The sequence below is a fragment of the Microtus oregoni genome, unplaced genomic scaffold, assembly GCF_018167655.1.
Source record: "Microtus oregoni isolate MIOR12 unplaced genomic scaffold, Mior012 000043F_ref0000047, whole genome shotgun sequence".
In the NCBI taxonomy this organism is placed as follows: domain Eukaryota; kingdom Metazoa; phylum Chordata; class Mammalia; order Rodentia; family Cricetidae; genus Microtus; species Microtus oregoni.
The window spans coordinates 7,939,917-8,012,005 of NW_024543210.1; the positions used below are offsets into that span (position 1 = coordinate 7,939,917).

General features: G+C 48.7%; 1 protein-coding gene across 1 annotated transcript; it reads right to left on the bottom strand.

Annotated features, from left to right (window-relative positions):
• Window positions 1-15,278: 15,278 nt before the first annotated feature.
• CUNH14orf132 (chromosome unknown C14orf132 homolog) lies at window positions 15,279-49,643 on the bottom strand. Its single transcript, XM_041633186.1, has 2 exons — window positions 49,207-49,643; window positions 15,279-20,848 (listed from the first exon to the last, which is right to left on the bottom strand). Exons 1-2 carry the CDS (start codon window positions 49,576-49,578, stop codon window positions 20,624-20,626), a joined length of 597 nt encoding a protein of 198 aa, XP_041489120.1. The 5' UTR covers window positions 49,579-49,643; the 3' UTR covers window positions 15,279-20,623.
• Window positions 49,644-72,089: the final 22,446 nt, after the last annotated feature.

A 72,089-nucleotide genomic window follows, 5' to 3' on the forward strand; every position in this document is an offset into this window, starting at 1 on the left:
GAGCCATCAGCTGCCGGCAATCCTCACCTAGGCCTGGGGAAACCTGTGTCCCTCCCACTGGCTGGGATGCTGACTGTCCTGATCTCTTGTAGGTCCTGTGCAGTCACCTGCAGCTGCCGTCACTCCTGAGTGCAACGGTCCTAAGTATCCAGAAGACACTGTTTCTCTCAGGATGTCTTCTTTGTCCTCCAGTTCATACAATCCTTCTGTCCCTTCTTCAGTGTCCCCCGAGCCTTGCAGGGAGGGGCTATGATGTGAAAGCCTGATATTTTATTGACAAACTAAATAGTATTATCAAATTTGGAGTTCAAAACTTGTGCCCTAGTCCACGTCTGCCCACCCATGTTCAATAAGGGTTGAAAGGCTCAAATAAATAGCGGAGAGTGGAAAACAGGTTTTTTAAAGATGGTCACCTTGGGAAGAGGGACAGAGGTCCAGTGAATCACCTAAGTCCATCTTCGGTTCCTAAAGTGAGGCTGAAGATTAAGGAAAGCCAGGGATATGCACAAGTTCCCCTATGGCTAGGTCCCTTTCCTTCTCCCAGCATGAGATTCTTGGGGACAGTCCCATTTTTGGGGGGCTCACCATTGTGAGACTGAGGACATAGGTGTGTGTCTTTAGTATAGCTTCATTTCTGCCCGATTGATCGCAATAGTAAAATTGAGTTTCTTTTGGTTGTGACTTTTTTTTTCACTCTTTTGGTCTCTGTAACATTTTTCCCCCTAGTCATATGGACATATGAGTAGAATGTGCACTTATAATTGTTTTGTGTGCATGTGTGTGCATCCACACACGCATATGTGATGTGTATGCAGGTGTACATGCATATGTGTGCATGCGGAAGCCAGAGATCAATCTTTGATGCCTTCCTCCATTGCTCTCCAACTTGTATTTGGAGACAGGGTCTCCCTGAGTCTGGAGCTCACCTATTCTGTTAGACTAGCTGTCCAGCAAGCCCCAGAGAGCCTTTTTGTCGCCCCTCCCCAGTGTCGGCATCACAGGCTTTGACAACCAAGACTGGCTTATACAGGTCCAGGTCTGAATGAAGGCCCACGGTCCTAAGCATCTCACACTTTAATGGTTGAGCCATTAGACCCAGCTCCCCGAGTCTCTTCTTCTTTTTCAGTCAAGGTTTTATTGCCCTGGTTGGTCTAGAGCTTGTTATGTAGGCCAGGCCGACCTTAAACTCACAGAGTCCTTGCTTCCCTGAGTGATGGTCAACTCTTGTCTATTGATGGCATCAAAGACACCATGACCCAGTTACAGAGACAGTGGGAGTGAGAGGGCCTCAGGCAGCTGCTGAATTTCTTTGATCCAGCTACCGCCAGACTTCCCTACCTTAAAGACAGCTAGGAGGTCACCAGTGTGGGATAGCAGGCTTTTAATTTCTCAGTCCCTTTTATGACCATATCTGTATCCTGACATGGGTCAAAGCCTAACCTCCCTTGACACACACACACACACACACACACACACACAAAAAAAAAAAAAAAAAAAAAAAAAAAAAAAAAAACTCCCTGTAGGCACATGAAATGACCTGGCCAACCCTATCGAGCTAGTGAGGTGTTTTTTGGTTTGGGTTAGGATGTGGTTGCTTTAAGTCCATTGAACCCATAATTGTTTATTGCAGTCTGCTCTGTTTGCTTGGCCAGATTTGGGGTTGGAATATTGCAACAGAGTATTCCTAAGGAATGCAGACACTCCTAGTAAGGCAAGGTAGCATTTGTGTGGTTAACCCTCCCCAGGCTGCACTCTGCAAGCCCCTGCAGCCCCAAGAAGGTTGTTGCTCCTCAGTACTGTGCATGCTCTCTGCTGTGGGGTTCCTGCTCTAACAGACAGATCCCCACAGCATTAGTATTTTCCACCCAGCAGCTCTGCTCAGATTTAAGGGGGATCTGCTTGCAGCTGTGGGGAAGGTCCGTGACTATCCTAGCGGGGGTACTCAGAATGGTGGTGGAGGTAGGAGCGGGTGTTTGGATTTGGGATTTTTATTTTTAGCATAGAGATGCGTTCTGGCTTGCTGGGGCTGCTGTACAGAAACACCATGGGCTGGGCAGTACAAACGGACATCCATTTGCACTCTCCATGCGTTATAAACTGTCACCTTCCCAAGATCTTTTATGCAGCATAGAATCCTGGGATCTCTGTGTGCCTTAATTCTCTACTGGTTTTTGTTTGTTTGATTGATTTTGTCTGTTTGCTTTTGAGACAGGAACATGGTGTGGCCCATGCTGGCCTTAGACTCACAGTCGTATGGTTCAGCTTTCTTTATTTTTGAAAGATTTTTTTTATATGTATGGATGTTTTGCTGGGATTGCAAGCACCTGCCACATGGCTGGCTTCTGGGTCTTGGGCTACTGACTGAGTCATTGTCCCAGCACAAGGCTGAGCAAGTTCAGAGGCTTTGAATCTATGTAAGCACACCTTAAGGGACCACTTTTCTCTTTACTGCTAATCTTGGCATTTTGTGTTTTGGGAAGTCATATATGTTGAAGGTACAGACTAGCTCTTAATGGATGAGTTGTCTCTCCAGTACCAACCTGAAGCTTTTGGAGCATTGACTTTTTACTATGAGCAGAAAACCTACACTTGACCTCCCAGGATGGGTCCCAGTCAAAACACAGGCACGCTGCCAATGCTGTCCAGAATTCCCCACTGCGCATGTACGGTAGATGAGCCACGGATTGCTTGTTTAGAATTCCTAAGGCATCTCCGAGGTAAAGGTGGATATTCCTGGAACATTTCCGGCCTCAAACCTTTTAGGTAAGAGATACTTAGCCCGTGTTTTGAACATTACAACAAACCACAAGAAAAAAAAAAGCAAAACAAAAACCAACAAACCCAGCATACACTCAAGCAGAGCAAAGGGTTCTTCAGAGAGGCGGAGTAACCCAGACAGTGGGCCCGGCCTGCATGCTCTGCTCATTTTGTGCGGCCACACTGTGTGCGGGCATCAGCTACACTGTGTGCGGGCATCAGCCACACTGTGTGCGGGTATCAGCCACACTGTGTGCGGGCATCTGCCACACTGTGTGTGGGCATCAACCATGACCTGCTTTATTCCACCTTCCCATCTCATAGACCCTGCTTTCGCATCTGGCACACAGTAGGACCAAATGAGGGTCTGAGTTAAAAAAAAAAACAAGCAATCTGCAATGAGTTTTTATTCAGCCATTAAGAAAAATGAAATTATAAAATTTACAGGAAGGAAATGGATGAATCAGGAAAATGCAGTTTTCAGAAAGCCACATATTGCATCATCTTTCTCCTATTCGGATCTGAGCTTCTCAATTTCATATGTGTATTTCTTCCTGGGAGTGAGGGAGAGAGAAGAGGCCAGGAAACAGAAACAGGGCCCCTGGGAGAGGACAGAATTACTTTCAGTAGATAATTATGTTATATTCAGCCTCAATAAATGTTATCTCCGCTGCATTTAAAACCTAAATTTGGGTTGTGTTACTATCTGACCATTTAGGAAAGAGCTTAAACTCCTGCTTGTTTTATGTTAAGAATTGCTGTTCAGAGCTGGGTGGTGGTGGCGCAGGCCTTTAATCCCAGCACTCAGGAGTCAGAAGCAGGCAGATCTCTGTGTTCGAGGTCAGCCTATTCCACAGAGTGAGTTCCAGGACAACTAGGACTACACAGAGTCTTATAAAAAAAAAAAAAGAAAAGAAAAAAGAAAAGAAGAGAAAAGAAAGAAAGAGAAAAGAAAAGAAAAACTTGCTGTTCAAACTCATTTCCAGATTCATTCCTCCACCCCCCCCCATTAGTAATGGTACTAAAAATACTGTGGCGTTCTGTTTTTTCATATTTTATACATTTAACTATTTCTACTGAGGCTCGTTTGTATTTGGATGCTGCCCATGGCTCATTCATTTTCTTGTGGATTTAAGTCTTCTACCACAAAACTTAAAGATATGTGTGTGTGTGTGTGTGTGTGTGTGTGTGTATATTTGTTAGAATATATATTTATTTTTGTTAGAATATATACATGTACACACACACACATATATGGAGGGAGAGAGAGAGAGAGAGAGGGAGAGACCACATTGTGCAGTACCCACACACACCAGGGGAGGGCATCAGATTCTCTGGAGCTGGAGTTAACAGCAGTTTTGAGCCACCCAATGTGGGTACTGGGAACTGAACTCAGGTCCCGTGGAAAAGCAGCCAGTACTCTTAACCACTGAGCCCTCTCTCCAGCTGCCCCATTCCCCATTTTTTTTAAAAAGATGTCAATCTTACCAACGAATGTTCTTTTTTAGTTTTCTCAAAACAAAAACTTCCTTGACTCCTAAGAGGCAAATGTCCCATATGCTCGGTTCTCCTAGCTGGTGGGTGGGCCGGTGGGAGGCAGGCACCACTGTCCCAGAACAGCCTTGCCACTCAGAGAGAGTCAATGGGCCCCAGGCCTGCTGCCAAATGCTTCTTTGTATTATTTAAAATTTTAATATTTTATCCATCATGGGATATTTTGGTACCAATTTTGACCTTAAAAACCATTACTAAGACTCACATTTATCTTTTTTAATTTTTAAAAAAGATATATTTTTTTAAAAAGATGTATTTATTATATATTCAGTATTCTGCCTGAATATATGCCTGCAGGCCAGAAGAGGGCACCAGATCTTATTATAGATGGTTGTGAGCCACTATGTGGTTGCTGAGAATTGAACTCAGGACCTCTGGAAGAGCAGAAAGTGCTCTTAACCTTTGAGCCACCTCTCCAGGCCTATTTTTACTTTTATTATGTGTATGTGTCTTTGTGTGGGTGTTTACAGAAGCCAGAAGAGGGCATCAGATCTCCTGGTGCTGGAGTTACAGATGGTTGTGAACTACTTGCTGTGGATGTGGGAACTGAATTCTGACTCTCTGTAAGAACAGTACGTGCTCCTACCCATTAACCCATCTATCTATCACTGTTATTATTACTATATATTATTAATATTTTAAGAGTGTCTCATGTATCTCAGGCTGGCCTTAAACTTGCTATGTAACTGAGGATGACCTTGAACTCCTGATCTTCCAGTCCCAGCTCTGAGTGCTGGGATGACAGGCATGCACAGGTGTGGTGACACCAGGTTTATCCAGGGCTGAGGATTGAACCCAGGACTTTATGCTTGATAGACAAGTAGTCTATCTACTGAGCTACATTTCCAGACCCCAAATCCCATTTATCTTGGTGTCCATGCTCTGACTACCAGCCAAGGGTACCCCTTAATTCTCCGAGGAGGTCTGTTTTTAACCTGCCTGGTCCCTAACCCTACATGTCAATCTCAATACTTGCTAATAAACCATGTGTGATGCTTGGTTTTGATTGTCAAATTGACACCATCTAGAACCATTTCAATGAGGGACTCTCTAGATTGGTTGGCTAGTGAACATGTCTGAGAGGTATTCTTAACTGTGTTGAGGTAGAAAACCCTACCCTGAATGTGGTGGTACCATCCCCTAAGCTTGTGACCCCCGGCTGCATGGGAATGGAAAACCTGAGCTGAGCAGAGAGCGTGCAGGCCGTTATTCCTCCCTACTCTAGGATGTCATGTGACTAGCCATCCCAGCTTCTGTCTTGATTTCACATGATAGACTGTAACCTTGGATTATGGTAAGCCAGGTAACCTCTCCAAGTTCCTTTATAATCAGTGTGTTTATCACCTCAGAAATGGAGCTGGGAAACCACGTGGATGCCTGTAAAGCCGGGATGCCACGTGGACGCCTGTGAAACTGGGATGCTACGTGGATGCCTGTGAAGCCGGGACACCACGTGGATACCTGTGAAGCTGGAACACTATGTGGATACCTTTGAAGCTGGGACATCATGTGGATGCCTGTGAAGTCAGGACACCATGTCGATGCCTATGAAGCTGTGGATGCCTATGAAGCCAGGACACCATGTGGATGCCTGTGAAGCTGTGGATGCCTGTGGAGCCAGGACACCACGTGGATGCCTGTGAAGCTGGGACACCACATGGATACCTGTGAAGCTGGGACGCCACTTGGATACCTTTGAAGCTGGGATATCATGTGGATGCCTGTGAAGTCAGGACACCACGTGGATGCCTGTGAAGCTGTGGATGCCCGTGGAGCCAGGACACCACGTGGATGCCTGTGAAGCCGGAACGCCACGTGGATGCATGTGAAGCTGGGACACCACGTGGATGCCTGTTGCTCCCTGAGTGGTCTTTACTATCCACAGGTATCTCTGTTCCTGTCCTCACTGCCTTACTTCATTTACATATCGGTGACCAGGTAGCCAGGAAGGCAGGTGGCTCACAAGTCCTTTCTAGAAGCCATCTTGAAGGTAACTTCAGTAACTGCCCAAATCATCCACCACTGTTTGTTCTTAGTGAACCCCACATTCTTCTGGGTTATGCCCTTGGGCCTTTCTCTATCCCCCATCTCTGGAACTCTTCTTTCTCCCTCTCCTGTATCAAGTCACCAGGATTTCAACTTCTAACTGGCAGTTTTTCTGGGAATGGCAGGTGATGATGGCATTCTGAACCCCCCATTTGTATGCTCAGCTTTGGGGCTTTATGGCAGGTTCTTATGGGAGCATCCATAGCCTGATCAGATAGACTCCTCTTGGTGTGTTGTGCCCCCCACTCCTGGCTGCTTTTTCTTGCTTGAAAGTCCCCAGCAAAGAGTCAATCAACACAATTCTCCACAGCTCTCATGACAACCGCTTCTTTCTCATCTCTACACTGAGTGTTTGTGACTGGGCTTGTGGTCCAGAGAAACCCCAGTTTGTGTGGTTCGAGCCAGAAGTCACCTAGATTGGTACAGAAATAGGGACCACACTGGTCTGAGGCTTATTATCCACAAGCAGGAAAGACTCACAGCACACCGGAGAGGGGAATACCGTCCCCAAGCCCGACCTTCCTGAGGGGAGTCATTTCCCCATCATGTTCTTGAATTAATAATGGCAGCGGCTCCCTGAGGGAAGCTTTCAGTAAAGCTTCAACGCTTTCTGATTGCACACACAAGGAGCTGATGCCTGTAAGACTGCAGGCTGGGCCTGGACATTCTCAGGGCTGTGTCTTGCTCCATTGGAAATGAAGAATGAAAAGAAAGGCATGTGCATTAAGTTGATTTTCTGCTTAGCACTCAATAGACACTTGAGACATTTTGTTGATTGGATGGGTGCACTGGATCTCAGGGATCGCAAATGGTTCGAGACTCGGAAATCTACTTCCTCCCACCTACATATTTTTCTCTTTCTTTCTTTTTTCTTTCTCTTTCTTTCTTTCGTTCGTTCGTTCTATCTTCCTTCCTTCCTCCTTCCCTCCCTCCCTCCCTCCTTTTGCTTTTGGTTTTTCGAGACAGGATTTCTCTGTGTAGCCCTGGCTGTCTAAAAGCTCACTCTGTAGATCAGGGTGACCTTGAATTCAGAGATCTACCCACCTCTGCCTCCCAAGTGCTGGGATTACAGGAGTGGGCCACCATTTCCTTCTACATGTCTTGCATTTCTTGGGGCATCTCTGTGGTGGCTTGCAGTTGTAAGCTTGGCCGCTTTACAAGTGTCATTGACACTCTGTAAAGGACCAGGTAGGGAATGAGCCACCTTCCCAAAGACTCCCGTTCTGGTTCGGCCAAAGGAAGAAAGCCAGCCTTTACCCCTGACTCCATCCACACGGCATCCGAGACCAGGCAGGCTGCATGTGTCAGCCCGTGTACAGTCCACTCTACAGCTGAGAAAGGAGGCCTCCTCCTGGAGGAAAGATGAGCTGTAGCGGGTCCCAGGGAAGTACGGCAGGGAGGCCGGGCCTGAGCCAGACAAAGGGTAGTGTGTGGAGGGTGACTGACTGTCCCTGTGTGCCTCTGTGACGTAGGTCTTATCCTGCTTTGTGGGCTGCTGACAGGTTGTCTGAGATTAACCTCTGTGTGCATCAGTTTCTGCTCTGGAGACTAGGGCTGGGAGCTAGAGCTGCAGTTAATGTATTCGCTGCCACACTGGCTCCTCCAAGGTGGGGCAAGCCCGGAAAGGGGCCAGGATGCAATTACTCTGATCTTTACCACATGGCTTCCATTGGCTGCTGTCCCTTCCCAAAAGTCATAGGTCACCCTCACTATCCCCACCCCTCCACTCCCCACCCCCGCCTTCCTGCAGCACAGTCATCCTGGGGCCAAAGGAAGAGGCAGGGAGGCAGAGGTGGGAGAATCCTCTTTAGGGACCTTGTGCAAAAGTGACTGAGCTCAGCCTGGCACTTGCAAGGAAACAGGCAGTGACCCCTCACGGCCAGTGTGGGTCCCTGCTGATGCCGTGACCTGTCCGCACCAGCTGAACATCTTAAGTCAGCATCCATTGTCTTGCAGTTCTGGGAACAGGAGCCTAAAGTCAGTGTCCCAGGGTCAAGGCAAGGCTGGCCTGGGATCTCCTGCAGCTCTGAGGGAGACTCTTTGCCTTCTATAGCCCCTAGCAACCCCCCCCTCCCCCCACACACACACACTCCTCTGCCTCTGCCTGCTTCTTGTGGCTTTGGAACTTATCTTTTGTTCATGTGACCTCATGAGGTCACTGGCCACCTGGAGAGTCCAGGGTCACCTCTCATCTCTAGGTGAATCAATCTGGGCATCCCTTTGAGAGGATGGTGATCTATTGTTGGGCCTGAAGGATTAGAACCTGTGCCTTCTGGAGAGCCGTCATCACTCTGCTATGGCACTATTCCCATCTTCACGTCATAGATAAAGACCAAGGCTGGGGGAGAGAGGGTATATGTCTGCTGCCCAAGGCCAGGGCTAGGAGAGAGCAAAGCCCGGGTGCTGGAGGACAAGGAAAGCATGCTGCCCCTGGCTGTGGGCAGAAGTAGCCCATGGCAGGCATTTGGTTAGACAGGCACAATTGGACATCAGCCCTGGCTGACCTGGGATGTCTGCTCTGGGCAGTGAACCCTGTACAACCTAAGTGGCCACAGAGGCCTCTTCTGTTTGTGGTCCTCCTAACCCAGGGATGGCAGTGGGCTGTGTGGGGGAAAGGATGGGATGATAGGCAGACGGATGTGTGGCTGCCTCCCCACACCTCCTCCTAAGCTCCCTAGATAGCCACTCACGATGCAGCTCTGAGCTCCACTTGGTGCCCGGCTTCTCTCATGATAACTGTCCATGGCACTGTTCTGGGGCCAAAGGGTATGGACCCCCATGGCAGTGACCTATTAAATGTACAAACCCACTTAGGCCAGAAGGAGGGTACACAGGATTCTGGAGTCCCACATACTGTAGGGTGATCTAGAAAGGCAATGGCAGAGCAAGAAAAGGCCTTGGGTTTGGAGGTCAAGGGGGATATTGAGATGGATCATCTTTGAGGGAAGAGATTCATTAGAGCGTTATTAGCATGGAGAAAACAGCATGGCAGGAGCTCTGAGGATGGTTCATGTCCACACGACGGAGTTGGAGGGAGCTGCCTTCTTTTCACAGGTTTCAGAGGAAAAGGAAGAGTTCATCCCATGTAATTGATGCACAGTCTGCAGCATAGCCCTGCAGACATGCTGTTTCTGATTCCCAGGGGTATGGCAAGCGGGGGGGAGACACCATTTTCCACTGGGGTGGGGGTAGGCTAGGTGAGAGTGAGATCTAGGGAAGAGTGTATGATTCTGAAAATGTCAGGGAGAAGGGGCACCTTTCAGTTAAGGTATACCATTATATAGGTGGGGAATATGTTGCTTTAGCAGCCCATTGATGCCTCTGTGTCTGGTAGCCGGGCTGCAAATTTACCTGGAGGAATGAGAACCGTGCATCTCAACCCAGCACCTGAGGAGCCTGTTAGGGGGTTGCAGATGCACAAAGAAGCTCCTGGAAGGGGTTTGACATTCCCTCTACAGCAGCCAAGAGAGGCTGTTACAGGTGGACATGGCCCAATTAACCCCTAGCCCTAAACCTAAAAAAGTTGGCGGACATATTGTCTTGACCCTTTAAGGCCCTTGCCTTATGGGAGAGGCTCGCACGAGGCAGGCAGGACAGGGAAGGGGCCCTACAGAGCCCTTTGGCTGTGCCAGGGGGCCTGGTGTGATCTGCAGAGCATGGGTGCCCTTCACAGCAGGCAGACAGCTATGCTGGCCCAGAGCTCCTCCCTTCCCCACTGTCATGGCCAGCAGCCACTGAGCAGATCTTTCCATTTGGTCAAGCCAAACCAGAAACGAAAATTCCATGTCAATGTCCCTGTGGGCAGCTGGCTAAAGTGAGTTTCATGACAATGCCGGCTTTAGGGGTTTGGGGTGTCCTGAGAGGACTTGGGCCTATCCTGGTTCCTAGTGTGTGGGTGTAACAACTTTGAGGACTCACTGGGATCTCCTATTTGGATCTCCTGGAAGTCTGCTTAGCCCCTATCTAGATGGGCTGGAGGATTGCTCATGGGACATCAGCTAGGTTGATCTGTGGGGACCCTCTGGTTTAGCAACTTCTCCTGTGAGCCCATGCAAACTGCATCAAGCATGAAGGCCACCTTAGGGTTGCTGCTGTCCACACCGGAGCAGGCTGGGTGAATGTCCTGGCCTCACAAGGTCCCTATGGTGGGAGGGTGGGGCGAGGAGGTTTCTGGGGCTCTTTCCATGGTTTCTAGGGCCACACTGCCCCCTGCTGGGATGGCTCATACTCTACCCTTTCGGGACATGTTCTCTCACCTTATAACTCTTTGGGGGTGTTCTCTTTGACCTTGGGCTCTGCGGGGCACTTAGGGGAATGAATTAGTTTCTGGATTATCCTGCTCTTGGCAGGGTCTCTTATGGACTCCCTAAGAGGAGAGGATGGAACACAAACACCGATCTACATACACACTCCTTCCTAGTAGAAGGGATGAGAGATGCAGGGGGCATCACAGTGGCATCTCGCACCTACCCCAGCACCATCTGAGGTTTGGCTCCTCTAGATATACATACAGAGGTGGGGTTCACAGCTCCAATAAGCCCCTCCAAGTTCCCTTTCCCAACTTGGCTCCCATAAACACCTGACACCCACCACTGGGATGGATGGTGACAGATCTGTAGTCAGTCTCATGGCGCTGACTCCATCCCGTTCACCTGGCAACATACTGGCCTGCCCTCTCAAAATGAAGCTCACTTTAAGCACATGGGATGTGGGGAGGGACTTGAGCTGGTATGGGATAACCTTGCTGGAGGGCTTTGTAAAAGAGCAGTTTTGCCTGGGAGCACTGACTACTGTCAGACCCTGAACGATGGAGAGAGGACCATCTCTACCCTAAATTCATACAGTTGGTTTGCAAAGAAGCAGGATCAACAAGACCATTCTTAAACCATCTCATTTGCTTCTCCTCTACCTTCTCCATCAGAAAGACAGGGCTTTGTTTTGTTCACCGCCCAGAACAGAGCCTGGCTCATCAAACTGCGGCCACTGGGGAGCAAGTCACAGTCTTCTTTTTATCTTCTCGAACTCCAGGGTTGTGAGTGTCTGTCCTGGGGTACCATCCTGGTGCAATGCCTTTTCTGGCTTCCTCTTACCCACCCCTGGGTAAAAGGGGGTAGCATGTATGCTACCATGTTCTGCTATGAAGATGATGAACTAAACCTCAGAACTGTCAGCTACTCCAATTAAATGGTTTCCTTTATAAGAGTTGCAGTGATCATGGTGTCTCTTCACAGCAATAGAAACCCTAACTATGACATGTGGGTTGCTGGGATTGAACTTAGCATCAAGGTTTTGCACCGAGTGATTTTACCTTCCGAGCCATTCCCACCCTATTCTCTTTATAAGTTAACAGCTTCAGGCATTTCACAAAAGTAATGGGAACTGACCGATGTATCCCAGGGGACCTGGGCAGAGCACTGTGCTGACCATGGCACGTTCATGTGTTTGTGCAACGTCTTAGCTCTGGCTCCTGCAACAAAGCACCAGGGGACAGATGGTTTATAAACAAAATTTTATTTCTTGCAGCTCTGGAGTCTGGAAGACTGGGTTCAAGATGTCGGCACATGGGAACAACTCAGGTCACTTTTCAAAATTGTGCCTGAGCCTCTGTGTCACCTCTCCCTGGTCACAAATGCCCTAAGCACAGACCCCAAAGTCACAGTGCATCCCCACAACTCATCACTCCATTCTTTACATGTGCACATGTGGGCAGGTGCATGCAAACATGTGTGTGCATGCGTGCAGAGTCTGGACAAAATCTTAGGGTTTTTTTTTTTTAAGTACTGTGCTGGATAGTCTTAAGTCAGCTTGACACAAGCTAAAGTCATCTGGAAGGAGGGAACCTTGGTTAAGAAAATGTCTCCATAAGACTGGGCTGTACGCAAGGCCGCTGGGCATTTTCTTAATTAGTGATTTATGGGTGGTGCCATCCCTGGACTGGTGGTTCTGGGTCCTGGGTTCTGTAAGAAAGCAGGCTGAGCAAGCCAATAAGCAGCACCCCTCCATCGCCTGTGCATTGGCTCCTCCCTCCTGGTTCCTGCCCTGTTTGAGTTCCTGTCCTGACTTCCTTTGATGCTGATCAGCAAGGTGGAAGTGTGAGCCGAATAAACCCTTTCCTCCCCAATTTGCTCTGGTCATGGTCTTTCAGTACAGCAGTAGAAACACTAAGATAAGCATCATCGACCTTTTTTTTGAGACAGGGCCACACTGGCCTGGAGCTCACCAAGTAGGCTAAAAATTGGATGGCCAGGGAGCCCCTAGGAGTGTGTATTGCCACACATGGCCTTTAAAAAAAAACGAGGGTCCTGGGGATTGAACTCAGGTCCTTGCGCTTGCAAGGCATGCACTTTACCAATTGTGCCACCCACCTGCTCTTCTGCTCTCAAACCATCTCCTTATTTGCGTCTCCTCTGCTTTCTCCATCAGAAGGACAGAGATTTGTTTGTTCACTGCCCAGAGCAGAGCCTGGACCATCCAACTGCTGCCGTGGTTGAGTAGGTCACAGCCTCCTTTTCTCTTTTTGAGCTCTGGGGTCATGAGTGTCCCTCCTGGGTACCACCTTGGTGCAACGCCTTTTCTGGCTTCCTCGTACCCATGCCCGTGGTTCTCAATGTCACACATTTCACAAGTCTCAACTGGTCATTTGTTTTTCCCCCCGGAAGGAAAAGGACAGTTTTCCTGCCTGCCATGCGGGGGTAGATGCCTGGAGCTCTGGTCCGGAAGCTAGAGGACTGGCCTGGACTGTTCTTGCAGACTCCTGGGCAGTGTCCACACAAGTGCTTGTTGCCATGGTGGGTAACGCTATTTGTGCCATCCACACGGACAGCTCCAGCATCCTGGCTTATGTAAATGTTAACTGTGGGCTGCAGGAGACAGAGCAATTAGAAGCCAAATGGAAAAATCCCAGAGAAGGCGGGTTTGGGAGATGGTAGCGGGAAGCTAAGTAAACAGACTAACCACTGAGAAGCCCACCATGGTCCTGGGGTCCTGCCCCTTTTTTCCCTGCCCCTCAGAGGGGCAGCCCATTTTGGTAAGGTGATAAAAGAAGCCACTGACCCACAGGTGCCAGGATGGGGGTGGTAGCTTGTTTCATCCTATTTCTCTCACTTGCTCCTTAGCTGCTTCCTGCTACTTGTATGCAGAAGTTACTACTACGCCATTCTGAGGGCCCATGAGAGAGAAAGAAGAGGTGCCCTCAGGGGTGCACCCTACAGGGAGGGAAGGCCTGTCCCCAGGAGAGATAGTTGCCTAGCTGCCCACAGATGAGCAGGATCCAGGACAGGGGCAGTTTGGGCTGTTGACACACGTATCTCAGCAGATCTCAGGCCCACGTGGACTTCTATCACAACAAACCTGCCTCGTCCCACATGAGCCAAGATATCCAGGGGGCAGGACATGGTACGCGAAGGCTTGTGTTTACATGCCAAGTTTGTAAGTCCCCAAATGCAGTACAAATGCTGGCAGGCAGGATGGAGCTAGGAAGTGGACAATGTTCAGAGGAAGTGGACAATGGCCTGGGCTGAACCAGCTGTAGCGCTGGGCTGTGGACACAGCCTGTGGAGGAAACGATCTCATGGACAGTCTTTCCTAGGGTCCCAAAGGCTGGAGGTGCATCTTGAGAACAGAGTCCACACTGCACCATGATGGCCCCGATCATCTTCACCAGACACAAGATGAGGGGGAAGCCCCAAGGCACCAGTAGAGGTTTCTATAGAGTAGGGAAGGTGGCAGGGTCAGGGGCAGGCTTAAGAGATGGAACTGGAGTCACTGCTTGGTTCCCTTGACACATCTGTCACTTTGCCGCCAGAGACTTCCTGCCTCTACTGAGCCTGGCCTTCTCGGGGACACACTGATGGTGGCCACTGACCTTCCGGGATCCTCATTCTGATATTCCAGGTCCTGGCCAGCAAGTTTTACCCCCCTATTCACGTCTCCCCTGCCTTTACCTTTTGGCTCCAACAGTTCTGTTACTGGAAGCACACCCTGCCAGACCCTCATCCTTCCAGATGTGCAAGGCGGAGTCCTCCCCAAGTCCTCAGTGAGCCCACTGACTCCTTGCTGCCAAGGTGGGTGCTTAACACCGCAGAGAAACTGGGAATATTTACCTGTGGCATCAAGTGGGCTCTGGTGGCCAAGTTCTGCTTTGTCATCTTGCAGGCCAGCCTTGGCTGCCAGCCTTCATGAGACATGATCCCAGAGTCAATTTCCAGTCCTGGTTATCAGGTGCAGGCCTTGGGCAACTTTGCCTCTTTGCCTCAGTTTCCTCATTTGTGCAATGGAGATACAGCAGTACCTACACCCAACAGCTGACCTACAGGCCAGGAGCTCAGAATACCAGACACATAATTTCTACATCAGTGTTTCTCTTTTTGGCTTTGTTATTTCTTTTTCTGAGACAGAGCCTTACTTAGTAGCTCAGGTTGGTCTCAGACTTATGGTGATCCTCCTGCCTCAGACTCCTTACTGCTGCTGACTACAGGTATAAGTCACTACTCCTGATGTTTTCTGGTGTTTCTGTGACTAGTGAATACATGAACACTACTACAGTTGCACACTTGGTGTTCCTTGGCAATATACTAAGCCATATATAATATAATAATATAAGCCGAATATAATATAATATTCGGGCATCATTCATTCATTCATTCATTCAATTCACTCCCTGAATATCTATCTGCTGGGTACTTCTGTGCATGGGAGACAGTGTAGGTCCCGAAGGTGGAAAGTTGAGGGAGATAAACTTTGCTTTCAGATGGTGGGGCAGGAGTCAGGAGAACCAATGGGTGGCCATATACAGCCTCTGCCTTTTTATCTCAGATGTGGCAGTGGACTAAGCTCAGATGGGAGCAGGGAAGGAAGGAACCTATCTTACCTCAGTGGACCCTGGAGCTGTGGCTTTCAAAGACAAGCAGACAAGAGCCAGACAGAGTTAAACTTCTGTTCTGTTTATTATAATAGAAAATGACAACCATAGAAGGAAAGCTAACAGGGAGTGTTACCTAGCCACACCTTCACTAAAGAGCACGCTGAAGTCCTATAAGAGCAAGGAGCCTTCCCACTGCAGTAGAAGCCAGCGACAGATGGAGGAACCGAGCACCTAGGCGCGGGGCCGGGGGGGGGGGGGACCTGGAACAATAGTTAAAATAACTTCACGTCTCATACATGTGTTTATAAGCTGTCCAGGAAAATATTACAAAACACAGAAGCTCAGCCAGTGCTCGCCACGCAAAGAACAGGAACCTGTGGGTGGCAGGTGATGAATAAGAATTCCAGGAGAATTTAGACAGTAGGAAGAGTTAGTATGCCTGCAGCTTTGGGGAGCAGGGCTGGAGGACGCGGAGAGGATGAGAAAGGACACCTGAATTTTCTGGCGGCTGTTCCTGTTCCCCAGCCTCCCTGTCCCCAGCAGAATCTCTCCACCAACTGAGCTTCTCAGGCGCACTTGTGAGGGTCAGACACTGGAGGTCCTGGACACAGTCACTGGTTGGGGACAAGATCAGCCTCAGCATTCTGGCCATATTGGGGGGTTGTCTCCACACAGGTAGGGGTCTTCCCAAAGGAAAAGAGTCACGCAGGCTTCCAAGGTCCAGTCCTGCCCCTGGAGTTTTCGTAACTTGGGGCAGTCATGGTGATCTCTGCTTTGATCTGCTCTGACCCACGAGGGGACTTGTGGATGATCCATGGACACTGGAGCTTTTGAGAACTTTCCATTGCTTTGGACGTCTAAATAGGCTCTCCCATCTTCGGCACTGTTGGCATTTGGGGGCTGGATAGCATTGGCCATGGGTCTGTCTTGTGTGTGGATAAGCGGCACCTCTGGCCTGCACTCACCGGATGCTAGTAGGTCCCCACTCCTCCATAAACTGTGGCAAGAATGGTCTCTAGGCATTGCCAAATGTCCCTCAGGGAAACAGGGTGCCTGAAATGTAGAACCATGGGAATTCTGTGGTTGGGCACTCTGGGGACAAGACTCCATTCTTCTGTTGAGCAGCCCCACCTGGCAATGTCCCCAGGCCCACTAGAGGTTGGGCTTCCATGCTCTCTCTGTAAGCCTCCACCCAGAACCACTGGTGGAACAGAACATACTGTGAACTACAAAGCAGTGATTCTCAGGTCCAGCTCTTGGACATTTCAACACAGTGATGTCAATTGGAAAGTTTTCACCCCAAACTGGATAACTGGGTTACAAAAGACAAAAACTTCATAACATTTTAAGTGTATGATTTTGTGTTGGATGGGATACACAGTTAGGCTCAGTCACACGTGGCCGCATACAGCATGCAAGTCTAGAGAATGAAGAAAGAATCCAGGAGGCAGACACAGCGACTTGGGCTACTCCAGCAGACAGAGGGCTTCATGTAGAAACAGGGCTCTGTAGTGCCCTGTGGCCAAAGCACACACGCTCCCTGCACACTGAGTACACATAGGGTCTAACCCACAGAAAAGCAGGTCTGAACTCTTTGGAGGCAGAATTGGCTGCAAGAAGAACCAGAGGCTGAGACTATGACTTCTCCATGCTTTGACCTAGGCAGGCACAAGGGTACCACTGTGCCAGGTTGTCCTGGGCAAGGTGCACCTATACCGTCTACCCAAGGTCTGTGCCCTCTGATTCTCCTCTCTGCTGCCCTCCTCTACCTTGTCTATGTGTATATGTGTGCACACATGTTCATGCAGTTGCCTGTCGAGGCCAGAGGTTAACATCAGGTTCCTCCTTAATCACTAACCTACCCCAGCTTTAACAAGCAAAAACAAAACTCAAAAACACAGGGTCTGTCAATGAACCTGAACTTTCTGGTTAGAATAGCTGGCCAGTGAGCCCCATGAACCTGCCTTGCTCCACGCTCCAGTGCTGGGATTACAGGCAGGCACCACTATGCCCAGACCTTTTATTTTAATGGGGATTCTAGGGAATCTGAACTCGGGTCCTCCCACTTTACCAACTGAGCCCTCTGATTTTACTCCCTATCAAAACCCACAGGTGACATACACAGTGAGCCAGGACAAAGGATTCAGACTTACAGCATATGTAGCCCCATCTGTCCTGACAGGTGACAGGGTTTTGTCACCTGATAATACTGTGCATCGCCCTTAGTCCTGTGGTTTGTGTGGTTCACTCTCTCCACCATGACACTTCTTGCTCATACTCTGATATCAGGAGGTGCAGGGAATACCCAGGGCTCATCATTTCACTGCCCTGGGCTTCTTAGAGGGGACCCACCTCTGTCTGCACCTCTGGGCTCTCAGTGCCAGCTCGGAACCCTCTCCTCTGTACCTTGCACCGAGTGGTTGTTGGAGAAGGAGGGTAAGAAGACTTGGTACAGGTACACATGTGCCATTCGGCCTCTGGCTGCTCCTCCCAGACTCCTCCCAGGCTCCTCTGGCCCTGACTTGGGAAGTATATGAACGGTCAGTGGGACAGGCAGCAGGAGAGATGAGCCACTTTGCTACACACTGATCCCAAAGGGAGGCTACGCTCCTGCAAGAGAGGACCATAGTGCCAAGAGCACACATGCAGCCAAATGGCTCTGGCTCCCAGACAGATCCCGAGAATGCTAAGGTGGGCTGGCAGACATCCAAACCAGGACAAGATGCTGGCCTCTCTGTGTGGCACTGATCTTCTCCCTTTCCTGCTCCCCAGGACTCTAGAAACTCAAGCAAGGAAGGATAGTGCTTGCTTTGGGTAGGGTAGGGTAAAGGATTCATTAGTCTCTAATTGGGTTTAATGAACCACGGAACATCCCAGCAAATGCAGTACTTCTCCAAGGGCCAGCTACACGAAAGGCCAGGTCCTTCCTGTCAAATTAAGGAGGCTCTGGGGCCCACCTTCTCCAGGGAGAAGTCAATGGGATCCCAAGGAAGGTCCACATTCCCTGCTCTGGAGAGCTTCGAGGCTCACAGAAAGACTGTACTCAGCTTAAGTCAGCTTGCCACACAGGCGAGCCCCACACTCTGACCTCAGGGATGTCCATGGAGCACTCCTATTGTGCAGCTTTTTAGGGCATGCATACCTTATTAGGGACCCTTTCTACACACCCCAGAAACCCTACCTCAGGGATCCTCCTTGGAGACGAGCGTGGAGACACAAAGTCAGTCATACCCGGGTGGGGGAAGGACCACACCTCAAGTCTAGGAGAAGTTGAGGCGGCCCCATTCTGATGATCTGACAGCCATGGATGGCCCAGACTGTGACACTTTGGGAAACGCCTTCTGAGGATTCAAGACCAGTTCAAATGTCCCTCCATGGTGCTGTCAGCCTCAAAAGGCAGTGTCCTGCCTCAAAGAGGGCTAGCTGCAGAGCCTAGCCTCCCAGGTTCCAATCCCAGGTCCTCACTTCTATACTGTGTTAACTCCCCATTGCACTGAGTTCCTGGCTTCCCTCCCATGCACTCAGGCGCTGTGCTGTGAGGGGACACAGGGACGAAGGCTATGCATGGAAATCTAGCACTGTGCCTGCTCTCAGCGCTCAAGCACTGAGCTCAGGCAGGCCTGTTTACTCCTTTCCTGATGACCAAGCCAGAAGGTTCACTTCGGCTGCTCTAGCTGAACCTGTCATTTACTCCTCGCTGTTCTGTGTAGTGAGGAAGTTCAGAGAGGAAACTGCAGGAGACAGAAGGATGGAAAGGGACCAGCTGATGTCATATGGGCAAAAGGGGTTTCTAATGCTTGTGACCATCTGTGGCTCTGACACAGGAGAGAGACACTGGCATGGGTTTAACTGTGTGTGTGTGTGTGTGTGTGTGTGCCAATACTTTACAAGGCTAGAAGCTGTCTTTATCTTTTCTGTTCCTTCCTCTCTCATCACAGCAGGCACAGATCCTGTTGTTTCTCAACTTGTTGTTTCCATAGAGACAAGGCAGGGGATGGACCACCGGCTGCTATTCCCATGTGGTAAATCAGACAGCACTGGGACAGAGGTGCCTCGTAAAGACACCACAGTACACTCCTGCCCTCATCCCTGACCTGGGTTCTCTCATGAGGTGGACGGCCTCCCCTTGCTCTAGGAAAAGACTCGGGGGTATGATGAGGAGGGTCCTGCTGGAGACTTGGAAGCCAGAGCAAACATCCAGCAACTTCCAGCTAACTACCAGCCCAGCATCCTGCCCTGTGGGTGATCCTGGGCATCTCAGCAGACACTCTACACTCCCACTTCTTGGCTATGGAGGGCAGACCAGTTCTCAGTCCTAACAGCTTCCCCTGGGGCCAAAACATTTGCAAGTATGCTGGGTACAGCGATAGATGTGGGGAGTCAGACCTGTGAGGGAGGCCGCAATGTCTACACCATCTTACAGCACAGACATGGATGACCTGGGAAGTCCCCACGTTGGACACCTCCCAGGGATCCCGTCTCTGCCTCTGCTGCTTAGGTGGGGATACACTCACTAGAGAGCTTGGCAAGGTGGAGACCAGACTCAGCCAGACTAGGAAATGCCTTGCTGCTCTGACCCCACCATTCTCTAACTACACGATCATCGTGTCCCTCTCCATGAAATCTGTACAATGATGAAGGGACATGACTAACTCATTTTTATGAATCCTCAAAGAAGAGATGGTGACTTTGCTTGGGCAGTGAAGGGTTAGTTGTCTGGGGATCTAAATTTTGAAGGCATCCTCTGCTTGTTTTGAAAAGATCAGAAACTTCATCCCAGTCCCTGGGTTGTCTGATGCACTTGGGTCCTGCAAGGGCCCAAGTGTCTGGTCACAACGCACTGTTTATGAGTCAGTTTCACAGCATTCTGTTACCCTACAACATCACCATCAATATTCCAAGCGGTGGAACATAAAATGAAAAGGTGGGAATCCTAACTTGTGAAAGTTCTTCTTATCCCAGCCCCAACACACTGGGTTCAGTAAGTCTGCAGAAAACACGACACACACGTGACAAGTTACTGCTAGGGAAGCATCACCAAACCAGCTCTACATTTTTTTTAAAACCTAATAGGATGCTCAACGTTGGTCTTGTGCTCTGGGACCGACTGAAAATGCAAAAACTGTCCAGCCTGCTGTTGGGAGGACTTAACCCATCAAGCTGTTAGGAGCTGGAAGCACCAACTTCAAGGCTTTCAGCCACAACCCAGGATATTCTAAATCGGAACTGCCTGGAGATAATTACAGATGCGGGGTGGCTGCCCCTCCGGAGGCTGTTCCAGCCTAGGTCTAGAACACAGGTGCATCTCCAGTGGCTGGGATCAAGATGGAGCCACGTGGACAGCCTTGCTGGGTGAGTCCATTGCATGAAGGGCTTCCCCACAGCTTTGGCATCCTGGTACCTTCAGAAGGTAAAGGCATACACCACCCCTACCACCACTATGTTCCCCAGTGTTGCTATGATGGCAATCCATAGCAGAACAGCGTCGTTGGAGGAGCGAGGAGACTCCTCTGGCTGGCCGTGGCCATTGGAGGTCGCATGGATGTTGGCAGGGGAGCTAAACAGGGAGTATTCGGTGCTGAAGTCCTCGTTGGGTGAGTCCATGAACGCTCCTCCCATCATGGGCAACTGTAAGAAGAAGGAGCAGAATGAACAAGGCCTGTCCAGCAGAGACCACACATTCCCAGAGGCTGGCAAGGAAGTGCGATTCACACGGCACAAATGCACATAAAATTGAGTGTTTCAGCGGGCTATATACATGCCTGCAATCCTGACACATGGGAGCCGAAGCAGGAAGATCACAGTTGAAGGCCAGCTTAGGCTACATAGTGAATTCTAGGCCAGCACAAACCCAAACCAAACCAACCACAACCCCTGAGCATATGCGTCAAGCTTTACGGCAGACACCCCTGAGACCGTTTTACACACTGCGCTTGATGGGTCTCACTCCACAAGCCCCCACACCCCCCCACCCCCCCGTGCCAGGCCCTTCCAAACCCTTGTGGGCTACAAAACACCTTTGTTCCTATTCTAATTCTAATCAAGAATACATCTTAGGCTAGGGGTGGTGGCTCATGCCTTCTGGGCCAGCCTTTAGGCAGCCAAAGGAAAGGAACCAGGAGAAAAACAGCTGTCTCAAAATACAAAGAATAAAAAAGATAAATCAAAAGCAGTAATAAGAGAATGGCAGGGGAAACTGCAAACCGCCCCCTATTTATTTAGTTAACATTTTGTTAATTTTTTTATTTTCTTTTTTTCTGTGAGAGAGAAGAAAGGGAAGTGGGTTAACATGCCAGTTTCTAGTTCTGAATTTAAAAGTCCATCAAACCCCCATTTTAGAAGATCCCCCCATATACATCACAGCTTCTGGGCTGGGGATACCCAATGTGCTGCTTGTACCCTGGGGGCTTCCAGAATGTTCTGGTGGATGCTTGAGAAAGGTTTGTAAGCATCCAGAGGGACCTGTTGGATTAAAAAAATGGGCTCAACCCTCAGAGTCTCTCGGGGTAGGCACAGGACAGCTCTGGAGTTAGAACACTGAGGTCCCCGTGTTGCGGGTGTGGGAGGAGGATGCTGCGGATCCAAGCTCCATGTGAAGATGCTGGAGTCTGGCTGCCTTCCCTCCCAAGTCTTCCCATTCTTCAGCACAGGCAAGGAAAGCTTCCCCTTTACATCCATGTGCTGAAACTTATGCACCAGCCTCCAGAACTGGAACTAACCTCCCCTGCAGCTCGACACAGAGCTAGAAGAATGACCATGAAGTCCAAAACCCTTGAAAAGCTTTTGAGCATCATTGTGGGCCATAAAACTGCAAAATAACTCCACAGGCCTTAATGGTCCCTCACTCTGATGGCAGCATGACCAAACCATCTTCTGCATGTACCAAACAGGCACCACTGCCAGTCTGTCACTGTCCTCCACTGGTTGTGCAGGAGAGGCTGACAATCTTGGTATTGTTTTATTGGGGCTGATTTGCACAAATAAAGTTGTACCCTAAAGCTTTCAGAGTCAGATTATGTGGTCTGGAATACCTACCAGATTTTGTTTGTATGCTCTCAGAAACCACAAAGGAGTGAGTGACAGAGACATTATCTTTCTCGAGTATAGCAAGCATTGTAATGATTTGTGGGCAAGTTCCCACAGCCACGACAACTGACAACCAGCTAAGCATATCCCTGCTGGCCCAGGCTCTCAAGAAACAGTTCATTTCGCTCCCCAATGGGGCTTATATAAGAGCGTGCGAGCTTCCATTTGAAGACCATCTTGTACTGCTGATTTTGGATTCGGGGGCAGGGAATGTGGCTTTCATTGCGGCATCCAGATCTAGCGATGTTTGTGCTATCTGTCAAATGAAATTTCAGGTTGCTGCTAAGTTGGAGGAAAACTCATCTTGATAGATGACTTGGTTGGAATAGAGACAGGGAAAGTCCCTTTAAAGGACGCCTTTAACTCCAGTTGTCTGAATTCATTCAAAGTAACAGACTTTTGGCAAGATAAGCTGCTGGGGACAATTGTCCCTGTCAGGAAGATGACTTATCTATAGACCCATGGGATGAATGGCTCTTGGCGGCCACACTTCTGTCAGGAAGATTGCAGCATGGTTTGTCCTCAGTTTGGGAATTATCATGGCATCTTTTGCTTAATGAAAAAAAAGCATCTCCAGAACCTGCAAAGATTTTACAAACTCGGTAAGGAAGGAGCAGCAGGTGAGGTGTGCACGTGTGAGTGTGTGGGTGTGATTGTGCACACGCATGCCTGAGCGCTCGCGTGTGCATATGTGCGTGTGATGCCTCGTTCCTTTCTGTAGTAAAGGAGAAAATTGTCCAGACCTCTGAGGGAAAGGTACTAGACAATCTTCAGAACAGCGAGTGGAGAAGACAGACCCTGTGGTGGATGGTTGCGTAGTTGTGGGAGTGAAGGCCACATGTTCTTTGGAGGGATCCTCCCAAGATGTGAGAGTATCACTGTTAGTGGATCAACCCCCACAGCTCCAGGGCCCCTAGTACTAAGTGTCAAAATAGGGTGAAGAGTACAGATGCTTGCCCAGCACCACCCCTGATGCCACATGAACTAGGAACATAGGAGAAAAGGATAGAGTTGAGCCCTACTGGCAAAGAAGAGGCAAGCTCTGCATGAGTAACCGTCTCAGAAGGACGGTTGTGTTCAGTGTGTGCACAGGTGAGAAGGGGTGACATCTCTATCTGCTTTTAGCATTTCAGAACTTCGGTTGCAGCTCACTGTCACACACGAGGGAGAAAGGAAATGTTCACTGGCCTGTGGACGATTGTAGTCCATGTATTAAGACTTTCCTTTCGCACAGAAGAGCTTCCCAGTGGGGGGAAAACCTCCCGACGCTTCCAGAAGAGAAGCCTACGGAATGTGGGAATGCAAGGAAGACCTCTGTGCCTGGCCTGCAGCATGCCACAGTCTATTGTTCAGGTCACACACCTGGCTGGTCCCTGCATCCAATGACAGCATGGCTCTTACGACACCGGACCTATGAGATCATCCAAGGGTGTCCAGATGTGTAGTTTTGTAAAGTGTCACGGAGTTTTTACAAGACACTCTTGTGCAAACAAGGAGCAGCATTTGATGGCATTTTCCCCATCTACCTTAGGATTTAAACAGTCTTACCCCGTGCCTGCTTGCTGTTACCAGGGCTCTCCCTATGCATCATTCCTCAAAACACTTACAACTAGGAGTGAGGATTTCCCATGAGACCATTCAGCTTTGACTTTGGGGGAGGAAAACTGGTGTCTATGGTGGTTTGAATGAGAATGGCCACTAGAGGCTTACATGTTTGAGTATTTGTTTCTTCATCTGGTGGAACTGTTTGAAAAGGATGAGGAGGTGTGGCATTGTTGGAGGAGGTGTGTCACCGGCGGTGGGCTCTGAGGTTTCAAAAGACATGTGCCATTCCTAGTTAGCTCTTTCTGCCTCCTACTTGCAGATGAGAATATGAGCTGCTGCTCCAGCACCATGCTACCTCCTCCCATGCTCCCTGCATGGGCCTTCTGAAGTGGTTAGCCCCAAATCAAAGGTTTCCTTTTTTTTTTTGGATTTTTGAGACAGGGTTTCTCCATAGCTTTTGGTTCCTCTCCTGGAACTAGCTCTTGTAGACCAGGCTGGCCTCGAACTCACAGAGATCCGCCTGCCTCTGCCTCCCAAGTGCTGGGATTAAAGGCGTGCACCACCACCGCCTGGCAAAGGTTCCCTTTTATAAGTTGCCTTGGTCATGGTGTTCTGTCACATGCCTAAGTCACTAAGATGATGACCCTCAGTTGTCTCTGTGTCTGTCTCAGGTAAGGTTAGAAGTAGGGACAGAGTAAAGGACAGAGGTGTGGAGCTACCAAGAAAAGGGTAGTGACACACCTGCCTTTTCAGACAGAAAAATCTCAAGGTCCCTCTACAAAGAGAAGAGAGAGCTGGAAACGGACCCAAACGTGAGCGTCCCCTTCACAGAGAGACGACTTTCAGGTTCGCTGAGATTCAATAGAAATCCGATCTTGCACAAAAGCTGAGCTATTTATACTTAAGTAATTTCAGTTTGATCATACTTTAGAATACATTTTCATGGCCTAAGTTCAGGTCTTCTTATCGTGTAGCTCCTTTGTAAAATTAAAACATCAAGACTTTCACAAAAATCTTAGTTTATTGTATAATTTTCCTTTTTAGTTTAAATTTTCTGTGCACGAGCATTTTGTTCACATGTATGTCTATGTATGATGTGCATGTACCCGCAGAGGTTAGGTTAGAGGAGAGAGTTGGAGGCCCTGGAATTGAAATCACAGATGGTTGAAATGTCACGAGCATGCTGGGAACCGAACCCAGGCCCTCTGGAAGAGCAAGTGTTCCTAACCATTGAGCCATCGCTCCAGCATTACTTTCTTTCTTTCCTTCTTTTTAAAAAGCACAGTACCCAAATCCAGCCCTTTGTTATTTTAATGTTTACTGTTTGTTTATTTATTTTATTGCATTTACTCAGTGTATGGGGTGGGTGAGTGTATGCATGCCGTGCCATGTGGAGGTCAGAGAACAACAATAACCACACACACACACACACACACATACATACACACACACATACACACACACATACACATACACACACACACATACACACACACACATACACACACACACATACACACACATACACACACACACACACACACACACACACACACACACACGGACTCACTAAGTTGCCTAGGCAGGCCTTTAAATTTGTGGCCTTGCTGCTTTGGCTTCCTGAGTAGCTGGGATCACAGGGATACACTGCAGCAGCTGCTTTGTGTAACACTCTATTGCAAACACAAGCCACGGTACCACTCTTCCCCTACCCCTCTTTTCCTAGTTAGGAATTTCCCCTTTTGCCTGATTCCTTCCTTCTTTCCTTCCTTTCTCTCCTTCCCTCCCTCCCTCCTGCCCTCCCTCTCTTTTTTTCTATGACGCTAAGCACAGTTTTGCACACTCCTATATGGGTTTCTGTATGTTTGTGCATGCAGTGCTCATGGAAGCCAGAAGAGGGCACGGCAGCTGGATCTCCTGGAACTGGAGTTGCAAACAGTTGTGAGCTGCCATGTGGGATCTAGGAATGAATATATATATATATATATATATATATATATATATATATATATATATATAAATAAACTGGACACCAAAAAAATCAAAACAAATAAAGATGGGTACAAAACTAAGTAGAGTCCTCAAAAGATGAAATACAAATGGCCGTGTCCTGCCGTGTCCCACATGATGATAATAGACCGAACCTCTGAACTGTAAGCCACCCAAATGGCTGAGAAACACTTAAAGAAATGTCCAATATCCTTTGTCATCAGGGAAATTAAAACTAATTTGAGATTTCATCTACCCCAATCAGAATGGCCAAGATCAATAAACCAAATATATATCTCATGCTGGTGAGATGTGGGGAAAGGGGGCACCTATTCATTGCTGTTGGGTGTGCAAATTTATGCAGCCACTAATGAAACCAGTGCTGGAGGTTCCTCAGGAAGCTGGAATTGATCTACCTCAAGATCCAGCTATACACCCAGAGGACTCTATCTTGCTACAGAGATATGTGATTGTGTGGATGCTCATGCATGCGGAGGGCAGAGGTCAACCTTGGTTGTCCCTGCTCAGGCTCTGCCCACCTTGTTTTTGATACAGAGTCTCTCGCTGGCCTGGAGCTTTTAGGTTGGCAGTGAGCCCTGAGATGTCCCTGTCTCTGCTCCCTCAGGACTGGGAGTACATGTGTAGGTATATGCTCAGCTTTTATGTGGGTTCTGGGGCTCAAACTCAGGTCTTCACGAGTATACAGCAGGCATCTTACTGACAGCTATATCCCCAACTGTGGTGGTCTGAAAGAAAATGGCCCCCAAAGGGAGTGGCACTATTAGGAGGTGTGGCCTTCTGGAGTAGGTGTGGTCTTGGAGGAAGCATGTCACGGTGGAGGCAGGCTTTGAGGTCTCATATATGCTCAAGATACCTTCCAGTGGCTCAGACCACTACCTGTTGCCTGAAAAACATAGGACATGTGTGCCAGAACCTGCCGTGTCCCACATGATGATAATAGACCGAACCTCTGAACTGTAAGCCACCCAATTTTCCTTTATAAGAGTTGCTGTGTTCATGGTGTCTCTTTGCAGCGACAGAAACCCTAACTAAGACATCTTGTAACTCCAGTACTACACTGGACATATCTAGAAGTTACTGTTTATCTGACATTCACCTTCCACAGGGATTCAGCCCTAGGTTTCTCTCTGCTCCCTCTGACTGGTCTAAGGTTCTGACACTGATGGCAGGTACCAAGGTACCTGTTTACAATCTCAGGCGCGTCCCTTCAGATGCATACCATCTGTGGCACCTTGGGTGACCTAGTTCACCAGAGAATTTCTGACAAGCCTCCAGGCAGAATGAATACACAGCTGATTTCTCTCCCCGCTAAATTCTCACAGAATCTATGGTCTAAACACCGAGGTTTGCGTGACTCAGTGACCTCATCGTCCTTATGACTCAGCAGACACTGAAGGCTAACTCTGTAACAAGAGGGCAGGAGAGGTGTCAGTGATGCATCATGGCCTGGGTCCTGAGCATCCTTCAAAGATCATGTGTTGCAGAAGGAGAGGGAGCACGAGCAAGGAACTCAGGACCGCGAGGGGTACACCCACACACTGAGACAATGGGGATGTTCTATTGGGAATTCACCAAAGCCAGCTGACCTGGTTCTGAAAAAGCATGGGATAAAACCGGACTTGTTGAACATAGCGGACAATGAGGACTACTGAGAACTCAAGAACAATGGCAATGGGTTTTTGATCCTACTGCACTTACTGGCTTTGGGGGAGCCTAGGCAGTTTGGATGCTCACCTTACTAAACCTGGATGGAGGTGGGCGGTCCTTGGACTTACTGTTGTTCTCTTGCAACACTACAACTCCCAGCGTTCCCCTGGGGTCACATTTCCCAGAAGCCTTTGCATCCCCCATTAAAAGCAAGGACAAGTCACGAGTTCGCCCCTTCCCCTTCCTTCCGCCTCCCCTAGTGTGTCTGCACGTTTTCCCTTACCTGTTTGTTATCCTCCCCCCCCCATTAAAGTGTACCACGTGGGACCGCTGCGTGTCTGTGTCTTTTCCCCGCGTAATCATCTTTACCCCCATAGGACAAACAGGAATTAAGAACAACATTTTGGTGCCGCTGCCTCGACCCGGAGACCTCTCCGTCTGGTGCCCGAGGCTTTTGCCTCTGGGTTTCACCGACAAGGTCTAAAGAACCGACAGCCTTCACTCACCTCCACCTGTTCTCCACGGCCATTTTCCACCGCCTCATCCTGATCCATGAGTTACCCTGAGTTGGCTTCCTTCCCCCCGGGGCGTTCAAAGACTGTCCGGCTGGCTTTCTTTGCGCACCCTGGGCTAGGTTGCTAACCTGCCTCCCCCGCAAGGCGCCTTCGGGCCGTACGCAGGCCCTAAAGAGTTAGCACGCCCCAAGAATGCCAGGACGCCAGCGCTCTTGGCTTGCCGTGTTCGTGGTAATTGTCTCCTCCCAGCCGGGGCTTTTTCTCCCCCAAACGGTAGCTGGGTTCGGGCCAGTTACCTTTTGCGGACAGACTTCGTTTCAGTCATGGGCTCTGTAACCAACCCCCGCATCTGGAAGGCTGGTGCAATGCCATCCCTCCAGGGACTCTTTGCTCCCGCCGCCGCCATGGATCCCACAGACAAACCCCAACCCCCCTGCCTCCACACCCCCCCCACCGCACCTCGAGGGGCCACTCGCTCCGCCCAGTCAAGCGACAGTGATTGGCTCATATTTATTTGAGCAATTTTCAAATGTTTTCAGTCATTTTAAGTTCATCTATTAAGAGTTTTCAGTTTACCCATTCCTCTTTCTTTCAAGGTTTACTCCCCCATGTCGCCTCTGGGCGTTTCATTCCTAGGTCTCCAGGAGTCCCGCATAAATATTCTTCTGGGTCACCTACCCGCTCCCTCTCCGAACCAGCCTCACTCCACTTCTCCCGCAACAGGTCGTGCGTGTCTTCGGATTCTTCCCTGTCTCCTCTCCGCCACAGGTCACACAGGCGGCTTAAAGCGGCCGGTCTTAACTCCCGGCTTCTCATCGGAGACCTCTCCCCTTCCTGACCACCTGCTCACTCCCCTCCTGTTCCACTTACGCTCACTACTATGGGACTTCACAGATCACTCACTACCTCGGCCATGTGCTAATACATGTCCGCCACCAGTTAAAATAGGGGATGAGGTATTACTTTCACCCCCAGGCCAACGCCCTTCACCCCTTTCCCCTAGATGGCAGGGCCCTTTCAGAGTAATTCTTTTAACTCCCACAGCTGTCAAGCTTAAAGGAATTCCTCATTGGATTCACCTGTCACATCTTAAACCATTTATCTCCACAGCTCAAGATAATCCTTCATACACGGTGACCCAAACCGGACCCTGTTCTCTTAAGTTCCAAAGGACGCTGGATTCAGTTCCCTCTACTACAGTCTAAGGAAAACAATGGTCCCGATCCGTCGCTGTGTTAACACACCCTCCCTTCTTTAAATTCATAAATAACTGTCTAGCTGTCGTTACAGGTACCCCCATCAAATACGAAGTCAAGTGGTAAGCAGATTCTCCTCTACAAAGCTCTTTAACATAACAGGCCAGCCGCTGACTGCAGCAGTGGCCCCTGAAATGTTAAGAAATGTATGGTTAGAATCTATTTCTTTTAAGACAGTTTCCTTACGCTCCAGGATGCCAGTCCAACCCATCTAAAGGGATCAAACACAAAGGAATAAGTATCACTTAATTTTTTTTATCATTCTTAACCCCGGACATCCTAAGACCCCCTCACCTGGATCTCCTCCCCCCTCTCACTCCAGCTCCCCCCCAAAAAATTCCCCCCCTTCTTTTAATTTTTTTTTCTTTACTAATGCAACTTTTGCCTTCCAGCATCTTAATGATGACCCAGCTACTCAGGAAAAGCCACACAGATTTCTTCAATCAGCCACCTCAGACGACAGCCAGGACTTCAAATGTCAGTGACCAACTACACCAGCCAGCAACCCTGGACATCAGTGACCAACTACACCAGCTACCACAAACGCCAATGGGACATTGCCAAAATAATCGGACATTCCCTGGACCCCTCAACGCCCAAAGCCAGCAGGAAGCAGCCATGAGAGACCGGACTACGTCCCTATTCCCTACCCCTTAAGGTCCCCCAGTTTTTTTTTTTTTTAATCAAACCAAAAGGGTGAAATGTTGTTCTCTTGCAACACTACAACTCCCAGCGTTCCCCTGGGGTCACATTTCCCAGAAGCCTTTGCATCCCCCGTTAAAAGCAAGGACAAGTCACGAGTTCGCCCCTTCCCCTTCCTTCCGCCTCCCCTAGTGTGTCTGCACGTTTTCCCTTACCTGTTTGTTATCCTTCCCCCCCCCCATTAAAGTGTACCACGTGGGACCGCTGCGTGTCTGTGTCTTTTCCCCGCGTAATCGTCTTTACCCCCATACGACAAACAGGAATTAAGAACAACACTTACCACAGGTCAGGGAACCCTGATTGCTCTTCGAGCTGATGAGGGAGAGGGACTTGATCGGGGGAGGGGGAGGGAAATGGGAGGCGGTGGCGGGGAGGAGGCAAAAATCCTTAATAAATAAATAAATTTTAAAAAAAAAGATCATGTGTTAAAGGCTTGATTTACAGCTTGACTCTAATGGATACAAATGGCAGACTGGAATACAGTCACAGACGGCTCCATGCACTGGAACGCTGACACAGGGTCAGGTGACAGAGCATTGGTTTCAGCCATCTTCTTAACACCCGAGTGTTCTGCTCTCATAACAGTGCGCATGCACACACACATGCATACGCTTCCTGCATTAGGTCATAGGTTAGAAATGCCTTAAAGCACTCTTTCTTTCCCCAAGCCTCATGCAATGACTAGGGATTTTCCTATGGTCAGAACTGATTCATCTGTTTCAAAAATAAGCATAAAAACAAAGCTTTGCAATACACACAGTTTAAGTAGGGTCTGTTGTAGATCCAAGTGTTTCCTTGTCCCCTTCTCCCCTCCCCCACAGTCTATAAGCATGGCCTGTGTTCTGTGTGCTACAGGTTCCTCCCGGTGTCCATTGGCTTAGAAGGAGTACGAGGTAGTGACAAAAATAGGGTCCAGGAAGACCAGGCTAGGTTTCAGGAATGCCCAGGTGAGTGGGTAAATGGCTGGGTACAGACTATAGGACCAGTCCAACCAGGGTTGATGGTGGAGGAACGGGATCTCCCAGAAAGAACAATAGGAAGCACACGTGGTGAGAGATGAACTTGCGGGTGGCATCCCGTGGGGTGGTTGGAGTGATGGAGGTGGGGTGGGATGCTGCCTGGCTCAGCACCAACGGCAGCTCCTGCTCCTGGAGTGGGGCTCCATCTAGCCCGACTACCCGGGCAGTAGGGTGACATTCTGCTTTACCAACTCCTTCCCTGCCGAACTCTGGAGGTGACTGGAGAAAAGCTAATGGCTGCAGATCTGAAGAATCCCCCAGAGATGCTGGGTGACCCCTCCCACGTGGTTCTTTCACAGAGAGGCAGCTAATGGAAAAATCTGCTGCCTCCCAGCAGAACCTGCCCTCCGCGTTGCCTAGCACCCATGCTGCAGAGTTTTCCATGTAAAACAAAGCGTGTGAAAGGAAAACACGAGAAACATTTCCTCAGAGTTTGCTCCAGGCCAGGTGGGGGCTGGGACCTTTACAACCTGAGGGTATTTTGTCACAGTCCCGCCCATGAGAAAGGGCTGGCATCCCTGTTTTCCAGGTGGGGAAACTAAGGCACAAATGAAAAGCGACAGAGTCGAGACTCAAGGAAGTACAATGACTTCCCTGAGCTTGTATAGCTCATGAGCAATTAACCAGGTATTGCAACACAGAAGCCCACCACCATCCCCAGGGCTACTGCAAGCAACCTGTCACCTTGGCAGCCACTGTAACCTCTTAGTCCTAACCTCACAGGGACAGAGACACTTCCCTCCTTCAGAGGGGATCTCAGCGGGTGGGGGCATTCAGAAGTCAGACTGCAGTACCCAAATGTGGCCAGGGATGGCGACATGGGGACGCAAGCTTCTGTAATGAGGACACAGGCCTTGTCTGTTTTCCTGCCTCCCTCAGCAGCACCAAACCTGCAAGCTATCACTGCTCAGCGGTGACTTCCATGGGGTCCCATCAGAGCCCAGAGATCAACGAACCAGGGCCCCAGCTTTGGCACAGAACCCTCTGCTCTCTTACCTCCCCCGAAACCAACATCATTTGCCACACCACTGCCAGTGGCCCTCTGCAGACACCCTTCGTCATCCTAAGCCACCCTACCGAGCCCTGTCCTGACTGTCCCAGGAGCTTGGTGGTGGGTGAGCAGGGTCTCCCAGGGAAGAGCTACCCTGCGCCTGGGTGCTGTACCATCTGTTCACAACAGCCCAGCATAAGGCAGATCCTGGACTCAGTGAGGCACGGTCACCTTTCTGAGAATACACAGCATATAAGGAACTGATCAAAACCAGAGCTGCAAACTGGCCAACTTCTAACCTCTGTCTCCTACCCCAAGTTCACAGCTTTCCCTGCCGGAGCCCGGCACGAAGAAACCTCTACGGAGTAGAAGGATTGATTACATTACACATGCCTGCACTTATTATTATCTTACTTACTATAATTAGTCATTCACTTACATTACAGGCGTGTCTATCTTCCCCGGACTCTGAGCTCTTTACAGACAGACAGCCTGGAGCTGAATTTCTCCTTGGATCCCGGTGCACGGCACAGCTACATACATGAAGGAGATGCTAAGAGAAAGCTGCAATAAAACCTGTTTGCTCAACTGACAGCCGGGAGCAGAGAGAGCTACATCACAGCATACAGACAGCTGCCTGCTCTACGAACCCAACCCCACAGAGGGACCCAGGAAAATAAGGGTATTTTTGGAAAACCTGAGAACATTGCAGAATTAAGAATAAAAAGCAAGCAGACTCCTTTTGGAGGCTGTTGCCATAGTAACTCAGCACACAGCAGAAAAATACTGTCTCCATGGAGCCATCATCTTTGATTACAAATAGTGAAGGGAACACTAGCCCTGGGGATAGGCATGTTGGATGTGGCTGGCCACCACTTGGGATCTGTTCTCTGTGGTGTAGCCCACAGCCACAGTTGAGAACTCGGGGGGCCGTGGAGGAGCCTGGGCTTCAATTTGTCTTAGAAGGTACTGGTTGAGAACATCAAGGAAAAACTGGCCAAGACCAGCTGGATGGCTCCACCTCCTGGCCACGCCTGCCCTCCCATGAGTGGCTATGATGCTCCTTCTGAAGGTCAGCGTGATTCTGGAGGGTCTTTCAAACCGTCAACTGCTGAGCAGACACAAGACAATGAGGGCTCTAAGGCTGTCTCTTAGGGGGCTGGCTGGCAGAGGCAGTTGCAAACCAAACCTAATCTACCTCCAAAGGTTCCAGACAGCCTCTAGAGTGACTCAGCAGCATTGATGGGACCGAGTGTATATTCCCTTTCCCTGGACAGAACAGGGTCTCAGGGTCTCAGGGCTGCAAGGTGAAGGGTGGTGAACCTGATCAACTGCTCACTCATTCATAGACTAAAGAGACATTTTGTTGAGCATCTACTATATGCTAAGAACAGGCTGGAAGGCAGATGCATAAAGAGAAAAACACAGACCCTGTCTTGGAGGAGGACAGGAGGGGGCGGTATAGGAAGGGAAGAAATGGAACAGGATTGAGAGCCTACAGCAGAGAGTGGGTGCATCCTGCAGTATGTGTGGTGGTGGTGGCGGTAGCGGCGGTGGTGGTGGCGGTGGCGGCGGTGATGGTGATGGTGGTGGTGGTGGTGCTGTTGGTGAGCTGGGATAATGATGTATCCACTCTGCCTCATTGAGCCAATCCTTTGGGATGGTCATTCTTCCTTTCCCTGCCTGGGGAAGTTCTATTGAGCTCGAGCCACCAACACGCTTTGGATTCTACACCAGGGAGCTGGTGAATGACAAGAAGATGTCTCCAGCATTCCAGTCTCTTGCATGCAGCATCGCGGCTCCTGGGAGAACTGCGGTCGCAGGGACACCTGTACGAGCAGGAGACACACAGAGGCAGCTGGGCCTTGCTGACTCTATATGGCTCACTTGTGGTCATTTCTATCTGTCCACCTGGGTCAGAAGCCAGAGAAGAATCCTCTGTCTCCAGTGACATTCTAGAAGTGCCATCCTTGACTGAGCACAGGGAACAAGTCATGCTGCCATGAAGATGAGGGTGTATTATGGGTGGGTCAAATCCTCTTGTCCAGTGGGCGTTGCCATAAGACTAGGGTGTTAAAGGGACCTTCCAGGAAAGCAAATACAGTTAACTCTCAAAGGATGCTGCCAACTTGTCCCCCAGAAAGAGAGGGCTTTATAAGAGGTAACCTCTTAGCCCATGCTGTCCGCTGTGTGTGTGTGTGTGTGTGTGTGTGTGTGTGTGTGTGTCTAGGTCTAGGCACTGAGCATGGCTGGGGAAGAGTACGCAGCTAGGATACTCTTGACTTTGTCCCATGGTTGCAAATTGATGCTACATCAGGACTCCTCTGTTTGCCATAGTCGAATAGATGGGTTGATCCCCATCTTTGCCTAGCTCCCAGATGTTTGGAAAGCCTCCGCTTAAATAATTTGCCTCTCTTGGGATTGAGGTCCTCCTTTTTGTATACTGACAGCTACCCTGAGGGTAATCCTTGAAGAGAGATGGCTGTCTTTGACCATGACTTTTCGGCACACTGCAGGTAGTCAATAAAAGCTCACTGCATTATGGCATAGTCACGGTGTCTCTTCACAGCAACAGAAACCCTACCTAAGACAGGGAGTAAAGAGTTTATTTGATTCATAATTCCAGGTTACAGTGGATTACCATGGGAAAATGAAGGCAGGAACATCGTGTGCACAGTCAAGAGCAGAGAGAGAGCTGATGCATGGATCCTTGCCTGCTCTCAGCTAGCCTTCTCCTCTCTTGTACTGTCCAGACTGCTTGCCTAGGGAATAGTGCCGCCCACAAAGGACTGGGTTTTCTTACATCAATTAACAATATCACCCCCCACAATCTTCCCACAGGCCAGCCTGATCTAGACAATTCCACTTTAGGGCGCATTTTACTCTTTGATTTTTAATTAAGTTTTGGTGGCTGTGCGTTTTCAACCTTTCACTCCTACCACATTGTCCTCAGTTCCCATGTACAGCTATGGGACCCCATATGGAACTCACAGCTTTGCTTTAGACATTTGAATGTGCGGAAGGGCTGGACGGCAGAGGGCTGAGCCTTGAGGGTAGGAGGGTCAAGTCCCATTAAAGCCTCCTTAGGGTGGTGTGTGGGGAGCCAGAAAGGAAGGCAGTCAGAACGGTTATTCCCTGGGATATGAAAAAACTTCTGGTCAAGCAATTATATCTTTTAAATCTTGAGGTCTTAAAGGCACCACCTGTTTCACAGTGGTCACACAGTGACTAATGAGTGCCACTTAAAAGACAATGCAGTCAGGCTAGAGAAACGGCTCTGTGGTTAAGGCACTCACCCTAAAAGTGTGGGGTTTGGAGTTCAAATCCCCAGAACCCATATACAGTGGGAATGGTAACCCACCTGATTCCACCTCAGAAGGTGGATCCTCAGGTCAAGCTAACTGGCAACATTAGCTACATTGTTGAGCTCTGTCTGGGTTTGATTGAGAACCCTTCTTCAGTGAATACGATAGAAGAGCAGCCAAGGGCGGGTTTGCAGCTATGGGTGGAGTCCCTATGCAGACCCCTTAGATCACTCTGCACACCCCGCAGAGGATTTGCAGATGTGAACATGAGCCCCAGCTGCTGAGTCCAGTGGCTATGAAAGGCCTTTGACTCCAAGCCAGAGGTCTGGCATCTCTCCTCAGCATCTCTCAAGTTATACAGGCAGGGGAAGTCTCAGGCCAATCTCAGTTCTTGACATATTTGTACTAAGGTTCAAAATATCTAGTGTACACATGTGGCGGGCGGGAAGACATGCCCGAACAGAGGCATGCAGGAAGGAATACCTGTGTTGCAGGATAAATCAGAGGCTCAGCACTACATGAGGCAAAATTTGGCTCCCACAGCCCAGTGAGGGATACATTGTGTCCCAAAACAATAATGAGAGTATCAGGGTAAGATCCAAAGATCTTAGGTTTTCTGAGATAACCATGTTCTAAGAAACCTGTTTTATAAAGCTGGGGATATAGCCCAATGGTAGAATGCAGGTCCTGCCTGCTCAGAGTCTTAGGTCCAACCCCTGTGTCAATTTATAAAGCCATGAAAGGACACGGTGACACAGGGAGGATCCAGGGCGATGCTCAAGCGTTACACCTACTGGCAGTTGTACAACCCTGTGGGGCTGGCTATTTTTCATCTCCTAATTTCTGGGGTTTTGTTTTTTACGCTATAGTTAGAAAGCAGAGCCCCGAGCACACTGGGCAAACCGTGTGCTTTCACAGCCACCATCTCGCTTGCTCCTCTTCTCTACCCAAGTGCTAGGTGCAACCGTTCCTGTCGAACAAAAAAACTGAGGCTCAGCACCTCAACCCACGTGACAAGTGGCAGAGCCTGGGTCTTGGACTTGTTTCCCATCTTAGGCACTCTCCAAGGCTGTCGAGGACAGACTGCCATGTGTGAGATGATAAGACTTGCCACCCAGGATGACAGGCGGCGGGAAGGGGAGAAGATTTGCTGGCTGGAGACAAGAAGGTCTCACTGAATCAGCCAATTTGTCAGGCGCGTCCGGGTGTCACGCTGCTATTTTAGACTGCAGCACCCTGAAGCTTCTCGTAACTTGACCACAAATCCCCTCCCTGCTCGATGTGGCCAGGCTCACAGGAGTTTGGAGCACCTCAGGGACTTCCTGTCAGCACAGCAGAAGGATGAGCATGGCTACCTGCCTTCAGCATGCTTTGAGGGGCAGTGAGCCCGCCCCCATCACTGGAGATGCAGACACAGTGGGCCACTCGCCCTCCATGATATAAGAACTGATTCTGCACGGAAGATACGGCCAGCACTCTATAAAGATGAACCGGCTGTTAGAATTCACACCCGGGTTTCTAACTCCATGTTCATGGTAGCAGGCCCCACGGGTTAGAGGCAGTGCTGCTTGCTCACTAGCCTGAGGGTCTCAGAGGGAGGCAGTTATGTGTGGAAAGGGAACGCACTGCATCTGCCCTATGAGGGTGTGGCTCAAGTCACCTGACACATCCGCTCTCTGACTCTCCTCAGGCAAACCTACTTCCTTCACATCTCCCAGCTGGGGACCCGTGTGGTGAGCTGTGTGGCCTGGCTGTGTTCCTACAGCCCTGCTCCCAGGCCGCAAGCTGAAGAGAGGGGAGTCAGAGACACTTTGCTCTCTCTGTGAAGCCCCCTATGGCTGTTGGGGGCTTGTCTGGGATTGGGGTATCCTAGGACCGTGGAGGGAGGTGACATATTGAGGGCTGTAGGGGGAGAGGAGCCTGCGTCATGCTGTGTGCGGCCAGATGTGCTGCACACATCTGGGACCGTGATGTGCCAGGTGCCTGCTTACCCTCGACTGCATTCTTGACAGAGTCAGCCAAAGTCAACACTTTGGAGCTCTTTCTACATGTTGCTGAACTACCGGGCTGAGTCGACAGCTCTCATGCTGACCACACCTCACAGACGGTCACCATGTCTCAGGGCATGAAGCCACCAAGGAATGTCCTTCAGAACTTTCGCCCCAGTGTCTCGAACAGTACCTGGCCCATACTGGGCAACTGCCAGACATTTGAGGAATCAATGAGGTAGCTAGGGTTGTACCAACTCAGCAGACAGCTCCAGTCTCCCCTCAAGGGAGCACTCTCAAGGGCATGGAACTCTGGGACAGCAGGCTGTGTCTTCCCTGAGGCCTCCCAAAGCCCCACACAGCCTCTGCAGGTGGCAGAGCACCCCAGTGTAATTGGCACCATCCTGGTTTCGGGAGGTGAAATTCTCCAGTCCCGAGAGAGCTGAGATTGTTGATCACGGTGTACCTCAGTGACCAACCTGACAGACAGGCATGGAGGCTCTGAGGGTCAGCCCTTTCTTCAGATACATTCCCAGAGCCTGTGTGCTGTGGCCCCAGGGCAGGCATCCCCACCCTTCTGGCTCTTTTCTCCTCAGTAAGCAGAGAAGCACCCCAGGTGTACCTCACAAGATGCACCAGAGGTTGTGACAAAATGCCATACAGAAAGTCAAATATGCCAGGTCCTGGCACATGGCAAGCATACTGCAAGGGACTAGGAGGGTGAAGTCTGAGGGACAGAGTGGGACACTTTGTGCTGGTAGGAAGAGCTGGCCTTCTAGGTCCACCAGGATGCGACCTGCTTCCTAGTACTCTCCTCTCTGCTTTGGTTGACCTCTAGGCCAGACTTCATTTCCTGGACTGGCCCTGGGCTAGGTGCGTATGAAATGAAGGTCCTTGCTGTCAGGGAGCACCAGACAGGGTGGCTCAGACTGCGCACGGTGCTGGAGGGAGGAGGGCTGCGTGGAAGGATGTGGTGTCCCTTTCTTCCATTTTTGACAGCCGTCCATCCCAGCCTTGACAATTCCCTCAGCCATGGTCCATTCTGCCCACAGAGTCCAGACCTGAAGAGACTGTGACAGAAAAACCCGTGTATTTGGGCCTCAGATGTCCCTTCCAGCACTGCCGTCAGTCAGCTGTCACTCTTCGGGTCCCTCTCTCCCTGCCTGCACGACTCTGGGCACCATCTTAAAGCCTTTGAGTGGATGCTTTTTCCTCCCATATGGGTGTGCTCACTAGACAGGCACTGGGGGTGACTCGCCCCTTGGGGTGTCATCTCTGCTTTCTATCCTGGCTTCTTCTACCTGAGAGCGGGGTCCCTGCCTCCCTGATGGTGTCCTTTACATCACATGTGCTCCGAGATGGGGTGAGCAACAGCCAAGGGGGATGAGGGCTGGAGAGAAGCTGGTCCTGGCTCCTCAGCGCTCTCCCGACCGGCCATGTGCATGGCTCATGGCTTTCCATGCTGACTGATTGGCCCAGCAGGGTCAGATGAACTTCCGCAGGAGGGAGAAGGAAGGGCAGGAAATCAGGAGGAGGAGGCAGCAGCTAAAGTGGTGCCACTGTGGCTGAGGCAGGGAGAACAGCAGGGGGGGATGGGACAGTAGAACACATTAGTCACCTCTCAGGCCTCCCTTGGCACAGAAGCCCAGTCTTAATGCATTTCTAATCAGCTTCCAGAGCTGCGGGTGGAGGCTACAGATGGGGTTTCCTCGTGGGACCGGCAGGGGACAGGCTGAGTGGGAGGTAGCCATGTTCAGTCTGCAGCATCTGCTCCCCTCTTCTGCCTTCTTCTTTCTAAGGGGCTTCCTAGGGTCCTCATTTTGAGACTGAATGTGGAGGCAGGAGGATTGCAAGTTCTAGGATGTTCTAGAACAGTCTGGCCCCACCAAAATGGAAACCACCCCTCTCCCCCAGATTCAGACCCAGCTATACCACTGGGCTGCATCCCTCCAGGCTTCCTAGTACAGCCTCAACATCAGGTCTCAGGCAACAGCTCCCTCAGCCTCTTCTGGAATGTCTAATCACAGGACACATATACAGAAGAACCCAGATGGCCAAGCCAGGCAAGCTGCACAAGAGGTTAACTCTCCAGCGCGGACACAGACCCTCTTGTCCAAGGCAGTGATCCGAGCTCTTAAGTTGTATTGACTTCATTCAGGAAGAGAAATTCATGTCCAAGGTTTCAGAATGAATCCAGTATATATTTCTTTACCACAGTGGGAAAAAAGGGGTGGAAATATAGATGCTAAAAACACAGGCTTAAATTCTGCTTCCAATCAAAACAACGCTGTGATTCCATCTTACACCTGTAAGAATGGCCAAGATCAAAAACATTGACGACAACTTATGCTGGAGAGGTTGTGGGATAAAGGGAACACTTCTGCATTGCTGGTGGGAGTGCAAGCTGGTCCAGCCCCTCTGAATATCAGGATGGCAATTTCTCAGAAAATTAGGAAACAACCTTCCTCAAGACCCAGCAATACCACTTTTGGGTATATATCCAAAGAATGCTCAACCATGCCACAAAGACATGTGCTCAACTATGTAACTATGTTCATAGCAGCATTGTTTGTCATAGCCAGAACCTGGAAACAACCTAAATGCCCCTCGACTGAAGAATGGATAAGGAAAATGTGGTGCATTTACACAATGGAGTACTACACAGCAGAAAAAATAATGACATCTTGAATTTTGCAGGCAAATGGATGGAACTAGAAAACATCATATTGAGTGAGGTAACCCAGACCAAGAAAGGCAATTATCACATGTACTCACTCATAGGTGGTTTTTAAACATAAAGCAAAGAAAACCAGCCCACAAATCACAATCCCAGAGAACCTAGACAACAATGGGGACCCTAGGAAAGACTTACATAGATCTAATCTACATGGGAAGTAGAAAAAGACAAAATCTCCTGAATAAATTAGGAGCATGGGGACCATGGGATAGGGCTGAAGGGGAGGGGAGAGGTAGGGAGTGGAGCAGAGAAAAATGTAGAGCTCAATAAAAATCAATAAAAAAATTTTTAAAAAAGAAATTCTGCTTCCAGCCCAGTTGGAGATATTGGGACCGAATTCATTCACTCAACTGGAAAAAAACAAGTTCAGTATATGAAAACAATTTTTTAGGACTTTGATGTCAAGCAAGTAAGGCTTGAGGACAGACAGAATACGGAGAACCCTGGGGGCAGGCAGAGGGTGCTCACAGTCCCCAGAGACTATGGCTGGTGAGTCATGGATGTGTACAGCCTGCTGAGACAGAGTCAACCAAATGGATGACCCTGAGCAGTGCCTGGCACCCACACAAAACTACCACTCCTGCTTCTCCCATTGGCCACTTCGTAGATCTTACAACTCACAGGGCAGCAGAGAGAATGGGCCGGCCTCACTAGCCGCGATAGTCACCATCAGATTAAATATGGCCCTTGTCATGCCTAACAAATCATAAATCCCTGAAGAGTCCAAGCTGCTCCCAAATGAGTGATCTTCATCCAGAATAAAGACGACGACTATTTAGAGAATACAGAAATACTTATCATGCAATGAGGTGAAATTCACAGTGCTTAGCCAGGTGTGGTGGCACACACCTTTAATCCTAGCACTAGGGGAGGCAGAGGCAGGTGAATCTCAGAGTTCAAGGCTAGCCTGGTCTATAGAGGGAGTTCCAGGAGTACACACAAGAACCCTGTCTTAAAAAAGAAAGGAAGAGAGAGTGGGAAAAAAGAGGGGGGAAAGAATCTCATAGTGTTTAGCATCTGACCAAGAATGGCCAGACAGGCAAGGAGATGCAACCTGAACTAGGAGGTGAGGGCATCCCATAAACACACGCCAAAGACTAAAAATGAGTGGGGACATGTTAAGAAAAGACAAGATAATTTTTAAAAGACACGAACTTACTGTCTAGAGACAACAGCCATCATCTCTGGGATGGTGATACTCTGGATGGGTTTGCCACTAGTCGAAAGATGGCCAAAGAAAATGGTGGCAATCCTGAAGGGGTACTGATGATAGCGACTCAAATGGAACATCAAGAGAAAGAGCAGAGCGCCTATGGGTGTGAGCCAGTTGGAGGCAGCCTCGTGTAACCAGAAAGGATGTCGAAAGGCAAGAAGAACAGAAAAAATGAAGAATGAATGCCAGAAAAGCTCCCAAATGTGATGAGACTATAACCCACACAGGCGCTTTTCAGATTTATTTTATTTTTGATGACGTGTACATGTTTGTGGGGCAATATATGCACATATGATTGCAATACCCACAGAGGCCAGAAGAGAGCGTCGGATCTGGAGGTACAGGGCCAGATGGTGGCCAGATATGGGAGCTAGGAACCAAATTGGGGTCCTTTGGAAGAGCAACGCACACTCTCAAACGATGAGCCCCCTCTCTAGCCTCCTGCACACACATCTGGAAATCCCAAGCACTAGAAACATGAGAACCACACAAAGGTAAAGGTTCTCTAAACTGCTCAACATCAGAGAAAAAGATAAAAATCTTAAAAGCAGCCGTAGGGGGAAAGGAGACACTATACTCAGAGGACTGAAATACAGAGAGCAGAAGACTTTCTCTGGAAACAACACAAGCAGGAAGTTAAAGCCATATTTTTAATTGGACTAACAACTTAGAGTGTCTAGACATATAAAAGCTGAGAGAATTCATCCAGCAATTCGGTAGCACTAGAGATGCCAACGCCCTTCCAGGCAGAAAGAAAACGATGCCCCAAAGGAATGAGAGTCTACACCAATGAAAGAAAGGCACCAGGAGTAATTAGTGCATGGGGAAAACACTTAAGACTTCCCCTTATTACTGAAATAAATGGAAGAAAACTGACTTTTAGCAAAGATAGTAATAAAGTATTATGGTTTATAACATAAACACAATAGTGTATTATGGTTTATAACATAAGCACAATAATGTATTGTGGTTTATAACACACACACACAATAGTGTATGGTGGTTTATAACACACACACACACACACATCTCAGGGAGACAGAATGGGCAGGGAAGGGGCAACCCTGGGTCTCCAGATCTCAGGACAGAAGCTAGAGCTTGGCCTGATACAAGGCAGAGCACACGAAACTGTAATATAAGCAGTATCTTCCTGGAAACCCACGCCCACCCCCCAGGCCTGTTCTCTAGGCTCCCTGAAGTCCTGGGTTTTAAAATACCACCTAGAGATTTGATGCCTTTGTTAATTGTGCATTACATTCCTGAAGAAACAACACACAGCCCCTTCTGAGGTCTGATGACAACGCCCAAGGACTTACGAGGTCTTTTCAGTGAGAATTTGAGGAAGACAGGCCCTCTGGTTAGAACCACCTGAGATAATAGATAATTTGTACTTTATGATAATTCTTGCTTTAAGAAAACACGGGCTGTTGTTAGCATGAAAGCCCTTGAGCCCATAGAGAACGAGGGAGCCAGGAATATTAAACACTCAGCGGCCTCTCCTCTAAGGAAGAATTGACTATTTCCACCCAGAAGACTGGGAGTGGATATTGTGAGCGGCCTGGTGACCTTTTTGCTCTCTGTGGAGGCAGACCGCACCCAAATCCCCCAGAATGTCTACCCCAGACTCTCCCTCCCCAAACCTCTATCTTTAGCTCCCAGTTAATAGAACCCACCCGTAGGGGAAATGTCACATGTATTTTATGGCCTGGTGACCTCTGTGCTGTCTCAGTCAGACATCACACCAGATCCTAGGTCTTTTAGCGTGGAGCCCACCCTCAAGGTCGCATGGACTTTGCCAAGGAGTTTCTGTGTAGTTGCACCTTAGGTTTTATTGTGCTTAGCATACATGTGGTCCTAGGTTCAACTCCCCAGTACTGTCAAAAAAGTAGAATAAGTAAACAATTTATTTAAAATCATGCTGACAATGAACCGCCTGGCATCCATCTCGCTGAGGTGTGGTCCAGGTTGATGATATCAGTCCAAATCGAGTGTTCACTCCCACCTCAATTCTCGGTTCCTCTGCCTGACATCTGCAGAGGCCTGGCATCCCCAAAACCTCCAGCCCCTCTTCCCACCTCTGTCAACGGCCCTAATAACAGGTTGCCTAGCTCCCCAAGATTCTATTTTTGGGGCAGTGGTATTTCTCTGGACAAGAAATGTCTGCTAATTTCTTACAGATCTGTTGGAATGATCCCACAGACTCCTTTATACAAAACAAAGAAGGCCTCTATTTTAAAGAGAAAACAGAGTCATGTGTCCCTTATGACCAGAAGCCTTTTGTGGTTTTCCCGCTTTGTGGGAAAACAAAATGGAAAAGAAAATTTACTGTGAGTCTCCTAAGGCCCTGGAGGTGAGAGAAGGCAAAAGGGGCGGGCAGGAAATCTCTCAGAAATAGCCCAGGGTTAGTACCTGTTCCAGGTGCCTTCCCACCTGCCAAGGTCATGCTGTGGGGTGGGCTGCGGGAAGATGAGGGGGTAATCTCACCCCCCCCCCAGAAAGCCTTCTCAGACTCCTCTGCCATGAGGGTAAGTCACACAAGTGTCAGGTCTGAAATGGTCAAATATTTGCAGCTGCATATGGCTCCCCCAGCATAACCACCAGCTGGTTCATCCAGTATAACCACCAGCTGGTTCATCTAGTATAACCACCAGCTAGTTCACCCAGCATAACCACCAGCTGGTTCATCCAGTATAACCACCAGCTGGTTCATCTAGTATAACCACCAGCTAGTTCACCCAGCATAGTCACCAGTTAGTTCACCTAGTATAAGCAAACACCAGCTAGTTCACCAGCATAACCACCAGCTGGTTCACCTAGCATAACCACAGCTAGTTCACCCAGCATAACCACCAGCTAGTTCACCCAGCATAACCACCAGCTAGTTCACCTAGCATAACCACCGGCTAGTTCACCAGCATAACCACCGGCTAGTTCACCTAGCATAACCACCGGCTAGTTCATCCAGTATAACCACCATAAGCACCAGCATAACCACCAGCTAGTTCACCCAGCATAACCACCATAAGCACCAGCATAACCACCAGCTAGTTCACCCAGCACAAGCACCAGCTAGTTCACCCAGCATAACCACCATAAGCACCAGCTAAATCAGAGTAACTATCTTCTCCCCTAGGCTTGCTGAGACAAGACCTTGAAAACTCAGCAGAGCTCCAGGATGGACGCAGCCCACACTCCTGTCCTGTGTGCTTCAGGGCAGTCACCAGTCTCCAGGATGCCGCGGTCCATGCCTTCCCGCCCTCCTGGACATGGAGAGTTATGGGCTGGCCTACTCCCTCTGCATCTAAATTGCCACAGAACTTTCTCAACCAGGAGGGTGTAGTGTCACAGACATGGGAGGACATCTGAGGCTGGGTCCTCAAGAGCCTGAAGCCTCTACCTAGGACCACTGGACTCTCCCATTAGAAGAACCAGCACTACACGGGCTACACAGGGAGTGGGCTCTGTGCTGGGAGGAGGCCCCAGCTGCTAAAAACAAACCCTGCAGAGAGGAACACCATATAGAGAGTGGCCATGTGGGGAGGTGACAGAAATATCTGTGCAGAAGCCATGAGCTGGAGCCTAAGTGTCACACGGAGACCATTTCAGCAGATACAAACTACCCAGCAGGGTCCTTCTTAAAACTGTGAGCAGTTCAGACAACTCCTTCCATCTCCTAGCAACCTCAGTAATCAACAGTAACCAAGCAGCCCATGCTGTGGCTGGCCAGTGTGCTACAGATTTCTAGTTAATTGTTAGCATTTAAAAATCCAGTCTGGAGGCTGGGGAGAAGGCATAGTAGGTGACAGGCTTGTACAGCAAGAACAGGACCTGAGTTTGAAGCCCAGAACCCTCATAAGAAGCCAGGCACAATGGTACACACTAGCAATCTCAGTGCTGGGATTAGAGACAGAAGGATCCCGAGGTTCACTAGCCACCAGTCCCCTTGTTCAGCAAGAGACCTTGTATTAAAAGCTAAGTAGAAAGCAGTTGGGAAAAGTACCCACCATTGACCATTGGCCTCCACATTTATAAATACACACACACACACACACACACACACACACACACGCGAGAGAGAGAGAGAAAGAGAGAGAGAGAGAGAGAGAGAGAGAGAGAGAGACTGCATACAAATATCACCATTTCCACTTTTCCCTAAAACACAGAAGTGCCACTGCTCCAGGCCTGTGTGTATGCCTGGCACATGGGGACTAGTGTCTGTCACACCTGCAGACCAGGCCCTTACTCTTAAGGACACCACAATGCAGCACCTCCCTGTTTCACTCCATGAAGCCAATGTCAGAGATTCCTAAGTTTCACCAATACGATATGTTCCACAATATGCTCCAGAGTCCAGGCCCTATCCCTGGTGCATGAGCTGGCTTGTTGGAGCCCATTCCCTATGAGGAGATGCCATGCTCAGCTTTAATGCCACGGCTTAATGTGACAGACTTGTTAACATCTCATGGGAGCCTTTACCTGTTGGGAGGAGTGGATGGCTGGGGGAGGAAGCGAGGGGCTCGGGAGGAGGGGTGGGGCTCAGAACTGTGGTTGGAATGTAAACTGAAACTAAGCAACAATACCCCGCCCCCGCCCCTAAAAAAAAAAATCAATATGCTCTAGAAAATCTAGAACATGGTCTGTAAAGTCACGATGGCGGTCCAGGTCTGAAGGGGAGGAAAGCAGGTCTGGGCTCCTGAGGGGAAAGAATGGGCGGTAGCCATCTTTGAGTGTAAGAACTGGGCTCAGTCCTAGAGATCTGTGACCATCCCTCTCTCTCTCCAGCCCTGGAGTCTTAGTGACCCTGCCCATCTGGCTACCTCTGGCTACAGAGATATGGATGTCCTGCATGTCCACAATCTCCAAAGCTTCCAGGATCCAGGGATTATGAGGGACTGTGTGGAATATTCCCCAGGTGGAGTATAGGTGGCCAAGTGCCCCAGGCTGTGGTCCAGTGGCTCTATCCTAAACCCCTGAGGCGAGCCTCTCCTATGCACTCTCTCTCTCTCTCTCTGTGTCCTATAGAGCAGGAAGGGCACACCTCTGCATCAGGGGACCATGTCCACACTGCACAGCTGATAGGGTATCATCTCAACACTTGTTTGCAGTCCCAAACGCTTCCAAAGTCTTACCTGCTCTGAACCACATGAAGATGCTGGCAGGAACCCTATTTAGCACTGATGGCAGGAAGCCAGGGCTGGAGCTGCTTTCATTCCCTTCTTCAGGGAACACACTCCTGACCCCACCCATTCTTCCAGCTTCCATTTTCCACAGGGGATGGGGGAGAGAATTTCCCCAGGCATATACACCATTCCTGTGCTGAAGAACCCACAATGGTTCCCAGTGCTTTCTGCTTCAACCCAGATTTCCCATCTGCCAATCAGCACCTGCTGTAACCTGGCCCTGACAGCTCACTCTCTGACCCACTGGGTCTCCTGTCCTCCAGCTGGCTGAAGGGCTCTGAATACGTCCCAGGCCTCAGTAACTACATGTTGCTTTCTCAAGAAGGCGCATTCCCGGGCTTGCTCAGTTCAGGACCATCTGCCTGTTGTCCTAGTATGCCCACCGCCTCCTTCTCAAAGTCTTGGTGATGTAGTCACATCTGATACCTTGCATTCTCTCTGTTGGTCTGAGTGTCTTTTCCCAAGCACGCATTTCATCATCCTCATCCAACCATCCAATCGAGGCTGTTGAAGAACTACTGCATGCCAGTTCAGCGCTGGGCTCAGCACTTGATCTATGTCTCTTCTGGGTCCTAGTAGTCTGACCAATACCCTGGAAGCACCCAGAGAAGGGATCTAGGTCCCATTGGACACTGTCCCTCAGCACTCCTGTCCTAGTGCACGACAGGGTCCATGACACAAGGTGCTGAAGGAGTAGATGGAGTGCCAAGATTTCTCGGTGGGTGCTCACTGCCACACAAGCAGGGGCTGTCACCTACACACACACACACACACACACACACACACATGCCCCGGGTGTACAGAGGCTAAGTGCTCGCTCCCACATACTGCTAGGTCCTTCCTATTTAAAAAAGTATCAGTTCTCATCCCGTGGGGCCGGTGAGACAGAGCTATAGCAGGAAGCGACACTGAGCACAACCAAGGCTATGCAGAGCAGGAGGCACCATGGCGCCAGCACCTTCAGAGGAAGGGGACAGAGAAGCCATCTTGGAATGTGTCCCCAAGGTGAGGCCACATGGGGAAACCCCAGAATCTCTGCAGAGCCTAGGGTCTAGATTCAAAATCAGCTCCCTTCCTCATGAACTGCACACCCTTGGGTAAATTATTCCTGCCATCTGGCATGCTGACCTACAGAAATCCAGGCTAAGAGGACTTGCCAGAGCTCACACACAGTAGGTCCTCTAAAGACCTTAGTGTGTCTTCCATTGGTGTGCCTATTCACACTTCCGCTCCTTTTAGTCAGCATGGTGCTGAGCATGCAATCAGTGCCGCCTTTTGGCAGGAACAAACTGGCCACGTGAAATGTGAATTATAAAACAAAAACAAAAACAACAAAAGTGAAACCCCACTGCCACCACAACAAAAAAACAGACTCCTGCAGGCTCTGCCCACAGGTACAGAAAAGCTCTGTATGTATGTTTTGTCAAGTCACCATAGCAACTGTGGATGCTCTAGCCAGCCCCAAGGTTGGCCAGTAATGATCAATTTCTCTTGTAACCATGGAAACCCCAGCTTCTGTGGGATGCAGAGCGGAAGGCAGCCACAGACATCCTGTGAGTTTCTCTCCTCACTTCAGCTCCAGCTTAGCTAAACACCCTTCCATCTGCAATGGCAGTGACTGTTCCGCATGACAATATTTACATACAGGCAGAATATGAGATGGGTGGTCAGCCAAAAGGGGGGAGTCGTCAGAGTCCTTAGGGTTATTGCTTGCTTGCGTAAGACTGCCCAACCCTGGGTCTTGATTCCCCAGAGCTAACTTGGAGACTTTGTGTCCTTAGATGCTCCCATTTGGGAGCGACCCTCTATAGCCAGCCTGGCTTTTGATGTTATGTTTTAACAGACTTCCACCACACGGGTGAAGTTTGGAGAAAGGAATGTGTCCCTTCAAACATTGCTGCTAGAGACAAGCAACAGGGATGGGGCCCTGGACACACACACCCAGGAGGCAACGGAGTTGGCTTCCTCACACGGCCGCAGAAGGGGAAACGTCTTGTGGGTTGGGACTTGTGTCCAGCCAAATGTAGCCTCTCTCTATAGCCACACACTGTGGTCAGCGCTGGGTCTTCCCAAGAACCATGCATAACCCCAGAAAAGGGTGTGTGCCTTTGTTCTGGCTCAAGAGAATCAACACCTAAGATCACAACTCCAAGGCATTCTCCTGCCTCCAAGACCACCAGGCACCAAGAGGTCATTTGTATATCTGCCACAAGGAGCCTGCTTTGTGTGCAGGGAAGGGTGGTGGTCTCCTGCTCAAACCCAGCACAAAGCAAAAATGCATTAAACCATCCATCTCTGTCACAAAGCCCTGTCACCGCCTTCCTAAGTAGCAGAGGCTAAAGTCTTACCCACAGTGGAGAGAAAGGGGGTTGCCCCGAGGACACCAACAAGTGACAGAGTGCCAGTGCCAAGCAAAACCAGAGTAGGGAGGGCAGCTCCTCTCCAGTTCTCCTCTGCCAGTCCCGGGGCTCGAGGGCTAACATAGTGAGTGGGGGTTGGGCTGGGAGGGGAGACTTCAGCTCCCCAGGCTCCTCAGAGCTGTCTTGTTCAAAAGTGGGATGCTCAAGGGAGACAGCTCCGCTCCACTCCACCTTCGGTGTGTGAGGAACATGAGCCACTCCACCCAGAACAGTCAAGCTGCCGGCCCCGGGTACGCGCACCAGGTGGGACTGCCTGCCGGGCTCGGGACAAAGGACCTGGCCACGGACGCTAGAGCTGCACCGGGGAGGGCAGCGAGGCCGGGGTTCTGAAAACTTGGCGACCCAGGGAGCGTGGGGAAGATTCCGGATTACCTGCGCGGCCATAAAAGACAGATCCATGGTGTCGCTGCTGGCGTGGCTGCTGCTGTTGCTGCCCGCGCTCCAGTACTCCTCGCTGCTGCTGCTGCTGCTGTCGTCGCTATAGCCGCTGCGGGTCCAGCCACCCGCACAGCTATCAGGGAGCGGGCGGAACAGCGAGCAGGTGCCCTCAGGCCCCGGCGACCGTGACCTCAGCAACCCCGGCGTGGTGGCGCTTTTGCAGCCTTCACGGCGTCCTCGCTGACTCCGGGCTTTGCCTCCCGACACCAACTGGGCGGGAGACCCCGAGCGCGGCGCCCCTCCACGTGACCACTCCCAGCCCCACCCCCGGGGGCGGGCCGAGCAGGACCCCTGATTTCTAGCCATCCTCCCTTTACCTTGGCCAAAAGGGGAAACTGAGGCCTGCAGTGTGGCCAGCTGGGTTGGTGAGCCAGCCTCCAACCCAAATCCAGCGTGGTGGGCGCCCTTCCCAGGGCACCTGACTCAAGCTTTCCTGGGGTTGGCTGAGTTACCGGGTGACCCGGAGTATATATACGCGGCTTTCAGTGGAAGCCCTGTGCCCAGACTCCTGACTGCTTGGCACTTAAACTGGGCAGAACAAAGCAGAAAGTCTAGCTTTTCTGTATTGTGTGTTTTGGGTGAAGTTTGAGTGTTTGTTTGAGCCTGGGTATCCTCATTTGTAAAACGCAAGTAACAAAACCTAGGAATTAAATAAGACACGGCATATGTCACCATAGGGTGAGCTGTAGCACGACCAGTGACCCTTAGTGGAGACCATGGAGTGAATGACCTTCCAGGATGGCATACACAACCTGCAGATAGTGTCGTGGCTTTCTTAAGACGTCTTACCTCAGAAAGGTAGCCCTAGCCACGCAGGTGTCTTAGCTGAAATGCAGGGAGCCCCAGAGATGCCCAGTAGGCTCTCCAGGGTGTGTGTCCATCCCTCTATCTTTCTCTCCTCCCTTTTTTCTCCCTCCCCACCTCCCACTCTTCCCCACCTCTGGCAGCCATCACTTCTGCACCCTTCCAGTCTGTACTGGCTGGTTGTGTGTGTCAACGTGACACAAGCTAGAGCCATCAGAGAGGAAGGAGCCTTAGTTATCAAAATGTTTTCATGAGATCCCGCTGTAGGGCATTTTCTCAATTAACGATCAGTGGGAAAGGGCCCAGCCCATTGTAGGTGGTGCCATCCCTGGGCTGGTGGTCTTGGTGGCAGGCTGAGCAAGCCAAGAGCAGCAAGTCAGTAAGTAGCACCCCTATGGCCTCTGCATCAGCTCCGGCCTCCAGGATCCTGCCCTGTTTGAGTTCCTTCACTGAAGAACAGCAATGTGGAAGTGTAAGCCAAATAAACCCACTCCTCCACAACTTGCTTTTTGATCATGGTGTTTTGTCACAATACAGATGCTAACTAAGACACAGTCCAAATACCTGCTTCCGGTCTCAGTGCCCAGAACTACCCACTGGTCCCATTCCTCTATGGCAGTGTTTCTCAACTCTACTGATGCTGCTTCCCTTTAATGCAGTTTCTCATGTCATGGTGACCCCCCCCAGCCATGACATTATTTTCATCGCTACTTCATAACTGTAACTAATTTTGCTACTGTTATGAATCATAATATAAATGTCTTATATTCAGAATATATGATATGTGACCTCTGTGTAGTAATAAGGGCAGCGGGGCTGTGTTCCCAGCACCCCGGCCGCCTGCTCGGCTAGCTTATGCCCCGAAATAATTACACGGACACTGTATTCTTTTAAACACTGCTTGGCCCTTTAGCTCTAGCACTTACAGGCTAATTCTGACATCCCGATCAACCCATCTCTAATAATCTGTGAGAACCGGTCTTACCGGGAAGATTCTAGCCTATGTCCGTCCTGGGTCGGAGCTTCATCCCGGGAGTGGGGCATGGTGTCTCTCTCTGAGGCGTCTGCTCCAGAGAGGAGAGCTGTCGAGTCTGAGCTCACTTCCTCTTCCTCCCAGCATTCTGTTCTGTTTACTCCTCCCACCTATCTTCTAACCAATAAAATGGGCCAAGGCAGTTCCTTTATTAGCCAATGACCTTCCTCCATCACCTCTGTAAAAGGGTCATTGGACCCCCAAAGGGGTCTCGAACCAGAGGTTGAGAACCACTGCTGTGTGGCCTAGCAGTTCCTCAGCCTACCCAGAACCCATTGTTTCTCTGCACTTTGACCATGAAGCCTTATACGTGCAGAGGTGCCAGCTACACTCCCCTTCTGTGGCTGGGTAAGGGATTCCGTATGCCTAGAGGAAGAGGTATCTGGCAAGGGTCTCTGAGAAAACCACGGCCAGCAGAGAAACCACCTGTGGGAGACAGGAAGGTAGTTCGGTTCACCATGACAGTAGCTGGTGTTGGTTTAAACTTCGGGAGTCTGTCTGCCTGCCCCACCCCCGTCATTTATTTTAGGCATATTTAAATGTATTCAGTTTGGTGGAAACTTTCCTGGTGATAATTAACTCAATCCCATGTGCACAACAAAGCACAAATAAATCTCCTCGAGGAACAAAGTAAGCTAAATAAAGATCAGCTGTGACTACTTGAAACTCTTTGTAAAGCACACGCGATGCCTTCCCTAAAGATGGTTCTAGAGATTAAACTGAGACAAACAACCAGAGGATGGGGGATCAGTGTAGTCTCCCACCACACAAACAGCTCAATTAACCACATCCGCTTCCAGCCTTCTGGGTGGATAACAGGTTCTGCATCCCTTCCTTCGAAGGCCAGCACTGTGTCTAACAGTCCAGCTTCTCCTAGTGTTTATCTGTGAGCACAAGGACCTCGGTGCCTCCTACAGTGTCTTTGCTGAGTCTCCAGAAATGGTTTTGGAGGAGAATCTTTTTTTTTTTTTTTTTTTTTTTGATTTTCGAGACAGGGTTTCTCTGTAGCTTTTTTGGTTCCTGTCCTGGAACTAGCTCTTGTAGACCAGGCTGGCCTCAAACTCACAGAGATCCGCCTGCCTCTGCCTCCCGAGTGCTGGGATTAAAGGCGTGCGCCACCACCGCCCGGCTTGGAGGAGAATCTTGCAGGAACTGGATATCAGTCTCCCGGCTCCTTTCTGCCTCACCCGTTTCTCAGCCCATGCCATGTTGAGGGCAACCCAGGGACCTTCTTTCTCTCCCAGGAGGCTACCAGCTTGTGTGCCTCCTTTAGGGACACAGTCTTTGTGGTTCCCTCTGCTATGGATCTTTCTCTGAGTGGTTCAGGTTTTATCTCCAAAGCTACCTCTCCATGGCAGGAGAGACGGCCCAGTAGTTAAGAGAGCATCCTGCACTTGCAAAGGATTCAAAGTTCATTCCCCACACCTGTATTTGGGTGGCTCACAACCACTGTGAGCCCAGCTCCAGGGAATCCAAGGCTCTCTTTTAGCTTTCTTAGACACTGCAGTCATGTGCAACTCACCTACCCATACAGTCTAACATATATACGTGTGCATGTGTGTATACATATATGCATATATACAAACATAATTAAAATTTAAAAATAAAAAATAAAATTAAAAAACCCACCTAAGTCTAATTGGAGGCCCTTTAAGATCATACTGGCGTGTGCCTATCTTATCAATTTATTTTATTTGCCCCATGGCATTTCTCTGTCTTTAAGACTTACCTGTTGGATGAGGTGACATGCCACAGGTCTTAGTGCACCTGAGTTTTCCCAGGGCCAACAAGAACACAGGGCCCTGGTGAGCTCTTTCCTGATCTGTTTATCAAGTTGTGCTTTAGTGTGTAATGCAGACTTAGAGAGGCTGTCTTCCTTTCTGGACATGAGATGGCCTTTTTGACTCCTGAACAGTGAGTGGATTCTTGGGGCTCTACAATGTCCTTTTGTAACCACAGACCACCGTGTCTAACCCTGTGTCTCAGGCCTGGGGTCACTCCTGCCTCTGGGACTTGCAGACATGGAGGTGATGAGAATCACAGAGAAGATGGCGCGGGCTGTGTCTTGGGAGCTGCTGGCAGCCTGATGGTGGCTTTTCCTCTAGCTTACTCCTGGGGATCAGGTAAGGTTGATCTCTCCAGCCTGAGGCCAACAACAGTTCGGTGGCTCACCTTGCCACTCAGAGCCAGTGAAAGTAAGAGGCCAAAGGCTACTGCAAGCTCTGGGTCCTGGCCACTTGGCCTAGGGCTGAGCACTCCTGCCTCTGGTTCCAGGATCAGTCAGGATGTGTTCCTGCCAAGGCAAGCCCTGCATGCATAATTCATGTGTACTGAGAACTTGGGATGCAGAGCTTAGGAACAGTGTGTCCCTTCAAAGGCACCAGCCAAAGACCACAGCAGGGGCCTGACCTCACCACTGACACTTGGCAGCTTTGAGAATTCAGGAAATCTCCACTGAGTGACTTGATAGGTTATTCAAGAAGCTTAAAGGGTGGGGTGGGACAGGGGGTATGGCTCAGGACCCATCTCTGGAACGGACAAGAGAATAAAGCATAGGACCGTAGAGGTAAAAAGGAGCTGCTTTCAGTCGGGGTGTTTCACCCCAGTAAACAGAAAAGAAGCTAACACATGAAAGAAGAGATGTGGAAGAGGGGCCCCAGGCTTGGGTGTACCCAGAGAATCAGGGACATCTTACCAAGGGACCAGAGGGGCTTTCACATGCATCACTCATCCAACCAAGTACCGGGCACTGTGCCGGGCTCCCTGGTCAGGGAGGACCCTCTGCCAGACCACAGTCTGTCTGTACTGTGCTGGAGGGAAGCATGACCACTGCCCAGCCATGAACTCCAGTTCAGACCTGGGCTGGCCAATATGGGAACTGTCTATGGCCCTGGAAACTCAAGGAGCAGGATGGGAAGGGGATAATGTGGTCAGGATTTGAAGATGAAGTCTAAACATTTAACGTTCTAAACACAACATGTAGAGTTGACAGTACTTTGGATATGCTGACTTAAACCAAGCCTAACACTGAATTAATTGCTTCTTTTTACTTTTTAAATAGCACGCCTAGAATATTCTAAATCATCTATGTGCTTTGTATGTCTGTAGCACGAATAATAAAAACCCAGAGACAGATCTTGGGGTTCAAGTTGAAGATCAGAGAAGCAAATCAACCAGTCACTAGGTCTCACCTCTACCTCAGACCAAAACCAGTGGTTCTGCCTCCACGAATCCTCAGACTGAGACTGAGTGTGAGACCTATCATCTCTGGTCTTATATTCCTCTCTAGTGCGGGGGATTAAAGGCATGCACCACTACTGCCCAACCTCTAGGACTAGCTAGTGTGGCCGCTGGGATTAAAGGTGTGTGCCATCATTGCCTGGCCTGTATGGTTGACTAGTGTGGTTGCTTTGCTCTCTGATCTTCAGGCAAGCTTTATTTATTAAACACATACTATACCAGTATATATGTCACTTTGTTGTGGTGGGGAAGGGTGCACAGGGTGGTTGAGGACAACCTCAGGGACCATTCCTCAGGGGCTGCCAACCTTCTCTTGGACAGAAGTTAACTCCCCGCCCCCCCCCCCCCCCCCACACACACACTTTCCCCAAGACAAGACAGCGTTTCTCTGTGTAGTCCTGGCTATCCTGGAACTTGCTCTGTAGAGCATGCTGGCTCAGAACTCAAGAGATTCTCCTGCAAGAAAGAAGGTATCCTATCGGACTGGAACTTGCCAAGGACATTCCCCCAACCAGCCGGTGAGCCCCAGGGATCCACATGCCCCTACTTGCTGGGCTGGGATCACAGTGAGCCCCAGGGATCTCCCTGCTGATGGAGGAAGGTCATTGGCTAATAAAGAAACTGCCTTGGCCCATTTGATAGGCCAGTCTTTAGGTGGGTGGAGTAAACAGAACAGAATGCTGGGAGGAAGAGGAATTGAGCTCAGATGTGAGGCGCTGCTCTCCAGGGCAAACATGATGAAGCTCCACCCAGGATGGACATAGGTTAGAATCTTCCTGGTAAGCACACCTCATGATGCTACACATATTAATAGAAATGGGCCAAGCAGTGTTTATATGAATGCAGTTTGTGTGTTGTTATTTTGGGGCATAAGTTAGCCAGGCGGCTGGGAGCTGGGTGCAGGAACGCAGCCCCCAGCTCCTTCTACAGAATGGCACCCAGATGTGGATGACTGAACTCCATGTAAAGCCTGAGAAAGCTTGGGAAAGAATAGAGTAAAGCATGTTTTCTTGGTAGCAACAATTTCTTGGGTCTGCTCTGCCTGCTAGAGGCAAGTAAGTGCTCTCATCTAAGAGAGGCTTCCTGACTCAGCTTTAGCTGCAAACCTTGCAGCTCTTTTAAGAGGTCCTGCCATGAAACACTTAAATGGTGTTGACGAAAAGCTGAATGCATGCTTTTAGGTTTTCAGCCATAGCAGGAAAAAAAGCTGTGCCGTTTAAAAATGCCGGCTTTTTGGGCCATCCTGCCAGGGCAAACTCTGACTCTTTGAGGCAGGAGGGCCAGCTACAGAGAGAGGACTTGAGTGTTGTCTGTGGATATAGTGTTGCAGCTTGCTTGCTGGCAGGGTCCTTGAAACGCCATAGAGTTGTGGCAATAAAAATGGCTACAGCTGTTACCTCTGCCATGAGGCTGGAAAGCTAAGGAATGGGCTGGATCTAGCCGGCAAAGCCACGGCTTTAATCCTACCCATATTGCTCAGTAATTTAAAGGCTCATGTGGTCAGAAAGAGAGATAGAGATACAGTAAAGAGAGATTCAAAAACAAAACAAAAAAACCTTTAAATGATTTACAGTGTGTTAAAAAATATATGCAGGCTAAAAGTTAAAGCTCTTAAAGTAAAAAAAAAAAAAGGAAGAAAGAGAGTAGTTGGATGTGGTGGTACACACCTTTAATCCCAACACTTGGGAGGTTGATTGACCTCTGTGACTTCAAGGTGTGGTAGCACACGCCTTTAATCCCAATGCCTGGAGGCAGAGACAGACGAATCTCTGAGAGTTCAAGGACAGCCTGGTCTACAGAGTTATTCCAGGTCAAAGAGATACAGAGAACCTGTCTCAAAAAGCAAAAAATAAAAGTAAAAATAAACAAAACAGAGGTTAAAATAAAGCGCACAAAGATGGAAAATACACAGAGAATTTTGATACTGTATGCTATTATGCTCTGTTTGAATTGTTTGAATGCTGAGGAAAGAGCAACAGCTGCTAAAAGATATTTGTTTATAAATGCTGCTGAACTAATCCAACATAGATATTTTGAAAATACCTTGACTTTAAAATTTGGATCTAAGGACATGATGCTTTGGAAAGGCGTTTCTTCTTTTGTTTTCACAGAGGATGAGACCCTGTGGATTGCTTCTATCCCAATATGGTATGATAGACCATGCCCTCCTGAAGGGTTGCTGTGAACACCTTCAAAAAATTACTTCACTTGACTGCTGACTGAGATAAATCTAGCACACAGGTTATATACCACGAAAGACCTGAATAACAGTGCCCCCATTCAGCAGGAAGAAGTTTGGAGAGAAATAACTGCACCCATATTCCCAAATATTGTTTATAAATGTTCTTTTACATTTAAAGGGGATATGATATAGATATGGATAATTTACATTGGTATAAGTTTTGCTTCTTGATATGAATTTAAGATCAATTTTGTTATATGTATATATATATTACTGATATTGATTAGGGTATTGTAATTGTGTAGTTCCTTAAAAAATGTAATGTATATAGGTTGTTAATGGATAATCATCAATAATAGTCAAGCTTGTAGTCATGTTAGTTAGATTTTCTAGGTATATAGAGATATATTTCAGTTAGATAGATATTCTTCATATCTTTCAAAGACTACAGAATATGACATTTAATGTTTTAATAACTTAGGGCTTTTCATTACAATGAGACATGTCTGTCCTGGCAGCACCAATCTACTTCAAAAGGAAGATGGGCATCGAAGAGGCTCCTTATGAAGTTGGTTAGCCATTTGGGCAAGAAACTGCTCTTGCCTGGACTGATGCATGAACTGGACACAAAGAACCCGGAGAAAGAGGACTGCTGAACTTGCCTAAACGTGAGATAGTCTTTTGGGGTTCCCGACTTATGAAAGAGTCTGCAAGATATTCTGCAGGACACAACAGATAGTGACTGAACTGCTTCATGGAAATGTCTGCTGGAAACTATGGGCTGTAGGCCGAAGATGGATGCCCCAACGGTACAGAGGAACTTTGGGTGACTGTCCAGGCAGAGAGATGTCTCTGTCATTTCTAGAGTTTGGAAGTTGCTTATTTCTTGTTTGCTTAGGTAATATTATATCCTTCTGGAGTCTTTGATGGAGTTAAAGAATATATAGATAGTTATAGTTTTCCTTAGTTATGATAAAAGATAAAGTAGATGTAAATATTGTAACTGTAATTCTTGCTTTATAACTGCTTTGTTATATGCAATTTTGCTATGTTAAAGTGAAAGCCTTTCCTTTTTGTTTAAACAGAAAAAGGGGAAATGATGGAGGAAGGTCATTGGCTAATGAAGAAACAACCTTGGCCCATTTGATATGCCAGTCTTTAGGTGGGTGGAGTAAACAGAACAGAATGCTGGGAGGAAGAGGAATTGAGCTCAGATGTGAGGCGCTGCTCTCCAGGGCAGACGCGATGAAACTCCAATCCAGGATGAACGTAGGTTAGAATCTTCCTGGTAAGCGCACCTCGTGGTGCTACACACATTAATAGAAATGGGCCAGGCAGTGTTTATATGAATACAGTTTGTGTGTTGTTATTTTGGGGCACAAGCTAGCCAGGCGGCTGGGAGCTGGGTGCAGGAACACAGCCCGCAGCTCCTTCTACAACCTTCCCCCACTTTCTGGGCTGGGATCACAGGGCATAAACATCCCTAGCTGTTTCATGTGGGCTCTAGGGACTAAACTCACTTTTTGTGCTGGCAAAGAAGACACTTCACTGAACTGTCTTCCTCCCCCACCCCCTGCACCTACACTCCATGGTATTCCATTTCTAATGAAGATGCTTAGCTCAAACAGCTCAAAGCAAACAGTGGGTGCAGGAGGCTGGAGGGATCTGGGCAGTCTCTGTGGTCTTGGAGGACCCCACATGTGTGGATGGTGGCTGGAGAGAAGAACAGGTAGAGGCTTCAGCAAGGGAACACATTGGAGAAACTCTAACCCAAGCAAGGCCCCATTTCCCAAGTTGACAGTACAGCTATTTCCAGCCCAGCCAAGCTCACCTTGCACTCTTGGGGGAATGTAGCTGTCTGCTACTCTGTGGAGTCCCAGGCAAACTGGGAACTTGGGCTGCTGGGGCAAGGGGTGCTTATCCACAGCAGTGTCTGGTCTCCCCATAAACCCATGTGTTTTCTATTATTTTGCCCCACCCACAGAAAGTGCATCCCCTGCCCCAGTTCCCCAGCTAGATCCTCCGTGCTGCCCACACCAGCGTACCTTCACAGGAGCCGCCTGCCTTCTCTTCCAGGCTGTGCCTCCTTTCCTTTCTTTGCTGGCAGATGAAGTCATCTTAATTAAAGCACTGATTGCACTCAGAGGAAATGGCAGGAAGCTGCAGTTCTGCTGGGGTGGGTAGCTGGCCAGCAGTGAGGGTGACGCAGGAAGGAGCTTCTCCTCCAGCCCAGGGCAGCACTGACCTGTCGTCTCACAGGGACAGTGATGATACTGATGACAGTGACCCACATGGTTTCCAGGCTGCTCCTGTTTTCCTGTGTTGTGTCCCGGGTCCCCTCACTGGTTCCCACTCAATCCCCAGAGCTTTCCTGCAGGGTAGTTGTCATTCAGAGAGGAGGAGGCATTTCCCTGGAGTGGCTACTGCGTGTAAGTCAGCATCTGAACCCAGCACCTGGCCTAGCAAGTCAAGGCCTGTTGTGGAATATGATTTTAACTATGCAAAGATGTGTTATATTTGTTTATGCTGCAGAATATTACTTTAACAATGTAAAGGTGTGTTTATGCTGTATTTGTTTAATGATGTAAGGATGTGTGTTTAATTGCGTAAAGATGTGTAGCATCTGTTTCACCTTGTCCGTCTAAGATTGGTCTAATAAAGAGCTGAATGGCCAATAGCCAGGCAGAGAAAGGATAGGCTGGGCTTGCAGGAAGAAAAATTTAATAGGAGGAGAAATCTAGGCTGGAGAGAAAAGAGAGGGGAAAAACAAGAGAAGGAGAGAATGAGGGACACACCGTGGGGCCAGAAGCCAGGCAGACACCAGCCAGATACAGAGAAACAGTGAAAGTAAGATGTACAGAAGAAAGGTAATAAGCCCTGAGGCAAATGGTAGAGAAAGAGAAACAGGTTAATTTAATTTAATGGAGCTAGCCAGAAAAGTGCCTAAGCTAGGCCGAGCACTCATAACTAAGTCTCTGTGTCATGACTTAGGAGCTGGTTGGTGACCCAAAAGAAAAAGCCTGATACAGAGGCCACCACCACACATGCCATGACTCTTCAGAGTAAGGTCCCTGTGGCCTTCCAGGTGACAACCGGGATCAGATTCTGCATTCTGCTTGCACACCCATGCATGCGTGTGGAAGTGTCTTCTATGATTGCTCTCCACCATCTCTTTTGAGGCAGGCTCTCTCACTGAACCTAGAGCTCACTGACTGGCTAGGCTGCCTGGCCAGCAAACCCCGGGGGTCTGCCTGTTTCCCTATTGCCCACCCCTCACACCTCACACAGATCCACGTTCAACATGCTTAGCTCTCGCTTGGGCACTGGACATCCAACTCAGGTCCTCGCGCTGGCGTGGCAGGCCTTTTACCATCTATGGTGTCTCCCTCGTCCAAGGTCTTAAGCTCTAGAGAAATGTCAGTGTTGTGCCTGAGCCCTAGGACCCTCAAGAAGCCCACCACGGAGCCACACTTCCAAGTGCAAAAGCAAGGTTTCGTTTAGTAAGTACGGGCTAGGATGGGTTCTCTGCCTCCCAGTCTGACACAGCAGATGGAGGGAGAAGGACCCCGTCTATTTTCGTAAGGGGTTTATAAAGACAAAAACCACAAAGCAGTCACAAGGTTACAGTCTCAAAATACAAAATTACTTATCCTATATCACAATTGGCTAAAGGTGAGGTAAGGCTCAGCTGTTAGTTTCTGATAGGCTATTGGTATCTAATAGCAACAGACCCCTGGTTATGTCCTCCATACATCTGCTGACCCCGTGCTTACCACAGGGGCTGCTTGAAATATTGCCCAGCTGATACCACCCAGCTGAGAGTGGAAGTTGGGTGGAGAAACGGGCTGTAGTCAGCAACTTTATATAACTTAGGTTTCTCTATTAGCTAATACTTTCCCTTAAAGAGGGGTCCTACGGCCTTCAGCTTATCCTGGGGGCTGGAGTGTAGTTCAAGGTCCCAAAAGGGCCCAGCACAGAAATGGAATCTTTTCCAGCCTTTCAGTCAATCCTAGAAACTCAGAGCCAAAGGCAGTCACGGACTCAGATTGCTCAGGACACATGCTTCCAAGGAATGCTTTGTCGTGCTTTTTAGAACAACCTCAAGGGCCTGCAGGTTGAGGGTTTGTTTGGTCCCTAGCTTGGCACTGCAGCAAGACGTAGGGCATTGCGGGGGGGTTTAGGTTTCTGGAGATATGCCCTTAAAGGGGATTCTGGGATTTCCCCCTCTTTTTCTGTCTATCATCTCCTCACTTCTCTGTCTCTCCCTCTTTCCCTCCCCCCTCCTTTTTATTGTCTCAGCACATAGACCCAAGACCAAAAAGGCTGTTTGGACATGATCTAAAACCTCCAACATTATGAGTCCGAGGAGGTCTCTTTATGATTTTTGTTTGCTTGTTTGTTTTTACCACGCTAGTGGTTTTTGCTCCACAATGTATTTCTTAGTAGGTTCCTCTGTTGCCTCTGTGCTGCTGGGGCAGAGAATCCATTCCCTGCAGCAGAAAATCGCTACTGTGCACTCCCCAGTGCACCATGCAGGGTCTCCTGGGGTTGCATATTCCATTATCCATGATGATTTAATCGTCAGGTTACGGTGGCTGTCTTCCAGGTTTCTGGATGGGAAAGTTGCCGTCTCCCCTACAACAAAACACAACAGACTGGAGGGCTTAAACACTAGAAATGTCTCATAATTCTGAAGACTAGAAGTTCAAGATCCAGGTAGAGTTGAGGTCTTGTGGGCTCAGTCTGTGGGCTACAGACGGCTGCCTTTTTACTATGTCCCCACATGGCTGAGAGAAAGAAAGAGAGAGCCACTTTTTGGTGTCTTCTCTTATAAGGAGTCACTAATTCCAACTTGCAGCTCTGTCAACGTGGCCTCACTGAAACACACTCACTCGGGAAAGGTTCCATCTCCAGATGCCATCCCGGTGGGGTTGGGCTTCCCCCAAAGCACCAGAGGGCTACATGCTTTTGTTAATCATTATTGTATTACTCTGGCCGGGCTTGGCTATGGAAGCCAAACTAAGTCTCTTTGGTGCCACCCTTTTCTATATTCTCATATTAGACGGGGTTCCCCAGAGGCACAGAACCAATAGAATGTGTGTATCATAAAAGCACATTTATTAAACTTAGTTTACCAGAGGTGTCTAACCTCTTGACATTGTGACCTGACATGGATATCTACAAAACTCATACTCTAGAACACACAATTGTGATGCAGAAGATACCTTGTCATGTTGTAAGTTGATGATGTAAGTCACAAAACAATCCCATACCTGTTCAAAATTATGAATAATAAGAGGGTTATTTATTTAAGGGGAAAATTTACAGATCACTGTCATAGACAACGGTCCTCTGCTTGAACAGAAACAGAGTCTAGCAGCCAGAGCTGAGAGCCGGAAGCAAGAGAGTGGGCACACACTTACCGCTGCTTTTACAAGCCCAATTGGGCTGATATCTTAAAGGCTATTGGCTGAAGGAGCAGAATGTTCTCCTACAGCAGTAAGTAAGTTTGCAATTTGGTATTGGCTGAATCATTGCGCTGGAGAGGCAGAGCACCTTCTGGTTGCTCCGTGCATGAAACTGGGTACTCCAGCTGTTTCAATCTAGCACTGAAGGTCTTAGAAGATCCCTGGAGAGTTCCTGGTCCTCAGCCATGTTGGAATGCCAAAGAAGCGGGAGGTTGATGTCAGTGAAGGGTGGTGGTGGCAGCATCAGCACCAACAGATGCACTTACCAGCAAAACGTGAAGACAAGCAGGCAAACATGTCATAGCCCCACATTGGGGAAACATCTGTTAGGGTCCGCCTTGATAGGTTTGAACATTCTAGGCTGGGGCATGTGGATTAGAAATGTTTAGAAATGTTAGGCCGGATAAACAGAGATACAAAAGAGATAGAGTCACAGGATAGCACTGGGAGGGCAATCCAGTGAATACTGTATGTGCCCATTTTTATTTCTTATGATCCTTAAATACTCCAATCCAAAAAAGGGGGGAAAAGCAATACTTTTTTTTTTTTATCATGATACAAGTAACAAAGTGATTACTATTGTACTACCCAAAACCCCAAGTAACTACACCCCAAGTCAAGATATCTTTGTTAGTAGCCACACCTTACATGAAATCTCCTGTCAATAACCTTGAAGGAGCAAGAACAGGCTCAAACTCTCTGACCTTCCAAGTGGAATGGATCCACTTCTGTGTACTCCCACACAAACACCAATCTCCCTCCTCAGAAGTCACTGTCTCTGAGCCACTTGTGGGAAGACAAGCTCACGCTGGGGGAGAGTCATCTCCTCTCATTTAATCCTTCCCAGAATGCCCTCACAGACCAACACAGAGCGGCATCTCTTAGTTGATTCCAGAACCAAGCAGGTAGGTGACCAAGACTGACTATCATAGCCCCATCGTTGTTTTGGTCTCTTATGATTTCAGAGACTATCAGATGCTCTAAGTTCACATTGTGCCTTCCTGGCCTGGGGACTGGCAATTGTTTCTCATGAAACCTTGGTTGCTTTTGGAACTGATGCTTATAAACCAAGTTCTAGTCTTGTTGGCATTGAGCCTGGGGCTAGGCAGCATTTGCCTTGGCCACTCTTTTGTGTGGGGCTGGGAATAGAACATGGGGACTCAGGCTGCTAAGCCAGCTCTCTGCTTCTGAGCTACATTGAGCCCAGCTCTGGACAGCATCTGCAATGGACAGGCTTCTCTGGCAGCTCAGGGACCTTGGGGGATCTTTGGGTCTCTCATCTGTGAGATGTAAACCGTGGGTTTCCAGCAGGTCTTTGTGACATTTTATTTTTAGCTGTGGTGAAATCTGCTCATAGAAGCCTGGGGGATAAAACAGACACGACAGGGGAGGTGTTTGAGGAATTAATTTGTTGGCTGCTGAGGACAGTTTCACAGGAATAAGCAGGGATGTGCCCCACACCCCAGCACTGGGATGCACAGCCAAGCCTTCGGTTGCAAGTTGCAGGGTTTAGTAACTTGAGTGCTTCTTCTGATGAGCTGTTTTGTTTGTTTTGTTCTTGTCTTTCACGGGGGAATTGTTCGGGGAGAGGAAGTCTGTGAACGGTAAAATGCTTGCTGCGCAGCATGAGGATCTGAGTTCAAACCCCAGCTTTTCTCGCTTGTGAAGCAGGCACGGTGATGCTGCATCTCAGGGTGATCATGAAGGTTAACGAGGCAGTTGGGCACAGTGGTGCACATCTGGGATCCCAGCTTCCCATGTCACTAAGGAAGGATTTAAATTCCAGGCTTACCCAGGCAATTTAGAAAGATTCTGTCTCAAAATAAAGTGAAAAGGGGCTGGGAAGGCAGTTGAGTGATAGAGTGCTTCACTAGCGTGGTAAGGCCTTGGTTCCAAAGCTCAACACACACACACCACACATATCGAACACACCATACACATACATACCACAAGCACACGCATATACTGCACACACACATACTGTACATACCACATGCACACAGGCACACCACACACACACCACACAGACAGACACACACACACACACACACACACTGATTCATGGAGCATTCCTGTCTCAGGACCTGACAGAGAACATGCCAATAAACAGGCTGTTGTTGGTTTCTTGTTAATAGCTGTGCATATGGCAGTTAAAGTGTAGCTGGGCCATTCTAGCAAAGCTGTCCAGCAGGCAGACTTGGACAGGTCTAGAGCTCAGAGGGACTCCTGGCTTGAACAGAGATGTGGGCATTCTCAGCCTACAGCTGTTGTCTGATCACAAAACCCTCAGATGGACCAGGATTAGACTGCATAACCCGGGCACTGTTTATTCAACACTCCCTGCATACCTAGTCCATGGCAAGAACACCTCAGTGAGCACGCCCTCTAGGCTACCTTCCCTTGTAGGTGCAGTGAGTCCTCCCCAGTGTCAACACTGTGTGTCCACTAACAAACAATTGAACATATTTTCATTTATATTGCTGTAGGAAACCATGACTTTAACCCTTTCCTGATTTCTACACACCTCTCTCTCTGCATCTCTCTGTTTCTCTCTCTCTGTTTCTCTCTCTCTGTTTCTCTCTCTCTGTTTCTCTCTCTCTGTTTCTCTCTCTCTCTCTCTCTCTTTCTCACCACATGCATGCACAAACACACCACACACACATGCACACCACATGCACATACTCACACAGAGACATCACACACACCATACACACGGACACATGGACACACACACAAGCACACACACAACACACACATGCATACACCCCACATGCACACACACCACATGCATGAACACGTACACACACATCACAAGCATATATACACACACACACCATATGCATGCACACACATGCGTACACACGAGAGTGTACTTATTACTTCTCTCTGCTCTTGACTGTGGGTGTGAGGTGATTGATACTCTTGCCTTTCCCACAGTGAGTGATGGGCGGTGAGCTGAAATTGGAAGCTGAAATAGTTCCTTTATCCCCCAAATTTCTTTTTGTTGAGGTATTTTATCACAGTAATAGACACAAAGCTAGAGCCCAAGCCAACTGGCTTGTGAGCTTCTAGAGAGTCTTCTGTCTCCATCTTCCAGCTCACATAGGAGCAAAGGAAAGGTCACACCCAGCTTTATGTGGGCTCTGGTATAAGATTCAAGCTCACATTCTCATCCTTGCAAGACAAGCACTGTCCCACCGGGCCATCGCCTTGGTCTCTCCTATTTTTGAATATAAATTCTTTAGAGCTGTCATCTCCTGCTCTGGACAGCTTTACACATATTTCATGAATTCTATTATGTTTTCATGTTCTTTTTTCTTGTGATTTATTACTGGACTCATTAATTATTTAGGAATATATCATTTACTTTCACACATTTGCAAATGTCTTTCTGTCGTTGACTTTTAGTTTCATTCTATTATGGTCAGAGGAAATGTTTTGAATAATTTAGGTCCTTTAAGGATGGGAGGGTGTTTTCTCTGCTAACTTAGTGGTCTGCTCTGGAGAATTCTGTCTATTGCATTGGGCCCATGGGATGGATTGCTACAGAGGCTTGGCTTCTTCAGTGACAGGCACAACCACTTTGCAAGGAGGAAGGTCCAACATTCTGACACCTTGATTTGACAGCACATGGCGCCCATTTCCAGCCCTCCTGGGATGCACACAGGTTGGACACATTTTCTGTGTCCTTATTTATTTGTCTCCAGTGTGTCTGTTATTACCAATGGGGTGGGAACTTACTTACAAACAGGGATTCACTCCATCTTTCCTGATGCTGTCACTGTGAACATAGTTTTATTCTAGTGAATTAAAATCATAGAGCAGGGTTGTGGTTGTCTTAGTCCTTTTCTTCTTGCTGTGACAAATACCCCGACAGATGCAACGTTAAAGGGAGAAAAGGTTTATAGCCAACCAGAGTTCAAGGTCACAGCAGCAGGAGCTTGAGGGAGCTGATCACGTGGCATCCACAGTTAAGATGCAGAGAGAGGAGTGCGGGTGCTCAGTTTTACTGCTCTGTTTTATGTCATCCTTCAGGCCCCAGCCCAGGGAATGGTGCCACCCACAGTGGGAGAGTCTTCACACCTCAGTCACACCCACAGTGGGAGAGTCTTCACACCTCAGTCACACCCACAGTGGGAGAGTCTTCACACCTCAGTCACACCCACAGTGGGAGAGTCTGCACACAGCAATTACACCCACCGTGGGAGAGTCTGCACATCTCAGTCACAACCACAGTTGGAGAGTCTTCACACCTCAATGAAGATAATCAAGATAACAACCCACAGGCAAGCATAGGTGATTCTAGATCTCCTCAAGTTGACAGTTGGGATGATTCATCTCAGTTGTGTTATATGGAAAGCACATGACTAATACCAAGCTGCAATGTGGCTGTTCTGTTCTGTGTTCCATCAGCAAGACACCAGAACCTCAGGAATTTTATCCTTGCTTGAACTCCCAATTGTGGGGTTTGCTTTCTAAAAATGTTGTTCCATGGCTAAGCCATTTCATTTCATATTGGTTCAGATTTCCTTTCCTAATGACAGAGACCTCGACTATCTTTTGAAATGCCTGTGTGACATGTATGTATCTTCTCTGACTTAGTGCCAATTGAAGTCTTCTTTTTTATGTTTTTTAAAGTTCTTTATATGATGTAAGCTAGTCCTTATCTGACATGTGAGACACAAATACATTTCCCCTGTCTGGTTGGTCTTCCTGTGTCTTCAGAAGAACCCGTGTTTCTACTTTAATGAGGTCTGCTTCATATTTTCTCTCATGAATTTTCTTCCTATTGTACCTGAGAAGCCTTTGCCCAGGCTGAGCAGATAGCTCAGTCAGCAAAGCCCTTGCCTTGCAAGCAGGAGGACTCAAGTTCAATCCCTAGTAACCACATAAAAATTCTGGGCATGGTGGGGATAAGAAGATTCTTGGAGATTTCTGGTTAGCTAGCCTAGCCTACTTGGTAAGTCAGGTAGGTCAGTGAGAGACCCTGTCTCAAACAAGAAAGGTGAATGGTACCTGCTGAATGACACCTAACACTCAAGGTTGTCCTCTGGCTTCCACATGCATGTGCACACAAATGCACACATGCACAGACAGACAAGCACCACACACACACACACACACACACACACACACACACCCCTAACCCATAAAGATTTTATCCTGTCTTTTTTTCTGACATTATCATGGAATTTTTATTTATATTTACACCTGTGATCTAGTTTGAATTATTTTCATAGTGTGTGATGCGTGGTTCAATGTTGATTTATTTACATAGTGTTAGCTAGCCAGTCATTCAGTTTGTTGAGAAGACTATAATTTCTCCATTAAGTTGCTTGCAGATTTCTTGCAAAATAAAATCAAGGGGACCAAATACAAATTGGTCTACTGTGGATGTTCTGCTCTTTTCCACCAACCTACAACGCGCATCAATCCTTCCTTTAGTACTAAGCTCAGTCACTAGCTTCATAGTGAGTTTGAAATCCAGCAGCATGACTCCTTCAACTTTGCTCTTTTTTTTGTTCATCATTTTTCACTATAGTTATTTTTGGTGCTGGGGTTGAACCCAGGACCTTGCACATGCTAACTGTGTATTCCACCCCTCAGCTACAATACTAGCTCCTGGGTGTTTTGTTTTTGAATTTTTACAAATCCTTTTAGCCAACCCTGTCAATTTCTCCACAATATCTTGCCGTGGTTTTGACAGTTGTACAAATCTGTAGGCCAGTCTGGAGGGAACTCCCGTCTTTGTCAGGTCAAATCTCCCAGCCGAGAGCCTCTTCTTCTACTCTGACCTTTGCTCTGTGACCTTTGCTCTGTGCATGCATTGATTTTTACAGTCCTCGTCACGCGGTTTGAATGCACGTGTTGAAAAATTTACACCTCTATGGTTTTGGTGGGGTTTTTGTTTTTGTTTTGCATTTTTGATACTACCCTAAGTGACATTGCTACTTTTATTTGTTATTTTTTTTAATTAAATTACAGTTGTTTATTTGAATGGGTTTGTCATTTTTTATATTATCATTTAATTTTGTGGCCTGGTGAAAATGACTTTTTGCAGTCTTGGTAATCCTTACATAGGAATTCATGGTGCTGGCACAGAGGGCTGCTTCGCTTCCTTCCTTGATTCTTCTGTGCTCCTTGCTTTCTCTTACCTTAGTAAAACAGCTGACATATTCAGTGTGGCGCTGAGTGATGCGGGACAGGTTTGTCCTGATTGTTGGAAAGATAAAGCAGCCTCCTGTTGTTAAGCACAAAGGGAGTGGAGCTTTCTCATCTGTCTCAGTCGCTGTGCCCCTCTTTTCTTTGGGGACAGGTTCTGGCTGTGTGTCACAGGCTGACCTCAAACTTATGATCCCCCTGCCCAGTCTCCTGGAGATTACAGAACTGTGCCACCACTTCCAGTTTGGATGGCCTCTCTTGGAAAATTCTCTTCTACTTAGTGTCGTGAGGATATGCTAGAGTTCATAGATTTTTTTTCTGCATCATAACCATATAGTTTTTCATTTTAGTCTACCTATGTGATTATTTACATTGATTGCTTTATGAACACCGAAATGATCCACACTTACTACAATAAATTCCACTGAGTACGTGTGTGAAAGAAAGTTTGTAGGATACATGGTGTGATTTGCTAGTATTTTGTTGAACCATTCTGTCTCTGTCTGTGAATTGCATTCATTTTGTTTTCCTTCTAATTATTCTCCTGGTCTCAGTATTTAGAAACAGATGACCTCAGAAAACAAACCTGGAGGTTACTCCTCTCCATTGTTTCCTAGAAGAATTTCTGTGTAATGGACAGCATTGTTTGAATGTTTGGTAGAATTTGCTCAGAGTAATGTTTAGTAGAGAGGTCGCTTTTGTAGTTTTTTTTTTTTTTTTTTTTTTTTAATCTGTAGCCGCTTTACCCTGAGCTCCAGGTCATTTTTGTGCCATGTCCAGGGTTGGGAGCTTTCCATGTCCTTGTTTCTCTAGCTATATATAACAGCTGTCACCTGTACCCGATATGGCTGTTCTTTCTGTCAAGATACACTATGCAGTTTTCACATAATAAATGGAAATAAAAAGCTCCTCACTCAAAAACTCTTTCAAAAACCTCAAAGTCGCTGTAGTGGAATTCCAAGCCCAGCTTAGGTGCTTGCAGCCCAGGTCATTCTCATGTCCTCATCCCAGCTCTGGCCAGGCCTGGAGTACAGCCAACTTACATCTCTATCAGAGATGGGCCCTTCTCGGTGACACTGCCATCTTTAGCTAGGTCTGGTCAAGAGACAGTGATCTCCTGCACCTTCTGTGTTGACCCCTTCCCCAGCTAGCGAGGGTTTTCACTGAGTCTGAACTCTGACTTCCTGATCCAGTGGTTCCAGGCATGTGTTCTACAGGAAGCATAGAGGGAAGGGTGGTCTCTCTTGGTGCCACCATGCCTCCTTCCTGGTTCCTTATCAAAGCTGCCCACTGGAGAGTATCTTGAAGCAGGTGCACACCTCCCTTGTACCTGTGACCCTTGTGGCTCTTCCTCCTGATCTTCCCTTTTGCAGTTTGATAAGCGTCTCTGCTGACTTGGTCTTTCTGGAGCCTAGTGGCATGCTCTCACTTCCAGAAGGTGCCTGCCTTTCTTTCCATGTTCGGTTAGTTGGCAGCCCATGGCCCAAGCTCTCTGATGAACTCAAGAGCTTGTGCAAACTTTTGTTACCATGGTGAAAGTAGAAGTGATGCTCTTGTCAATTTTTCTACCTCCTAATGGAAGGTTGGAAATCTATTAAAACCTAAATTTCATTACAACAAATGTAAAGTAGTGTACGGAGTAGAAACTCTGTAATCCTGGCCCAAGGGTGACTCCAGGGCCACTTTGACTTCATCCACTCCGATCCACAGGAATGGTTATTTTCAATACATCCTATGCTTCATCCAGTTTCAAATGTCATATGTTGTTTAAAAGATGTGTGTGAAGTCAACAGCTAGATCCCAGCAGGGCAATAATCACCCAATGGGAAGTCAGCTTTTAAGTACGTATCTGAGAGATTGTGAGTGCATAGATAAGCCCGGGAAATGACATATCATTAGAGCTGGTCATTTTCATGCAGGGGACATAGAGTCGGGGGGCACGTGAGTCATGCGTGTCTGGGTGCATGTGAGTCATGCGTGCCATTTGAAAAGTGTGAAAGGGAAAGAAGGTGGATGAAGAGAAAGGAATACAATCAGTCCTCAGCATCTTACGTGGGTTCGAGTCCCAGCTCTGCTGCTGTCTGTGTACAGGATCTGGATCTTGGGCACATCAGATCTGGGATGCTAAGGGGATGGATGAGAATTGCTTCCAGGACCAGCTGCAGCAGAGGATTCCCAGGCTCTCCCCATGACACTCACTTGTCTCATCCCTGCAATGAAATATCTGAAAGAAACAACCTAAGGGAAGGAGAGTTGACTCTGGCTCCCAGTCTGACAAGAACTGGTCCAGCACAGTGGAGAAGAGTTGGTGGGAGGAATGAGTGGCTTGTGACTGGAGCATCAGGGAGGTGGGGACTACATAGTGTCCACAGCCAGGAAGCAGAGCACGCAGGCTAGGGTCTACACCAAGCCCCCCCACACGAGACCCACCCTCAGTGACATTCTTCCTCCCTCAGTGACACTCTTCCCCCCTAAGTGACACTCTTCCCCCCTAAGTGACACTCTTCCACACTCGGTGACACTCTTCCCCCATCGGTGACACTCTTCCCCCCTCAGTGACACTCTTCTACACTCGGTGACACTCTTCCCCCCTCAGTGACACTCTTCCACACTCAGTGACAGTCTTCCCCCTCAGTGACACTCTTTCCCCCTCAGTGACACTCTTTCCCCCTCAGTGACACTCTTCCACACTCGGTGACACTCTTCCCCCCTCAGTGACACTCTTCCACACTCGGTGACACTCTTCCCCCCTCAGTGACAGTCTTCCCCCCTCAGTGACACTCTTTCCCCCTCAGTGACACTCTTCCACACTCAGTGACACTCTTCCACACTCAGTGACACTCTTCCACACTCGGTGACACTCTTCCACACTCGGTGACACTCTTCCACACTCGGTGACACTCTTCCCCCCTCGGTGACACTCTTCCACACTCGGTGACACTCTTCCACACTCGGTGACACTCTTCCACACTCGGTGACACTCTTCCCCCCTCGGTGACACTCTTCCACACTCGGTGACACTCTTCCACACTCGGTGACACTCTTCCACACTCGGTGACACTCTTCCACACTCGGTGACACTCTTCCACACTCGGTGACACTCTTCCCCCCTCGGTGACACTCTTCCACACTCAGTGACGCTCTTCCACACTCAGTGACACTCTTCCACACTCGGTGACACTCTTCCACACTCGGTGACACTCTTCCACACTCAGTGACACTCTTCCACACTCAGTGACACTCTTCTACACTCAGTGACACGCTTTTTCCAAGCTAGGTCCCACTTCCTAAACAGTCTACAACTTCCCCAGACAACTCGACCATCTGAAAACCTAGTGTTCATACATGACTATGAAATGTGTGTGGGTATGCATGCTCGTGTGTGTGTGTGTGTGTGTGGGGGGGGGTTATCTCACATTAAACCCATGCACTAGCCCTATAAATTTGTTAGCTCACAGTAGACACTCAACAAATGTGAGGGTGCTTATTTCCTTGTCTCCCCCAAATGCAGAATGAGGGGCATACGCAGCACAGGATAAGAAATCCTTGGAAGAGTGAGCCTCTCCTGCCCCCTTGTGGTGTGTCTGGTTATTGCTGGGCTTTCTAGGGTACAAAATAAATCAAGCTAAGATCACTTATTTCACCTTTAATTTGTAGTTCACCTTTCACGTCTGGCCCTAACCCAGAGCCTGCATCTTATATCTAGGTTTCTTTTAAGGTCACCTTTTTATGATGCATCACTCAATGTGAATGACAGCTCATTCCTTGTGACCTGGTGGATGGTGGGAGGACCATTGTTAAAACTATGGGTAGGAGATAGCTCAGTTAGTAAGATGCTTATCACATAAACATGAGGACCTGATTCAGACCCCCAGCTCCCACATAAAACTTGGACATGGTAGCAGATATTTGAAACCCAGACTGGAGG

Excerpts from the sequence above, each read along its gene's own strand:
- CUNH14orf132 (XM_041633186.1), bottom strand. The coding sequence starts at position 49,578 with ATGGCTAGAAATCAGGGGTCCTGCTCGGCCCGCCCCCGGGGGTGGGGC. Across the intron at positions 20,849-49,206 it reads TGTCTTTTATGGCCGCGCAG|TTGCCCATGATGGGAGGAGC; the intron begins GTAATCCGGAAT and ends TTCTTCTTACAG.